This window comes from Canis lupus, chromosome 17 (assembly GCF_011100685.1).
Source record: "Canis lupus familiaris isolate Mischka breed German Shepherd chromosome 17, alternate assembly UU_Cfam_GSD_1.0, whole genome shotgun sequence".
Taxonomy (NCBI): domain Eukaryota; kingdom Metazoa; phylum Chordata; class Mammalia; order Carnivora; family Canidae; genus Canis; species Canis lupus.
Window position 1 is genome coordinate 9,090,576 of NC_049238.1, and position 72,089 is coordinate 9,162,664.

The 72,089-nt window shown below is 42.1% G+C and overlaps 3 long non-coding RNA genes across 6 annotated transcripts; 1 reads left to right on the forward strand and 2 right to left on the reverse strand.

The window, feature by feature from the left end:
* Window positions 1–2,503: 2,503 nt before the first annotated feature.
* On the forward strand, window positions 2,504–14,387 carry LOC106559885. Of its 3 annotated transcripts, XR_005371800.1 has the most exons (5): window positions 2,536–2,964; window positions 9,062–9,108; window positions 10,001–10,110; window positions 12,551–12,756; window positions 14,188–14,387. It is a non-coding gene; the product is annotated as an uncharacterized LOC106559885 (long non-coding RNA). The 3 variants fall into 3 exon arrangements; XR_005371801.1 differs by lacking the exon at window positions 14,188–14,387 and having other exon boundaries at window positions 2,504–2,620; window positions 12,551–12,908; XR_005371799.1 differs by lacking the exon at window positions 14,188–14,387 and having other exon boundaries at window positions 12,551–12,908.
* On the reverse strand, window positions 12,559–21,435 carry LOC111090499. 2 transcript variants are annotated; one of them, XR_005371802.1, is made up of 4 exons: window positions 21,309–21,435; window positions 18,450–18,606; window positions 15,086–15,160; window positions 12,559–12,720 (listed from the first exon to the last, which is right to left on the reverse strand). It is a non-coding gene; the product is annotated as an uncharacterized LOC111090499 (long non-coding RNA). The 2 variants fall into 2 exon arrangements; XR_005371803.1 differs by lacking the exons at window positions 18,450–18,606; window positions 21,309–21,435 and adding an exon at window positions 16,474–17,651.
* A 12,590-nt stretch (window positions 21,436–34,025) lies between these two features.
* On the reverse strand, window positions 34,026–56,730 carry LOC111090498. Its single transcript, XR_005371804.1, has 3 exons — window positions 56,595–56,730; window positions 55,036–55,199; window positions 34,026–34,822 (listed from the first exon to the last, which is right to left on the reverse strand). It is a non-coding gene; the product is annotated as an uncharacterized LOC111090498 (long non-coding RNA).
* Between the last annotated feature and the right edge of the window lie 15,359 nt (window positions 56,731–72,089).

The following is a 72,089-nucleotide window of genomic DNA, read 5'->3' on the forward strand; positions in this document are numbered from 1 at the left end:
TATGGAGACTGCAGGGCCAGTGGAGGAAGAAACAGTGGGACTTCTTCCCTACTTGGACAGTTCACAGCCTGGAGGGATAAGACTGCTGCTAGACTTGAGTGAATAATTATCCTGAAAAAAATGCTAACGCATCTATTTTATTTTATTATTTTATTTTTAAGATTTATTTATGTTAGAGACAGAGCACAAATGAGGGGAGGGGCAGAAGGAGAGGGAGAGAGAGAAACTCAAACGGACTCCCCGCTGAGCACAGAGCCCAAGACTTGGGGCTCGATCCCATGACCCTGAGATCATGACTAAGCCCAAATCAAGAGTTGGTGCTTTAACCAACTCAGCCACCCAGGTGTCCATCCCTAAAGATGCTGATGACATTTTAATGCACATTCAAATGCTTCATGAGATATAAAGGACACTGATCAAATATAAATAAATTTAGTATGGAAAGAAAGCCTCCAGCTTACCTTCCTCAGAGCCCAGGCCCAGGGCAGGGGGAAGGTGTTTCTGTAAGTGTATACCTGACCTTCTGCATAGCAGCCTTTTCCTTTTCTGCAACATGCATTTTATCCGATGCCTGCTGTTTCTGCAGAACACATTTCAGACTTTTGCATTTCAAAGGTGTGAATTAGAGATAAAAAATGGCATCGGGTCTGAAAGGGGGAATTTTGAATTTTGGCATTGGATTCAAGGTGTCCTAATCCACTTTGACAAGGACACTTTCTTCTTCCACCATGTGCATGTAAAAGAACGCATCAACTTCCTTCTCAACGTTCAAAGGGTTTATAGCTACATTCTCACATCTCCTAGGTTGCAAGCAATTTTAATACCTTGAAATAAATGTGATATAAAGTACCTTAAAGGACAGTTGACATTGGTTCCACTAGGGTGATGGAAGTAGCAGTAGGTGGCAATAGGCAGCAAGGTTGATATTTTTGTCGCCGGATCCTAATACACATAACCAAAGGATGGCCTTGCTTCCCCTGTCTCTTAAGTGTTGGTCTTTCCAATAAGGGGGAAAAAAAAAAAAAGAAGGAAATATTGCTCCTGTTTTAGGCATTGCCCTCAAACTATGCGGTTGTAGCAGCAAAGTGAAAAAACACAGATCAGAGATAGAGTAGGTCAAAGATACGGTTAATTTTAGCTGAGTGTGTGGACATTGAAGACAGTGGAATGATGCAATTCCCTTCCAGAATGTTAGGTCAACATGTCCACTTGGTAGGACAACTATATGGGCTGCCATGTTGCATCGCTCAATGCCATCTTTAAAATGCTTGTGAAGTAGATTCACTTTGAAACTGCTGCTCTGACAGACTCTGTAGCAAGGATGGGAATTCTTGAGTGATTGTTCATAGCTCCATCCTCTCATTTCTGGAGACTCACTGTTACGCTGTAATTGAGCATGTGAGAGTATTTTGGTTTGGAGCACAGCAAGGAAAGAAATAACTTTAAACAAAACTAAAATAGTATGATATTTTCAACATTCATATTTTAAAAGATCTTGGGGTTCATCAGCTTCACCATGAGCATAAGTGTGAGACATGCACTACACGGGCCCCTGTGACATGAGACCATCTTAGAATGGTGACAAGGTCTCAGACCTTAACTCCAGTGCACCTGGGTTTGGTTCCTTCTCCAACAATGACAGGTGTGACTTGGGCAAGTTACTTAACTTCTGTGATCTTCACTCTTCGACTGTAAAATGGGTTCAGCATGACCAAAATGAAAACATGAACCACCCACACAGGGCTGAACTCATGTTTGGAAGTGCTGGAAATAGCATTTATCAGCAACAGAATATTCAACAAATCTCCATCCGTCAGTTATCAGGTTGAAAAAAATGCACACTTCCATGTGTATTTGTGTTTGTGTATATGTGTGTGTGTGTGTGAGAGAGAGAGAGCATCCTGGTGAAGAATACATGGAAACTTTTCTAATTGAAAGACCAAATAGCAGCTGAATGGCATTGTCCCAAGTCTCTGATTCGTCATCTAGCTGTGAGCATTGTTTTTCTCAAGAAATAAAGGCAAATCTGGAATATGATTAATACTTAGTAGAAAAACACAGAAGAAGAAGGGGAGAAGGAGAAAGGAAAAGGAAGGAGATGGAGAAGGAGGATGGGGGAGAGGAGGAACAGGAAGAGGAGGAAGAAAGAGAAGAGTGCTCTAAGCCACTAAGTTTACTTCATTCCAAAAAAAAAAAAAAAAGCAGTGAAAAGCCTATAAAATACATGGTGTAACCAATCCCTCTTGAAAATACATGATTGAAAAGACAGATACTTCACTCCTCAGCTTCATAGAGGCCTGTATCTAAAGTAATGAAAACAAGCACTTTTTTAGGGGGAAAAAAAAAAAAAAGCCCTGAGTATTGTAGGTGTATGTCTCATTCCTTAAAACCTGCCAGTACTTTGTCACTGAAGAAATTAAAAATGCCAGCACTGGCAATGGGAAGTGTGCTGATATAAAAGTGAGTTGCTTGGCAACAGATTAACTTATTTAAAACTTTTACCGCTGCTTTGACAAACAGGCTGAAAAAAGAAATATGAAGGCAACAGTAAAATCCTCCGGATCAGAACTCCCAGGTGACCCTCCGAAGTAGAAGACTCACTGGCCTACATGCTGAAGCTGTGAGTTTGCAAACTGCATTTGCCAAGCACCCTGGCCAGTGGGTTTCCTATTAGATTCAGACAGTGAGAGGTGCTGGCTGCAGACTGCCCGGCAGGGGAGAGAAACAGGAGGTCTGTGCCTCTGACAGTGGTGAAGCTGCTGGATAGAGCTGGGCATATCATCAGGGGATTGCAGATTCCAGGGGCTGGAGTAGAAGCAGACTCTTTTGTAGCTTCAGCCATGGCCCACACGGTGCCCTGGGGAGAGACTCAGGATTGGCTGCTAGAAGTGTCTCTAAAAGCTCAGTAACAGAGGTAGACCTGAGGACTTCAGTTCCATGGTGTCAGTGTGTCCTGCTCTCCAGGTAAAATCATCCTTCCTTTCCCCCCTCCACATCCTGTGTTTTCTCTTCTGTTCTCCCTGCCCTTGTAATACCCCCTTCCCTGCTTTAAACTCTTTCTCTTGAAACACCTGAAGTGGTTTCTTACTGGACACTGACTAACAGAATCTTAAAGGAGTTTACAGCCTCTCTCAGTAGACCCAAACTGTAGAGCAATAGGATATGGGCAAAAGTAGAAATAAGCATTATAAACCAAACTGGGAAGGGTATGGTGATGGGTAATTTAAATGTCTCAAAAGATAGAAATCGCTATAGGCAGAGATATAAATTATAGAAATGATGCAGGTGGGAATAGTCTATTGGCTCTGTTTCCCTGGAGAACCCTGACTCCTGCAGGTGCCATGACTAGCACGTGAGGTGATGCTATTTGTTGGTGGCTGAGGCTAGACTGTGAAGGGCTCTGATATCAGCTGAAGGCTTTGGGACTCTATTCAAACGTTCATCAGAAGCTTGGCTTTTAAGGGAGAGGAGTGAAATGGTCCTATTTTATTTTCTTGAAAACCACCCTGGTTGTAGGACTGTGGAGCATGAATCTCCAAGGAACCTAGATTTAGGAGAGTGTGACCCTCAAATGAACAACTCCTCGGAGCATTCAGCTAAACCTCCACATATCTGGGAGTCACGTGTTCTACCTTCCAACCATCAGACCCTCTTATTCGTCAGAGCCCAACTCAGTCCTCCCTACTGACATCTGATGATCTTATAGTCAGTTTGGGCCCCTGTGGGGGCCATGGTTTTTCCAAGTCTCTCTGCTTTTGATCAGACCACAGTGTTCAGGAACTGTAGGTGAGGGCAGATGGATTGGTGGTGTGAAACTGTTATTCTTGACCCAGAACCATTTGAATGAGTAAAGCTGTAAGCAGACAGTATGGATGCCAAAAAGCACATGGACTCAAAGATGACATCTATGTCCAGACCTTCTAGGCTTCATGGTCACAAGAGATCTTCATAGAAAGATCTAGATATCCAGTAATGGTTTGGGGCTTAGTATGTGGTCCTGTTATCCCTTTCAGGGCTTTCCAGAGGGAAGTAAATCAGACTGTTATTCTACAAAGTCTCCAAACATGGACCCAAGGGTGTGTTTTCTGCACATTTAGTGAAACTTAAGCCCTAGAGCCCTGATGTGGATGGGCCCCTCCCAAAATCCAGGGCCCTCAGAGGGGCCATTACAGTGTTGTTTAGAGTCATATGGTTTTATAAAATTTGTAAAAGTGAGATACTTTAATCACAATCAACTAAAACTGCTGTCTTTCCCTTCTATCTTCTCTGCCAAACTTACCCTTGTGTTGGGTGGTGTTACAGTGGCCATGGGCATTCTGAGGATCTCACTGGGAAGAATGTGAGTTGGGGTTAGTTTGGGTTTATTGAAATGAATGCATATGTCTCAGTCACTTCCAGAGCAGTTGAGTTCTTGTAATCATTCGGGTGTGGAAATGAATTCTAGAAATATTCCCGCCACCCACTGTGTTGACTCACTCAGTGCCTGACACAAAAGTGCAGGACCAGAGGCTGGTCCACAACATAAACTTACTCCACAGCCACAGAAGTGTGCAAGGCACAGTGGAGAAACAGGTCTCAAGATGAACATAGCCAGAAGCTAATCTGTGGAAATCCTTTCAATCATCAAACATGTAAAATTATAAGCAGATAATTTGAAACAGAAGTTCTATCCTTCCCAAGAATATATTTGATAGCACAGCATATACAATCAAAGTACCCTATATTTTTTCTTTTTAGAAGAGAATAGAATGAACCAGAATTATTAAAATAACTTTAAATTCTTGTCAATGTGACTAAAAATACCAACACCATCAAAAATAACAAACTCACAATACACCTTTGTGACCAAAGCAGCATGACCAGCTGGTTAATGAATGTTGTCTCTGAATTCAAAGTTTTTAAAAGAAACTTGAAAAACTTGAAAAGACCTGAAATCTTAGAGCTTTTAGATAAAGGAAATGTGATGGTGGTTTTGCCAAATTTGACCACAGTAACTATTTCCATGGCATTGCTGATAAAAAGTCATGATGCTGAAAGTTTGTCTGAACTATTAATAACTAAAAGAAATCAATTAGCTTTGCAAGAAAAGAGGCTGAATTATTTTTCTCTGCTTTGGAGAAAAGATGACAAAGTTATCAAAGATTATACCATTTGCCATACTATTTTGTAAACAAAGGCTCATTGATTCATAGCTATGGAATGTAAACTCTTTCCTTAAAGATGTAAACTGATCTGAGAGCCTAGAGGATATTGAAGCTCAGGGAATATGTGAATTTAATACCTAGAAAATACATTTATTTTCATATATTAAAATTAATAAATTTTGTATATAGTATATACTTTTCTCTATATTAATTTAACGCATACAATAAATGAATTTAATATCTAGAGATATGTATAATCAGGAAAATACTGTTATTCTTTCGTATGAATACTAGCCAACATTTACTGAGTGATAACTGTATGCAAGGTATTGGTCTAAGCACCTTATGCATATTATTTTTCAAAACACATACATGCATTTACCACATAAGGTGATTCAATTAACTCACTCAGGGACGACAGAGTCACTAATTCCAAATTAGAACTGTTTCGTCATAGGTAATTTGGGTAGTTGTTGGACAGTTTCCGAAGTTCAGAAAAATAAGTTCTCACAGTATGTTGAATTGCTTTTATTTTGTTCTAAAAGTTCAGCATTTGATGGAAGGAGCAGGGTTGAGGAAAATAGCTTTGGACCCACAAAGATCTGAGACTCAATGCACGTTCTGTTATTTACCAGATGATCTTACAAAGCTGCATACCTCTCCTCATTCTGCCTCGACTGGATAGTGAAAATGTCAGTGAGGACACATCCGTAGGAACCAAAGTTTAATTTCTTTATTTCAGGGGGCCATTTCCTCAAACCTGAAGTTCAGAAGAGGGAAGGCTGTGTTTTACCCGGGACTCCCTTGGCCACTGCTGGTGGAAAAAAACATTATGCCTCCCATCCAAGTACTAACCAGGTCTGACCCTGCTTAGATTCTGAGATCAGACAAGATAGGGAGAGCTCAGGGTGGTTTGGCCATAGACTGTTAACCCTAGGAAACAAACTGAAGGTCTCTGTAGGGGAGGTGGGCGGGACGGGGTAACTGGGTGACTGATGGGCATTAAGGAGGGCACTTGATGGAATGAGCGGTGGGTGTTGTATGCAACTGATGAATCACCGACCTCTGTCTTTGAAAATAATGATACACTCACTATATGTTAATTAGTTGAATTTAAATTAAATTAGAAAAAAACATTCTGCCTTTCATTTGTCATGGCTTAAAGACTTTCTCAGAAAGAATGTGGGTTCGGAGAGCCCAGGAACTGGCCCAGCTCTTCTGGGGGCAGCTGGCTGCCTGTGCCAGGAGATCCACTGACCACATCCTACCTGATGCCACCCGCCATGGCCCTCCCTCTCATCACCTAGAAGCAGGGGCTGTAAACACACCAGCACCTGCCTTTCCTCAGACACACCTCGCTTCCCACATCTCCTCAGGCCACACATACCACTCATCTCGCTGGGACTCTCTGCCTTCCCTGGTCCATCTGTGAGCTCCTGGCTCCCCTTCAAGATCTGGCTCACATGGCCTCTGCTCAAAGCATTCACATTCCTGGTTCCTCTTCTTATAAGGACATGGGCCCTATCGGATCAGAACTCCATCCTTGTGACTTCTCTTAGCCTTCATTACTTCCTTAAAGGTCCCTTCTCTAAATACAATCATACGAATTTGTAGGGTGACACAATTCAGTCCCTAACAGGAGGGAAACAGCTCAACTATATGTTGAAGGAAGAGGGCTGGAAGCCATCCAGCCACTGAACCACAGCAACTCTGCCAGAAATGCTTGTCCTGGGGCTTCCGGGGAGCTCCCAGGTGGTGGCACTGACATGTTGCCTGATAGAGGGTGACGCAGATCAGCCACCCAGGGGATGAAAAGCCATGTCCATAGCTCTCTGAAGCTGCCTCGGTCACCTGCTTTGGCCACAGCACAGGCTCCAGGAGAAGGCAAGGGTGAGGCTGGGGAGTCAGGGAATAAATAGCAGGGGAGGGTGGCATTGAGTAGGGAGTCTGTCCCCCTAAGGCCAGGATGGCCCAGAGGCATGGTTGTCACTTTTGAATCTTTGCTTCCTAGTTGAGATCAGGACACAGAGTCAGTGTTCAGTCATTAGTCAGTGAACTCCAGGTGGTTGTGTGCATGAGTGTGTGGTGAGCTCCCCGTAACTGCAGACCCTTCCTGCAGAGGCTGCATCCATCCCAGAAGCTGTGGAAGGTGGTGATGTTTTGGATAACACCTTCACAGTTCCTGTCCTGGACTAGTATTATGACTCCTTGTTCATCTAATAAAGTGAACCAGAGAAACAAAAAACAAACAAAAAGCAAAAAGCAACCTTCCCATCTCTTTTCATGCCCAAGTACATTTTTAGTTTACACCATAATCCTAAGAACCATACTATTATTTTACTTCTGAGTTTGCTTCATTTTTCAGAGACATTTTAAGAGGAAGACAGCTTACAAGCTTCCTTCATTAGGCACGTCGTACATCAAAAAAAGGTTCATGGCTCTTTGCCATTTTGTCGTACATATATAAGAAGCATTAATAATATCTCATTAAAGCCTCTCCCTTCTTTCAACAGAGGCCATAGGTTGAACTTGCCCTATGATCCAAGCTCCATGCTGGTTTGTAGTTGCCCTGCCTGCTGAGGTATAGGGCCAAGTCCTGACCACAGGCTCTAGCTCTTTCTAAGAGGCGTGCTGATGTACACTGTTCACCTCAAGAATTAGACTAGACAAAGTGGGCCCAAACATAATAAGATAGCCCATTAGAAACATTTTCTGTGCTTACATCTTACTGACTTTTATCATAAATTAGAGATTTTGAAGAGAATGAGTCATAGAAAAAGGAAAAATAATAACGTGGTTCAGCAATCAGCATATGATATCTCCTCGATGACTCATAACATCAGACTCAAGTCAGGACAAACAGAGTTCCTGTCAGAAAGGAGTGCAGTTAAAAATAAAAGCAAAATAGGAAGGTGGGGGGAGCACTATAACTGTACCTAGAACTCTTTCCACCCTGGATTCCCTAATAAGAGGTTCGAGGGACAAATGAGCTGAAAAGCTTGTGTCACAAGTCAGGAGGAAGCAGCCCCAAGGAGCCAAGACAAATGGATTTCTGAAAAAACAGTCCTCCAGGAAAAGAGGATGTGAGCTCTGAAGGATGCATTACCCTCCATGTGGGTCAGGGAGGCTAAAGGGAGGAGGGGTCTTCCCAGCAGAATCACGGTAGGATGGAAGGAGCTCAGGTTTTGGAGGCAAGCAAACTTGCATCTTAATTCAGCCTCCACCAGAATTTGCTGTGCAGCCACAGAAGCCTGGGAGTTACTTACCTTCTCTGGTCCTTAATTTTCACACCTGTTCACAAGGACAACAGGAGGCATCCCTGAGCCATTGTGAGGATGAACTGATGTTGAATGTGTGAAGCCCTTAGCTTGGGGTATCAATTTATCTATGAATCATTAAATCATTCTTTGCCTTAAAACAATGGATGAAAACAAATCTTGACAGAGGTTTCTAAACCTCTAGTTAACAAACTCGAAGGAGTGTCTGCAGGCATGATGCACAGTCTGAGCCCCCATGAGGATGGTGTAAAGCTCTGTTCACTATTGCTATGATCCCCTTCACATTTATTACAGTGCAAGGATTCCAGGGATCTCAGCTGGCCCAGTAGTCTCTGGGCAACCAGAGACCTTCTTCCTCAATCTCTTCCCAACCAGTATAGCCCATCTCTCAATTCACATTTGGAGATCTCTGAATTGCTTTAGATCAGAATCACTTTGGCATAAGTCTTGACTCTTCCATTTGCTATTTATGTGATGTTGGCAAGATGATTAACCTTTTGAGACAGCTTCCCTGCCTATGAAATGTATAGATAGCTACTACCTTAAATCGATGCTGTGAAATTTTATTTTTTATTTTTTATTTTATTTTATTTTATTATTTTATTTTATTTTATTTTATTTTATTTTATTTTATTTAAGGAGATGCTGTGAAATGTTAAGTAAGGAACTCGAAGCACCTAGCACAGGTAAGGGGCACTAAAGTAAGTGGTAAACTATTTTTATTGTTCTTTAGTGACTAATCTGCATCTTTCTGAGTGTAAATCAGCTAACCAACAGCAGAAAGTACCTCCCCACCCTCCCAATCGCCATCCCTCCACCCCCCCACCCCCACTCCCACCCCCGTTTAAAAGAGCATGGTTGGATAGGAGTTAGCTGGATCCACCGGTCACCAGGTTATCATTGTTGCTTGGCTATCCTAGCCACCCACCATCCTGCATGGTGATTCTTTGCTGCAGGACCCAAGATTTTGCTCTTTGCACTTCCTTTGAGAGCAGACACCTCTCATGATTTCCTTCCAGAAAGGAACAGTTTCCTTCCATCTCTAGGAACAGTTGCAGCATGAATCTGTCTACAACTAACAATACAACTAACACTCTTCCTCATTAATCCTAAAGTCAAGTCCCAGGGTGATGGCAATACACAGGGTGAGTGGCAAAGTTTTAGCAACTTGCAAAGTCTTTACAGCTATAATTCCTTCCCTGGAGTTCCTAACTCCCTTCTGAGAGGGTCCTGAGCTCATCTTTGTGTTTGAGGGATAAGACTCAGCATACCACCAGCATTCTCACTTTCAATCTGCTTATGCCACAGTGTTCTTCTTCTAGAAACGTTGAATAATAGGTTGGACTCGGTGTGGCAGATTATACTCTCTAAAAAATGGTCACACCAATTCTTCTGTCTCTACATGTCTCTCTAGAACCTTGTCAGGAGGCAGAGCATATGTATGCTCACCTCAAGTCTTGGTAAGCTTGATGGCTGGCCCAGTAAGGGCAAGGTGTCAAGAGGGATGAATGTGACTTCTGAAGCTTGATGTGCAAAGGTGGTATAGACTCTTCCTTTCTCTGTCTCTGTGTCTCCCAGAAAACTCACTTTGGAGCCCTGATCCATCACATAAGAAATGCAGCTGTTCTGAAGCCTCCATGCCTCTCCCCAACACCATAGATGGGAAATTCTCCAAAGAAGGAAAAACTGTGAGTCCTCAGCAATTCACCCCGTACACTTCAGAGAAGGGTAGAGTAGAAACAGATCACAACTAATTGTTTCCACTAAACAGCAACAACAAAACAAGATAAAAACTTGATGGGATTTGGTCATCTCCTGAGACGGGGAATAATCTAGAAGGAAATAGAAAAAGAAGCTTTCTATGGTCTTTTTTTCTGTAATGCTTGTTTAAACAATGAATTCCACTCATTGCCCCTCCTCTGGCTAGGGAGGGAGAGAAACAACAGTAAAGGAGAGCCCAAGGGAATGGTGGCATCAAACTGTTGTGTTTGTCAGGCCATCCATATTGGGAGAGCAATCCAACACAAACACACTTTCTCTGCCTACATAAGAAGGTTACACCCTGGACTAGTCAGCATAAAATCTTTTATAATAACACAACTATATAAAATTGTAAGAAAACATTCACCAATCAAAACAGTCATGACTGCATGTGAAGCTCCTTAAGAAAACAGAAGCATCCGCCAAGGGACACCAGGAGTCACCAGTCCACAAAGTGAAGCTCAAGGGAAAAATAAAAGAAACTTCCACGAAGACAGGCAGGTAATCAAGAATTTGTATATGCTATACTGGGGCAAAGACAAGTATCTAGTAATGTTGCCAGTATTAAAGATCAGTAAAGTAAAAAATAAATAAATAAATAAATAAATAAATAGTAATAAATAAATAAATAAATATCCTGCTACTTTCAAAAATCACAGAAGAGAAAAATAAGTACAAAGAAGAAAGATAGTGTATGAAATTTTAAAAATTTCTTCTAGAAAAAGGGCATACACTAAGTCATAGAATAAATATTCTTATAAAATATTTTCTCAAAAGAACTTATTAAAAAGCCCTTCAGAATTTGGATGAACAGGATGATGTAAATAAAAATTAAAATCTAAAACATAAGACACCACTATCTGAAAGATTGAATTTGAAAAAAGAAAACCACACACTCAAGGGAACAAAAAAATCTATCAAGACCAAGTGACGGTGAGGAAGTAAACAACTCTTGTTGGTAGAAAGGTGAATGTACATAATCAATTTAGAAAAGTTTTTGGTAATATCACCTAAAATAAAGCTAAGCATTTGCATATAGCCCATGATCCAACCATTTCAACATTAGAGATGTGCCCCACAGAAATACACACACACAATACATACAAAGATAGGCACAGAAACATTCCTAGAAACATATTTCATAAAAGCTCCAAGATGGAAACAATACAATTATCAATTGGTCAATTGTTCCAAATGTACACAATCAACAGTTATGCTGCCATGGCCAACTTTTAACTATTGCCACAAGAAACATCAGGATTGACTAGAACAGACATAATATTGAGTGCAAGAATATGAATACAAATCAGCACAAAAAGTATGATTTAATTTCATCAAGCTCCACAAACAAGCAAAACCTACCTAATGATTGAAGTAAGAATAGAGGTTAGTTGTTAGTTTGGGGGAGCGAGCATAATAACTGGAATAGAACAAGAGGATGGCCACTGGGGTCCTGGCAAGGTCCCATGTCCTAATTTCCGTGGTCCACACGGACTTGTCTCCTTAGTAAAATTCACCAAGCAACATCCCTGTGAATTTTATACCTTTACTGTATTTGTTATGCTTCAACGAATATGTACAATGTGTACAAATCCCTATTTTGCCTAAGCTGTTGTGTGGCTACCGTAGTCGTAGGTGACCCAAAGATTTCAAATAACGTGTGTGAGGCTCAAGGCCAGATATGGATCTTCTGACTCAAAGTTGTGTGTTCCTCTCACTACCCTCTTGTTGCTTAAAGCTTCACAGTTTTGCAGATGCCTGGGTTTTGATAGGAGGCTGTCGTGATCTGCAACCATGGGACTCGAGATGATAGTTGTACACACTTGGGATCCTCGGATGGCACAGCCATTCCCTCAAGCCACAGGCTGGCAAGAAAGTATCAGTGCTAGAAGAGTTAAAGTGTAAGACGGCTTGAGATGTGGTAGTTCAAAGCCCTTGCCAATAACTCTTTGTTATGGGCAGCATTTTCAAAGCAAAATTACAACATGTTAGAAAGTGAATGAGGCAAATTACTGATGATGTCATCAAAGTAATAACTGCTAATGAGCATTTTACTCCTGGGGATTGCTTGATGCCACGCTGACAGGAACAACTGATTTGCTTTCTGCGAATCTATTTGGATTATTTACAAGGCATCCTGAACGTTGTAAAAGCATAATGTAAGAAAAATGATAGATCAAAGTTTGAATACGATGCTGGGATGACAGAAGGGAAAATGTACTCTCTCTTGTGTAATGGGTATTTTGACAAGGGTTTGAAGGACTTTCCTAAGGGGTGACAATGAGCACATATTTAAATGATTAGATTTCCACCAAAATTAAAAAGAAGCATAAATAAAATTTAAAACATGTTTTTATTTCCCCAAAGGGCTTTGGAAGAGAATGGTCATTACCCAGGAACTTCATTTTGATGTGACATCCTCTGTTCTGGATACAGGCACACGATGGGCACTGGTCCTTCGGCAGTTTATTATTTGACAACTGGTGATAATCCAAGACTCAGACTTCTGCTGGTGCTCTCCCCCACTGCCCATCTGTCTGCATTCCAATGTCCATTACCATCATCCCCAGAGGGTGAGAAGCACACAAAGAAAGAAATTGAGATTCTCGTTAGTCATGTGGATATTTGTAAGAATTGGCATAGTAGGAAAGAGAGAGGAAAGAGTTGCATTAGTGGCTGGGAAGGAAGAGAAGAAAGTCAATAAATTAAAGAATTTCTAAATGTTGCTGGGCTCTTGTGCATGCATTAACAGTGAGCTATAAAGTTCCATTTGTGAGTCCTCTGCCCATGCATATCCTGGTCAGGTGATGGTCCTGGGGGACTGTCTGAAATCCTTGAATGACTACCCAAAAAAGCTGGATAAAATGTAATCAACATGTTGCTGCAGAACATGACCAAGGAAGATCTAGAAATGCATCATATATGTAACTTCAGGTCAGAGACACAAATAGGAAGGAAAGCAAGTCATGGTGGACCTTGAAAGTCCAGATAGAGCCCCTAAGGCCCATATTTGAAAGGACCCAGGCTTTGTTTAATGCTTTCCTGGACTTGCCATTTTGAAATTCTGAAAAAAATTGATTTTTGTACCTATGCTCCCTAAGTGAAATCATATGCAATGATGGAGCGTGTTTGAGAGCAGATTTGCACAATGTGTGTCCACCTTTCCCCATGACTTCATTTGCAAATATGTTTGGGACGCCCCATAGGCACAGAGTTCCAATGGACCCGCCCTGCACGGGAGCTCAATGAGTCCCCAAGTACCTACAAGAGATCCTGTTATGTCTACTGCTGAGTGAGCAGCAGTGAAAAGCCACACTTTCAAACCAGGACATGCATCGAATGCAGAAAAAAGGCAGTGGTGGTCTAAGAAATTATGTCTTCTCATGGCCACATTACTTCCCTGTATTAGCCAATCACATATGAGGCCTAATGATGACAAGGAAAGAAAGGGTGAGGTAAGGCAACCCCCTGCTGCCCCCCACCCCTGCCCCGTCCTTCCAGTCTGCCCTTCTCATCAGTAAGTCAAAGGGGGAAGGACACCAGGCCCGCTGAGTCAGTGGAGCATGTAACTGTTGATTTCTGGGTTGTGAGTTCAAGTCCTGTGTTGCATGGAGATTACTTAAAAAAATAAAAACAATAATAATTTTTTAAAAAGGTGGAGCAGGATAGAATGTGCATATATCAAGAAGTGGGATTTAAAAAATTGAGTTTATTTCATGCCATCTTTCCACTGTTCCATAAAAATGAAATAGACATGCATGTGGGAGCCAGCGATTGTACATAGATGCTGAATGTGTCTCACGTGTTACCTAATGCTATACTGCATAGTGCAAATTCAAGTTTTCCTTACTTAGAATGGCATCAAATGACAAATAAAGAACACCCTCACAAGTACAGAAACCACAGAAGAAAGAAAAAGAATACACGTTTATTTGTAATTGTAATGATACTCTTATTCCTGCTTTTTAAACCAGAGGTCCCATATTTTTTTTTTTTTTTTGCAGTCAGCCCAGAAAATTGTGCAACCAGCCTTGGTGAGGAACAAAGTCGGGGTGGCTAAGATGAGTGCTTCCAAAGGCAGTTGATGGCCTACGAGGAGCTTTGTCAGCATCCACAGAGGCATTGACCCAAAGTAGACATAATGATTTCTCCAAAATGCACACATTGTGGGTGCCAATGAGCCAGTGTTATTCTTACTTCTCTTTTGATGGAAATATTAATCAAAGATTTAACAAATGTTAAATAAAATTTCACAAAGGGAAAGCATAGTACTCTATTTTAACATGACAATTTCTTTTATTCCAAGGCAGACTTGGCTTCAATCACTCTTTAACCTCTGGCTTCTATGCTTTCCCTGCTACAGCTCAGGATGTGACTCTCAGCATGATCCCTGCCATCAACCCACTGCACCTCCCCACGCATAACAGGACTGTTCTGTTGCTCGCTCAATAGCTCAGTAACAGTTGTGTGCTAGAAGGTTCCCTCTCCAACCCCTGGGCCTGGGTAAGCAGTGCTAAATCATTCTTTCTGAGTGTCCAGGGACAGCTTTGTGAGGCCAGCTTTCTGCGGGTCCCAGCCTTGTGGGGGTCTCAGCCTTGTGAAGGTCTCAGTTTTCTGAGGGTCCCAGTCCATAAATGCCCCTTTTTACACTCACAGCACCTAGAAAGCCACAAGCATAAGGGCCTTCTTTTTTTTTTTTTTAATGTCAATTTTCTCAAATTACTTTCTATTGAAAGCATCCCATATGTGATGTTCTTGTCGAAGTGGAAAGGAATGAGTGGAATGAATGGAAAGTAGATTTGTAAATCACTTAATAGATGTTGATTTTTATGCAATAAATCATATTCAGTTTGGCTTCTCAGCAGAGGAGAGTAGAAGGGTTCAGATGATATTGAAACTCACAGGCTGTGGAGGGAGGCTCCAAATACGATGAAAGAATGCAACAGGGAACTTCTCATCTCTCCAGAGTGCAAGGTTCTGAAAAGTGGCAATTCAAAATTAATCAACATTTTAAAGCTCCCTGATGAGACTCACCCCATCTGAAATTCATGAAAGAGGAAGAAATTTTTGCCCGTCATCCCACCACGCTTTGAGGGGGGAAGAGTACACGTGTGGATTATCGGGCTTTGGCCAATTTTCCGGGCCCTGATTTTCCCCATCTGTTAAGTAAGCATATAAACACAGATTCTAATTTCTTCACCAGGACTTTGAACTATTAAAGACAGATGTCTATAAAATCACCTGGTGAATTCTAAAATCCATATAGAGTGAAGAAAAAGGAGACTCCTTGACTATCTAATTGTTGAGCCCCTTCTATGTGCCAGGCTCTAGGGTTGGCACCTTAAATACATGATTTCTCTTAATTTTCATCATGATTGTGAGGAGTTCAGATTGTTATTTCTTGTTGGGGAAGAGAAGTAGGTTCACAAGGAAGGCAAATCAGGTAATGTTACACATCAAACAACACCAGGTCCCTTACACATAGAAGCAAACCGGAAGAGGACCCAGGCCCTGCAGAAACTGCCTCTTGCCCATTTGTGTTCAACACACCTACTCTCCTCCTCTGAGAATGTCCTGCTGTCTCTCACAGTCTCCTTGTGCCCTCCAAGATGTAGAGCGATTGGGGTTGAGACATGCTGTGGCCTAGCTTAGGTGGCTCGTTTGGGGAGAGCAAGGCTCTCACCCTACACAGGAGAGACCAGAAGAGACATATAAAGGAATTTGGGGAGCTAGACAATAGAGGTGCTGGAATTCACAGGCAAATCCATCTGCCTGCAAAACAAGGATTTCCTTATTTCCCAGAAGCAGATCTCTTCCTCCAACAGTCAGATCTGCTGGGGGCTGGTTGCCAACAGCAGGTGATGAAGAACACTTTTCGGTGAATTGCAAGGACTGGGGCATGAGGGCACTGGTGGGTTTACAGCAGAAGGCATACGCTGAGCTAATCTTCGGTAATTCCTTAAAATAAGAGTGATAATAATAAAATCCTTCTAGGCTTACACCAGGGGACGATTTTACACTGGGCAACAGCTCAGGGGGCTCCGCTGAGAATTTTTGCAAATTTCTGTCCAAGTTATCAGACTATTACAGAGAAGGCTTTCGCAGCTGTGCACAGGAAGCCCCATGACAAACGCAGCTACCCTCTTCCTGCTAAAAAACTCTTTCCATAGCTTAGAGATAGTCAAGGAGCAGGTAACTGAAACCAGATCTGGTTCCAGGTGATAGCAGTATCTGGAAAAGATGTTCCCAGGGGGTGGGAAGAGGGCAACAGAACCAGTGACTTTGCTTACCAGCGGGAGCTAATTTGGGCTCAGAGAGCAGCAAATCAATAAGTTAGTGTACACAGTGCCGAAATGCACCACCATGCGCTGCCTTGTTCCATATGCATGTCCTTGTCGTTACCTCCTGTGGAGTCCTCAGAACACTGTACTGTCAGAGGCTCTGGGACAGCTCAGACCTAATAGTTGGTCATGACAAATTGCCTCACAGTCCAGCGAGTGTCTTCACTTCCTAAATATCTTATAATATTACCAAAAAAGGGAAGAGACAAAAATATAGTTACTGCTGCCTAGTTATTATGACAGAAATAAGTGTAGCCAGTTGAAGTAGTGTCACCTTGATCACATGCATGATGTAACAGGGAAACCAGCTGAGTTTGGAAGACAGCCAGGACTGAGTTCAAATCCTACCTCTGCTTGTCATCCAAGGTTCTCACGATCAGTGTTCTCATCTATATGTGGTGGGAAACCATGATACTGATTCACTTGGTTGTGGAGATGGACATACATTCTTGCCTTAACCATTCCATTCATCTCACCTCTACAGGGGGACCTACTGCAAACCACTAATAGGTGGCTCACCTACCAGCTCAAATATCTTCAAGGAGCCCATGCCCTCTGTTACTCTCCATAGACTGTTGTCAATACTCCTTACAAAACAATGGGAGGCAGTATGATAGCACCTTTTATTTCTAACCTCGCCTAATAAATTCTCATAATGGACTACACATGGATTTCTACATGGGGGAAATCATTTGAAGACCTTCAAAGTTGGCTTGGAATTCTCTTATCCACTCAACTTCTGTATCATCCACAGAATTTATTCAACAAGCATCCAGTGAGTGGGTCTCAGCTCAGAGGGCCTTTTCTTCTTGAAGCTTTCCTTGGGTGCTTTTTTGCTGAGCTCTCACTCTAATTGAGATATTATTTAATTATAGCACATATTGAACAATATTAATGCCAAGTGTGTTTTTGTCTGTCTCCCCTACTGGATTTGATGCATGTATCTTGGAATCACTGCCACCTGGCATAGTATTTAACAGTTCGGAGACAACCAGTTTCCATCGAGTGGATCATTTTGAAACTATTCTGTCATGTTCTAAAAAACTAAGGGATGCCTGGGTGGCTCAGCAGTTGAGTGTCTGTCTTTGGCTCAGGGCATGATCCTTGGGTCCCAGGATCAAATCCCGCATCAGGCTCCCTGCATGGAACCCGTTTCTCCCTCTGCCTGTGTTTCTGCCTCTCTCTGTGTCTCTCATGAATAAATAAATAAATCTTAAAAAAATAAATAGATTAAAAACTAAAAAATATATAATAGCTTCCATATTCCCTACTTATATCTAAGGATAATCATTTTCAGTAATTATTCTTGGATTTATTAGGACTTTTTAATAGCAGGGTAAAGCTGGTCCTTCAGGAGATGGAAGGAATCCTAATTTCCTCCCCACATCTTCCTTAGGCAGAGTCAAGGCATGGTAGCCAAAGAGATGTGGTACTCGTATCCCTCCTGAGCTAAAGGAGTCAGTCCTCCAGCTCTTGGTAGAGCTGTTGGAAGATTACCCTCAGCCATTATTTTGTTCAAGGACTGCCTCAGCCACAGACAGCCACCTTACCCAAGGTCATGCTCTTCCAAGAATGACTTACATCCAATGACTTAATCCATGCCAATCAAAGGGAGGGGCATAAAGACCCAACCATTTCAGTCCAATTCAGGGCAATTCTGATGGACCATTTTAGTTCCTGAGTTCTGCTGGAACTAAACTAAAGTTCTGATGGAACTGGCTGAGACTGCACCTGCATGCTAGCTCAACTTTCCATTTTCTCCAATCCTACTTTTTATGCTTCCCTTCCATGGAGATTGATTACCAGCTTACTCTAATAAACTTGCTGAACATTAAACTTTATTTTGGTGTCTGTACCCTGGTGAATCCAAAGAGTTGATTAACGTAGGCAGGACTAAGTTGGGATTTGGTAGCTGTATTACTCACCACCCAGGTGATAATTAGGATGCAGTCATTTGTTGTTGGTGATGCACATATAGTCCCGGCACCAGATAGTAGCCACTTGTTGAAACATTCCCTGGAGGTGAGATGGGATGCATACCAACAGAAGGGACTGTATTAGCTGGCATAGTTCATCAGGCACCTGAAAGGGATGGAGAAAATAAAGTATATAAGGGCAGTGATACTATATTGCTATCATTAGATGCTGTTTAAGATCTGGAAAAACATAATAATGAAATTAAGATTGATTAAGAAGCCAAGTGTGAAAGCCACAGTGTCTGTGGTAGTAAATAAAAGGGCTCTAATCTCTTGCAGCAGAACAGCAGAGAAAGCTGGAGAGCCACCCATAAATGAATCATCATGGTAGCTGAGCTACAAAGAAGGTCAAACTCATAACCAAGGACTGTTTATGCCTAGGTGAAGGGTCTGATTGGGGAAAAACGGGACTTAGATACATGGAGTCAGAAACATGTGGGTTGAAGTCCCTGAAAATTTAAATATTTTAAAATATCAGAGTCCCTAAATCTCTGAGCCTCCAGAAATGGCCTTTCCCTCTCTCTTAACCCACTCAGAAGTCTCTCCCCTGCAAGACAGCAGGTGCCCCCTCAGGATCTGGCCCTATCTTCCTTCCTGGCCATTAAGCCAATAACTAATGTAAATGGCAGCGTAATCCAGCCAGGAATACGCTGAACCTTGTAAGGAAAGAAAAAGAGTATATCCCAAAGAAGTTTTAAGACCTGCTAACATGGACCAGCTGAGGCCAGGTGACTAGTGGGGAATTGGATTATGAAGGTGCTTGATCGAGGAGGCTGAAGTACAACAGTGGATAACGTTGGCTTTAGTTGTTTGGGACCACTCTCCCAACTTGCAGCATATAACACTTAGCAAAACCTGGTGACAGAAAAACTGGTTCTGGAAATCATGCAGACCAATTCTTAGAAGCATGGAAAAAAATCATACCTAGGAAGTGAGGTCTAAATACCAGAATTTTGGGACGCCTGGGTGGCTCAGCGGTTAAGCGTCTGCCTTTGGCTCAGGGCGTGATCCTGGAGACCCGGGATCGAGTCCCACATCAGGCTCCCAACATAGAGCCTGCTTCTCCCTCTGCCTGTGTCTCTGCCTCTCTCTCTCTCTCTATGTCTATCATGAATAAATAAATCTTCTAAATACCAGAATTTCTATGTCTAATGGGATTAAAAGTCTCAAGAAGAGGACATGCTGAAGGAGATCTACAATGTATGAAAAACTCACAGTACAGTTATATTCCACAAGAAATTCCAGAAGAAATAAGGAATGTGCTGATGATGGGCCAACATCAGCAAGAAGTTAAATGGTGGCTCCCTTTTGTAGGCAGGGTTGACAGTGGGAGAGGACATCACAGAAATAGACTCACTCATGGCAATGAGGATGATAGGATCCCCAATGAGTCCAGGTTGTAGCACTTCATTGTTAAAATACAGATAAAACACAACTATTATAACAAGTGCCAAGATTGTGGTAACAAGCAAGAAGGCCTTACCCACAGAGAGTTATAAAGATAATCAAGAAAACAGGGTCCTTAGAGTCAAAACAGATGGAAAGCCAATAAGTAGAATACTCAGCTTGTCTCATCAGAAGAAATCAAGGATGAATTACCTGGAGCCTGAAAACAGTTGGCTCCACATATGCATGTGTGTGTGCATATGTATGTATGTGTATGTATATATGGGTGTGTGTATAGACACACACACACACACACACACACACACACACACACACACCCTGCATAGCTTCTGGACCTGAGCCAGTTTTAGAACTAAGAACTCCTTTACTTTTTTACAAAAACCCAAATTAACATTGATATTAGAGACCCAAAAAGTCATCATAGCCCCCATGTTGGAATGGGTCCAAATAAATAAGCCAAATCCTGACCAATGTCCAATAAATGTCCAATCAATGTGGGTGTACAAAATCTCCCTTTTCCAGACCCTTCTGAAACTGATCCTCCCGCCAACTGCAGATAGTAAATAAAAAGCAGTATCACAGTCCAGGTGTCTAGCAAAAATTAGTTTCATTCTCAAGTCACTAAATGATGCTTAGGGAGTAGTCCTCATCAAATCCTCAATTAATTCATCAGTCTTTCGCAGAAACCAGCTGAATCTTGGATAAAGATAACGTACCACCATAAAATCTCAGATTCCCCAAATCTCTGAGCCTCCAGAAATGGCCTTTCCATATTCACCATATTCATCCCAACTGAAATTGCAGTTTTTGTTGCAGATTAAATATCTTTGATACCATGGGTGAACATGGTCTTAATGTAGGATTTGTGGCCATTGATTATGGTTATTCTTTTCTATCCTCATCAGAAAAGAAGACCAAACATAGTTCGTATTACACTGAATAGGTACAACTATAGGTTCATACTTGTCCCCCCAAGGTGATGTGTTAACTCCTTCATTCCTCCATCTTGTCAATACTGTAGTCTGTAGGGATCCTAGGCCACCTGACATCCCATAGATCATCACATTGAATCACAACATTGATAAAACATGCTTATCAAACGAGATGAGCAAAAATGACTGCCTTGTTTAAGCCTTAATAAAATGCATCTACGTTTGAGGGGAGAGATAAACTCTACAAAGACTGATGGGATACCGTATGAGTAAAATATTCTGGTTTGGGGACAAATGAGGATTCCATATGTATTGGTATTGTGTGGCTGCTATAGTGAATTACCATAAAACGAATAATTTAAAACAGCAGAAATTTATTTTCTCAGTTCTGGGGGCTACAAGTCCAAATTTATAGGGTTGATATGGCCATACTTCTTCCAAAGGTTTTAAGGGAAATTTCATTTCTTACCTGTTCCTGCTTCTGGCCCCAGGCATTGTTTGAGTTGTGACTGCATTACTCCAATCTCTGCCTCCATGATCCGATTGCCTCCATCTCCTGTGTCTGCAAAATCCCCCATGCGTCTCTTGTAAGAACACTTGTCATTGGATATGGGGCATACCAAGACAATCCAGGGTGATCTCTTTATCTCTAGGTCCTAAACTTAATTACATCTGCAAGGATCCTTTTTCAAAAAAGATAACCTTCATAAATTATGAGGATTAAGAAATAGATGTATCTTTCGGAGAGCCATCATTCAACCTACTACCCTATCCAAATTAAAAGACAAATTATTCCATAATATTCTTCTTAGTACACAAAAAAAGAAGCATGCCATCTAGTAGGCCTCTTCACATTCTCGAGGCAGCATAATTGCCACCTAAGAATACTACTGTGGTCTATGTAATGGATAACATGAGATGCCATCAGCTTTGAGTGAGGTTCAGAACAGGAAAGTTCTCTGTAACAAGTAGATTATAGTTGTGGAAGGGAAGAGCCCTTCCACCTGGGCCACATGACAAGCAGACCCTAAGATATTAAATACACCAGTTCTGGGAAAAGATGCCTTGAAAAGCCAAAGACAAGACCAAGTAAAAGAATCACAGAGCAAGCTTTGAGATTCTGGAGCAAAAAACCCAGTGGACATAAGCAGCATACATGCAGTGGAGAAATAAACACCTTTTGAAAAATGATTTCTGGCTTGTTCTTCACCCTGGTAGGATAATAGAGCACTTGTCCATGGGATTGCTTGTTACTCTAGGCACTGAACTGTCTGCAATGAGCTGGATTCTGTCAAAACACTCCATGTCATAAAATTGTACATGACCAACTACAATACACTGTAAGAAGGAAGTGGTATGTGAGAAAGCACAATAAGCTTCATGAGCACGTACCGCTGATAACCATGTCATCCACCACTGATGCATCAGTGGGTGCACACATTGACACCATGGCCATGTGGGGAGATCCCTATTCCAGCTGACGAAGCAGGGAAAATCCTTCATAGAAGAGTTCTTTCACAGAATGAGTCTGAATATGAGTCCAAGTCAGAAATAATAGTCTCATTTAGAGGCAGCCTTGAAAGACAATAGTGAAGAAAAATCCACCCTTCTCATTGGGTACTGCTTTGGGAAGAGCAGTAGTGATGTTTTCGTTGTGCCAAGAAAAGTGCCCTACAGTTAGAATGTACAGATTCCTATACCGGCAGGAGTGAATAGTCTGACCAATCTTAAAGAACTAATTTTGGAAGAAGATGGGACAAGGAGGTATGGGGTAGAGGTATATGGATGGATATTTGGAAGTGGTAATGATGTATGAAGATTTGGGTATCACATGTTGATACTTGTTAGAGAACATGTACTACAGAAAAGGCACAAAAGAACCAAGTAGACACATGACTGAGACCATCCATGTCAGCCATTGTCATAGACCAGCTGAGTGTGGGCCTTTGTCATAGACCAGCTCACTTTGGCCAACCAAAGTGGCCATGGTGACTGAGATGGGGAGCCTGCAGATGGATCCAACAGCAGGATCTCCCACTTACCAAGGCTAAACTAACTAGCCTTACCATTGAATCTCCATGTCAAAAATAGAGACCAACCCTGATTCTCTGATGCAGCATCTGTCGTTCCTTCAGCAGACCCAGCAGGTCACTGAGTGGCAGTTGACCAACTGAGCCTTTCCCATACTGCAAGGGCTAGCAATTTCTTCTAAGAGGAATTTATGGATATTTCAGGTATGGATTATGTTTTCTGGCCTACAGGGTCCTGGGCAGCACCACTTGTGGAGTGTGGCATCCACTGGCATGGGATCTTACATAAAAGTGCAAAAACCCACTGGTGACCAGGGCTGGTGGGAGCATGGACCGATGACCATAGAACTGTTCATAACAAATATACACGGCCCAGAGACTGCTGGCTTGAAAGAGCTTTGGAACAGCAAGAACTACAGCTAAAGCACCAGCTCAGAGACTGGTGAAAGATAGAGCACCAACTCCAGGAAGCAGTACATGTAGGGAAGCAGCGTCTCTATATGATGCTGTGTTCCCAGTATGAAGGAAACATGGGGTCAGAAACATGAGGTAGAAACAGAAATGGCATCTCCTTGAAAATTCTGAGAAAATAATTTCTAACCAGTATTCTATACCTTCCTTACGATCAATGATGCATGATTATAACATAATCATTTGACATTTACAGCCTCACAAAAATTATCTTCAAATACTCTTTTCTAGATAGCTACTCGAGGACACATTTTACCAATAAAGGAGAAGATACCAATTCATTAAATTAGGAATTCTATACCAGAGAGCCAAGCGGGATCTCTGGGGTGAGAAGGGCAGGAGATCCCAGGATGCTGTAAAACAGGCTCGGCAAGATGCCAGTCTGGACAGGGCCTCTGGGAGAAATGTCTTCAAGCAGATGAGGTTTTTGTATTACTCTATTAACAAGTGGATTTTATTTCTGGGGAAGATTTGGGGCTTGAATCAGTAATAATTAACAGACAAAAAAGGAGTAAGGCAATGTTAGGGAAAACAAAAAGGTGCAAGGAAGTTCATTAGAGTGTAGTGTATCTCTTGATTGTGAATAAGTTTTTACAGTCATAAGGTAAACACTAAATTTTATCCAAATAAAATTATAATAAAGATAGGTTGGAGGGTGGTGGGCCGGGAAGCGTGCCTGAATAGGGCAGGGAAGGGATATGAAAGAGAGGTAAATTCTCACCTTCAAGGACCTAATTTTTATTAAAGTGTGATTTGGCAGAAAGTTATCAGCCCACCTGCTGGAACCTTATCAGAAAGGCCTCCACCGTATTTGCTTTAGAGAAACGTTTGAAGATTAATTTCCTCTTATGCTCACGTCAGCTTTATGAACAACTGTAGGTAAATTCCCCTCTGGTCATTTTACCAAGAAATGTTCTATTTCCCTTGAGAAAAACCTTTTTTGTTGTTGTTGTTTTTACATTTTCCTGGCAAACACAATGAATCTTACACTAATCAGTTCTCAGTCTTTCACTCGGTATGCTAATAAATGCAGAGGTTGCTCCGCACTCCATTTTTATCATGTGCACAGAATATGATGACACTCATCTTGCATGCTAACTGTGCTGCTTGTTGTATTTTGTGAACTTCCTTTTGCTTTTCTCCATAATGTCTTCATTTACAGATTCTTACAATGGCTGTATTTCTTCAAATTGCCTTAAATTATTTTGTTTTGGAAGGAGGCAAGGTTAAAAACAAGTAAACATATAAATAAACAGAACTCGGGGCACGTTAATAAATTTTGGATGCGCTTTTCGTAATCACTCTGCTTGTTTATACTGTGCTGTCACATGTCTTCCCACTGGAGCATAAATTTACAAACATCATGCAAATGCATTATTTGTAATAAAACTGACTAATGAGCATTAAAAGCCAATTATTTCTATACATCTGCTGGCTATGGCTGGCAATAATCGTGCATCATTCAGATTTGTGGCTATGTGTTTGCCTTAGTAAGATTTTAATCACTCATTAATTTATGGATTACAATATGCATCATGGGCGCCAGCACTCCCCAAACTGCCTCAGACTTATAAATCAAATAGCGAGAAAACTTGGAATCGTGACAAGATAGGGTTCTCTTCTGAGTTGCATCTTCATGACGATGTTGACGGAAGAGTCATAGATGAGATAAGACAACCTCCCCCCCCCCCCATAAAACACCCAGAGTGCAACTGATCTGCTAGTCCATTGAGGAAATATGTCTCCTTTTTTGCAATATCATACTATGTATTTCTGTGTTATTTTTTGTCAGTGGATAAGTTCTTGATAGTCTAACCCCTGGAGGTAAGATATATGGTACAAGGAGTGTGTTTTCAGTAGGTAGAAGCGGGCTTCAATCTTGTTTCCATTCCTTAGGCACGTCACTTAGCATTCCCAGATCCATTCCTCTAAACACATTTTTAGTAGAAAAAGATGCACTGTAGTTAGATATGAAGATTTTGATGAATGGCACACCAGTCTTGGAAGGGATTTTTCTCAACCTCCACTGGAATACACTTAACTGGGGAAGGGGGTCATTGAGTGACTCCGACCTTGACCTGTGAACCAAAAAGAGGAGAGGCTGGAGGATACAGCCATTTCCATGATCTATCCCTCCCTCACAAAGAACTTATGGGCCCACCGCAAGTGATCCTCCCCTACCAGGTGAGACCAGGCGTGTTTCCTTCCCTCCTACCCCACCCCACTTCCCATGTATGCTCATCACCTCTGACCTCAGTGAGTCCAGCTATGGAGAGTGCATCACAATGAAGAACATTGTCCACAGCAAATCCATGAAGGGAAGCAGAGAATTAGAAGTACTATATTTTCATATAGTCCCATATTTTCACATGCCCCCCACTTACAAAATCAACAAAAAATGCAGATTCTTTCAAATATGCAAGAGGTAGGCTGGGAGGATAGTCGGAAAGCCATATTGAAGGGATCAGGGCAAAGAATCCCACCTTACAGCAAAGCAACCCATGCTAACGGCCTACCAGATACTAAACACGTGGCGAGGGACCGTGCTTATAGCACAGTTTAAGAAGTTCAGGGAATATCAAGACGGCACCCAGGTGGACAATAAAAAAAGATCAAAGTTGATACATACTCATGTCTGTTGGCAAACTGCAGACACACACAGATCTCACCTCATAGAGGAAAAACTACAGACAGCAACAGAAAAACATCGTGGGCCATACAAAAAGATTCTAACACATAAGAAGGTAAGACACAGCTATAAAGATTCAGAGTAAAAGCATAGTTACAAAGATAATTCAATACAAATGGCAGAAAAAAATCAGGATGTGTCTGCTTTGTGTTCTCAGCATATAAGAAAATATTAGTGCATGAAGTTAGATGGAAAATATGATCTTCTGGTGGCAGATGAAGTTGTCAAGACCCAGGAGGGGAAAATATGGTTAAACCAAAAATGCAATGTCGAAAATTAAACTATATGTTGGAGGTATTTCAAAGCTGAATCAACACTTGTAGAACCAATGATCTAATAATACAGGGGTCAGCAAATAATGGGCTAAATTTGACCCATCCCTTGGTTTGTATTGTCCTTGAGCTAAGAATGATTTCTATACTTTTAAACAGTTAAGGAAAAAATATCCAAGAAGAATAAAATTTTGTGGTGTATGAAACACTGGAATTTCTAATTTTGATGTAATGTATAAAGTTTTATTGGCACACTGGCATCCTTCCCCATCATTTACATATGATCTGTGGCTGCGTTCCTGATACGGAGGCAGAGTATTTGTGCAGAGATCCTGTAGTGCGCAAAGCCTAAAATATTTACTTTCTGTCCCTTTACAGAGAAGATTTGCCAACATCTGACAGAGAGGACTATTAATGAGAGAAACCTGCATCTTCAGAGGAAAAGAAAAAATCATTAATATTACAGGAAAGAGGAGAATAGCTATTACAGGTAGAATGCAAAAATTGGGACACTTTTGACAATCTTTTCACACAGTGGTGATGCAAATGTTGTCATTGGAGAGTAATAGGAGATTTGCCCTCCTCAAATACAAATAAATAAATAAACTGTGAGTACAGAACAAGAGTACACCATGTCCCAGGAAAGCATGAATGAAAAGAGAACTATTCCTTTGTGCGAGTTGAAACATAAAAGAAAAGAAAAAAGAAGAGAAAATTCTTTGGGCACTGAGGCAAGAGAAGGTTGGAGGGGAAGGTTACTTGTAAAGAAACACAATCAGACTAATCTCAGGATTGCTTTTTACATCATTAACTCCAAAAGAGAAGAGATTGTCTACATAATTTGTAAGCTGCCAAATAATCACTTGCAAAGGCAAAGACTTTCTCAGATGCTTAAGGACCCATTATTGCCTCTCACGTTCATCTCCAGAAGAACTTCGCTGTCTTCAGGGTGACCAAGACATCGAATAGAAAGTAAACAATCAAAAATGCAGAAGTCAGAAAACTAAACACTAGATGATTTCACATTATATCCATTAAATGTGGAAAGTTACAGAGAAACAAGTGCTGTCGAAACAGATATCAAATCAAACTCAAGAAATAAAAGAGATTAAAGAAAAATAGAATAAAACACACAGTGGCAGTTAGAATCATACTAATCTCTGATCATGGATTAAAAAAAATCCAAAAATTGAGAAATATACGAACAAGTGAAAATGTTAAATATCCCATTTGATTATTTTTTCCCTGATACTCTAATTAATTTAATTATTTTGAACACGTGAGATATTAACATAGTCCTAAATGCCAGAACTGTATAAGAAGTATACTCCAGAGAATGTCACTTTTCTTTTATTTTCCCTATCTACTCCCATATCTCCATCCCTCCCACGCTTTTCGGAAGGTGGAGAAAGGGGCCTCATTTATAGCCAGAGTTGCCATTTTGAATTTGATGGCCAGGGGTGTCCAAGTGGTGCAATCGGTTGGGCGTCTGACTCTTGGTTTCAGCTGGAGTTATGATCTCAAGGTCATGAGATCAAGCCCCATACTGGGCTCTGGGCTCAGTCAGGAGTCTGCTTGAGATTCTCTCTCCCTCTGCCCCTCCTCCTGCTCACACTGTCCCTATCTATCAAATAAATACATCTTTAAAAAAATAAAATAAATTTGACTATTAGAGAGAACCTTGGGAGAGGAAATTTGAGTGATGATGTATAGTTGGTAAGAGAATGATTGATGTGAATATCTTGGGAGGAAGATTCCAAGCAGAGGGAACAGCAAAGGCTCTACAGCATGAGCATCCCTAGTGTGTCTGACAGTAGCAAGGAAGCTGTAACTCCTGGAGATGAGCAGGGGATGAGGATAGTAGCAGGAGAGAGGAACAGAGAACTAACAGGAGCCAACGCATGTAGAAAACCTTTTAAGAAACTGAAATGACTCTGAGTGAAGTGGAAGACTGAGCAGTGGGTGGTGGGATGGGGCTACCCTGCTGAGAATCGTCTGTAGGATGAAAGCATGTGGGCATAGAGACCAGTTGGAAACTCTTGCAATATTGCAATAACCTGTGTGAGAGATGATGTTAGCTTGAGCAGGGTTGGTGTGGGGGTGGAGGTGATAGTTTGAATATATTTTGAAGTTATAGCACAGTGGTTTCACGACAAGGAAGAGTCTGAGAAAAGCTGAGCAAGATTTTTAACCTGAACAATTGAAATAGGAATTATTCTCTACTGAGCAACCAGCCTTTGGATCTTAACTCTTTCCCAGCTAGAATTTAGATCAATGCTTCTTAGCCCTCAGCTGTACACTAGCATCACATAGGAGGCTTTAAAAACATAGCCTAATAAAAAAGAAGAAGAAGTCTGTTGCTTGGGATCCACCACCAGATATCCTGACTTAATTGGTTAGGGGAACGGGCCTGAGTATTGCCTTGAAGCTCCATACGTGATCATGGGAACAACCACGTAGGACAGCTGCTGTGGTCTCCTATAGGGAAGTTGCAGGGAAATCTAATTAGCGCTACTGGTGGAGAGGAGAGACAGAAGCAGAAATATACTAAGAATGCAGTTGAGAGTTTTCTAGAAGGATTAGATTAGCACACTGACTGATACATACTTGGTGTTCAGCTCATGTTACTGAATGGACAACAAATACCAGGGTAGACTGTGATTTAGGAGATGGTTTTTCACGAATGCACAGCCTTCTCTCACAATGGTCAGAGGAGGATGAGGGCAGGTACTGCAGAGACTATGACCCCCTTTTTTTAAGATTTACTATTTTTGAGGTGAGGGAGGGGCAGAGGGAGAGGGACAATCTTGAGCAGACTCCCCACTGAGTGCAGAGCCTGACCCAGGGCTCGACTGTGACCTGGGTCGAAATCAAGAGTCTGATGCTTATTCAACTGAGCTACCCAGGTGCCCCGAGAGGGTGACCTTTTAATATTCACAGCACCCATTTAGTTTCTTACATGTGTTTAGTGCTCAGTAATGGATATGACTGCATTCTGCTCTCCTAGAAGAACAGACGGTCTGAAGTCCTCTTCCAAGCTCAGTGGCTGGTGTCAGAATTCAGTTCCTGTGGTTGAGGGACTGAGACACCTGGCTCTTAGAGGTCACCCACCATTCCCTGCTATGTCACTCCTTCCACCACAAGGTAGTTTGCTTCTTCAAGACTGATAGGAGAGTGAAGAGAAAGCTTGCTGCTGCTTCTAGACAGTTTTAAAGGGCTCACCTGATTAGGCCAGGCCCACCAAGGATAATTCTTCTCTAGGTCACCTCAAAGACAATGGGGACCTAATTACATCTTCAGACTCTTCACCTTTACCATAAATGTGATCTAATTACAGGTTTGACACCCTTCACACACACAGGTCTTTTCCACACTCAGGAGATAGAGGTTATACAGAGAATGGTCGTTGGGAGTCATCTTAGAATTCTGACTACCGCATGGGTGGACGTAGGGATTGCACTGTGTGTGACCATTCCAGGACAGGAGCCCATCTGGTCAGCTTTGTGACCTCAAGCAAATCGCGTCATGTACATTTGTTTCTCCTATTGGGAGATAATTCTCCACTGAGTTCTCACATTTCAGTATGTGTTGCAAGCAGAAGCACTAACAGTTTTGTTCGGAACTGTCTTTTCGACAGCCTTGGAGATAGTATCACCCTGTGGAGCAGAGAACAGGTTTGCTTACTATTGAGTAAAATAAAGATACTATCACCCTCCAGAGTCAAAGTTGTGAAATTTGCTTGGGGCCCAATAGAAAACATGCTCTTTTCTTGAACTTGGGGCTCTGCATCTGTGATGCAAACCTACTGTGGATGCAGTTCCCCCCCCCCCCCCGGGGCCATCTGTACTCCCCCATGAGAATAAGGGCAGAGGGGAAGCTGCAGAACTGGGAGCTTCCTGTCGCTTCCTGTGTGTCGTAAGTAACAAAACCCTTTGTCTCCAGCCTGGGAGTCACGTTTCTTCTGCCAGCATCCATGAAACTGGGGCAGCTACCTTGTTAGCTTGCAAAGAGGATAAAGTCTCAGACTCTTCATGGTTCTTAACATTTCCCCACAGTGCCATATGCTGTTTCTGCCTTTGTAGTGAGTGATTCTCCCCACTGAATTTCCTTAGCAGCTCAACCTCTGGCTTTTCCAAATCTCTCTGGGGCATTACTTCTTTTCCTTGGAAGATTTCTTAACACATCTACTCTCTTCCCTAGAAAAAGTCAATCACGCTTTTCCTCCACACATCACCTTTTAATTTATGCTCATTGACCACAAAGGCCAGATTAAAAGGCAAAATATCTTCCAAAACAACATTCTTTTGCAAACAGGGAGTTGTGCTATATCCAATTCCATACAAAGTCTGTTATAGGGGATTCCCCCCAATATTTTATTTTTCAAATAAAATATTTTTTATTTTATTTGGAGAAGAGACATTAGCACAAAGCAATCTCAATAAATGTTGGTATCGGCTCCCCATAGAAGTCACCTAAATGGAATTATTAACAAAGGGGGCAAAGAAATTTTAATTTAGGTGTAATTCCTCCAGACTGGGGATAGGCTCTGACCTCTGAAGTCCATTTCTGCCATGTTGTCGCAAACAAGGCTTTAAAAGGTCACCTTAAGAAAAGCAAGAGGGTCACCTGGGTGGCTTAGTTGGTTAAGCGTCTGACAAATGACTTCAGCTCAGGGCATGATCTCAGGCTTGTGAGACTGAGCACTGAGTCAGGCTCCCCACTCAGCCTGGAATCTGCTTGAGATTCTTTCCCCCAGTCCCTCTGCCCCTCCCCCTGCTCACCTACATGTTTGTGCGCGAGCTCTCTCTCAAATAAGTAAGATCTTAAGGGACAAATAAAAAATAAATAAAAAATTTTAAAAAGCAAGAAAGAGATTTATGTTGGGCAGGTCATGAATACTGAATGGTAGCTGTGGCTTGAGATAGCTTCCAGTGACAAAATCTTATAAAGATTCAAGGAGAGCTGTCCAACAGATGGACGTGAAGGTGTCACATGTTCACTGAACATGTGCTCATGATGAGGGGATGTTGACACCAAGGGGCCACGGGAAGAGTCTGAATAAACTTGCATCATGGAATGAGAGCAGAAAGATTTAACATAGTTTATAAACTATGCAAATGTAAATGTGCATACCTAATTTGAAATTTATATACTTTATGGAGTATTTGGCCCACTTAGCTGCTCGTACACAGAATGTGCATGTGTGTGTGTGGGGAGTCACACACGTGTGCAACCCTAATTTGGGCTTTCTAATTGGGAACCTAGGGCTCTCATTACATCCCTAGCTATTTTGCCTTCAGCCCTCTGCTGCGAACATTCCCAGGACCATGCACCTGACTGGTAGGGTCCGGAACTAGCGGAAGTTAGGGATCATTGCATCCTCAACATCTTGCATAGTGTCTGACACATGGTGGATATAAAAATTCATGCTGCAAACTAAAATCCTCACCTGAGGGGTCTGCCTCCTTCTCCTTGAGACCAGGTGATCTGATCCCCATCCCCATCGCCACTGGTCCTCTGGGCTCGCACATTGCAAGAGCCTGTCACCAGCAGCTGCCAGGGTCGCATTCATGTAGGAACTGCCTATACATTCCAGGGGAAGACTCAGTTCAAGTCTCCCCTCAAAGGCCTAACCAGGAAGCTTTGCCCGTGTTGAATGGCGCCTTTGTGACCACCCCCTCCCCCTTGCGGTGGGGCCAGGCTCTGTGGGAAGAGGGGAAGCACTGGCTTTATGGCATGTTTTGCTAATGTGAGAATCAAAGGCTTTCCAGGTGTTAATGGTGGCAGCGGTGCAGAAAGCCCAGAGTGACCTAACCTGGTCCTGGTCTGGGTTGGTGTGATTGCCTCTCTTGGCTCAGCTAACTCTTCGTTTCCTTTCACCTCCTGGTTGGAATGAACCTGGTGAGCTGAGGTAAAGTTTCCCAGGGCTTAGGATGTGAACCTGATCTTCCTGCACCCCAGATCCCAAGGCTGGGAGTCAGCTGGCTGAGGAAGGGGAGGGAGGGAGCTGGGGCCTGTTCACTCCGTGGGAGCCTCAGCTCTCTGCATTTTCTAGAGATGCCAGACAAGAAAACAAGCTTCAGAGAGGCCCCTTCATTAAGAACCAGAGCCCATCCTTCCTTTCCCCATTAATTAACGCTGTTGCCTCCTTCTGCACGTGCAGAAGTTAAACGTCTTACTCTGCCTTGTTCGTGAAATTCTGAATTTAGAGAGCTCAACCTGGCGGCCCACGGTGCCTGGCGGCATGGGGACAGCCCTTCCCAATTATCACCTCCAGAATAAACCTAGTCAGCTCTCTGCAAAAACAGATTACATCACCAACAATAACCTTGCAATCGCGTGCCATTTACTTCTTTCTGAGCATTTCTGCCTGCAACGGGGTCCCTCTAATTCCAAAGAGTCCATGGAGGCGAGCCACCAAGGCATTGCTGTTCACCCTGGCCCACTGGGAACAATGAAACCCCACAGAGGTGAAGCAGCTTCCTCTGGATGACCAAGGTCCTGGCTCTCAGACTGGGGAGAAAGAGGACCTTAAGACAACCACCTCCTGCAGGGTCACCCCAAAACAGAGCTTTCTCCCAAGGCTGTGGGGCTGATGTGTGAAAAAGAGCAAGGTATTTAGGGTGGGTTAACACTGGGTTCAGACCGTCGTTCCATAGTTTCCTCCCGATGTGACTTAACATCTCTAGAACTCAGTTAATTTATTTATAAAAGGATAATGATGACGCTCTTCTCATGGGACTTCCGAAAGATACAAATGCTAACATGCCAGTAAAATATTTCCATGTAAGCCACATTCCCAACAAACATGAATTTCTTTCTCCTTTTCTTTAAGAGATAGATCCCCTCACGGTTGGGAAGGTGACTTGCAGACTGCCCGAATGGCAGGGCTATACACAGAGAGCTGAGAAAAAGAAGAGATTAAAATCTGAGGCCAAGCATCATGCCAGGGTTTCATGGTCGAGAGCATTCAAAAATTTGGAATTTTCAGCCCCACCTCCCCACAGTTGGGTGACCCCTGTGTGGGGGTCCCCTTTGGCTGCCGGTCCTATTGTTGGCTCTTGTAAGTCTGACTCATCTGAGAACAGGACCACAGACACAAGTCAGCTCACCAGCGATTGTTTTCGAGCTCTTGAAACAGAATGGTGCACCAGAGAACCGCAGCACATTTCTGTTCTTATATGTACCCAGAAAGCCAGAGCTCTGACTCCCAGAAACTTCCTCTGCGCTAAGGGGCCCTCCTGTCCCCACCGCCAGACTTGTCATTCCCTCAGTCTCTGAGCAGAATACCTGCCCTGGTTAATAATGCTCCCTGGGCTCATATAGTTACAAAGCGACAGTGTTGAAGGCCTGGTTTATTTTGAAGCAAACCTATCCAGCTGAGGTTCAAGAAGCTTACTCCCTCCATAGATGAAAAGAACTCGGGGAAGGCGTTCAGAATCTAAGACTGGAGACATGGGGGAGGAACAGCGCAACTTCTCTGTAGCAAAGGTGTTGTTTTTTTTAAGTATTTGCTGGTCAACTGAACTTCAAACGTATTTACACAGATCTCGCTTTCATCTCCTTTTTTTTTTTTTTCACACGTGTTTCTGACTCAGTCACACTTAGTTCATCAACATGTTTTGTCTAAATAATTTAATACTGAAAACACCCTCCAGTATCATGGGTCTTTTTTTGAAGGAGAAAGAGACACAGGACCAACTACGTATTTTGCAAGGCCCAGTGCCAATGAGCAGCCTTTATTCAGAAACTGTTAAGAATTTCAAGAGGGTGACAAAAGACCATTATATCATACATGGGGGCCATTCTAAGGGAAGGATCTTATGTGATGACACAGGACACAGGCCCATGAAACCCCCCTCAAGAGACATTTCAAATGTCATTGTTAAAGACCTTCAGGACTGGGCATCTTCCCCAGATTCTTTAAAATATGCATTTAAAACTGATGAAACAGAGATCTCTAAATGCAGCAGAGTCAGCAGCTGGGGGAAGGCTCTCACACGTTCGTCCATTCACACCTCACACCATCCAGTGAGGCCCTACTGGGTACCACACCCACTGCACGATGCCAGGAATGCACAGATCTGCCAAGATACGTATTTGCTTCTCATTTCTATCTCCCCAGCAAGGCAGAGAGTCTTCTATGTCATAGACATTTTGTAGAAGGTCATTTAACTAAATCTGTGGCCTGGTTGAGGAACTTCCAGGGATAGACAGACAGTAGATGGTACATAGTCCAGGGTGGCAGCTGCTCTGGTCTAGGCATCTGTGGAAGAAAAGTTATCCTTGTTTGATTATATGATGATGGCTATACGGTTGCGTCAGCTGTTCCCGTGACTTTCATTGCCCTCCAGCTGTTCATTTCACAGGCCCAGGACTTCCCAGACTCTGACTTCAACACCTACACGGTGATATAAAGATGGCATAAGCAATGACGCCCCAAGAGTCCAGTGGAAGGAGGAGGCTCACAGCCACTGATGTGCACAGTGCTCAACTCACAGCAGGCAGAACCATCGCCATCCTGAGGAGACAGAGGTCACCATAAGCCAATTCTTTGCTAGATATATCCCAATCCTTTATCCCAACAAGTAAGATCCCATATATTGTAGCCTAAGCCAGGGGTGGTGGAAGAGGGGTTGACTGATTTATAATTAACAATATAGTGCATGGAAAAGGAGCGAACGAGACTGGCTTCCAAACCAGCTCCTGGTGTGGACTGGTGACAATCCCCATGTGAGTTGGGCACGTTTCTGAGCATCTTCTATGTGCAAGCAGCGATGCTAGCATGGTACTTTGGTTCTGTGAGGTCAATACCTCTCTGGTGAATTTACTAATGAAGAAACTGAAGCCAAGAGAAATCAAATACCCTTCCCAAGTGCTTCCCAAGTGGGCACTCGGCCTGAAATACCCAGGCTCCAACTCTCCTCCTGCATGTGGCCGGGTCTCCGCATCTGTCTGTAAAGTGAAAAGCAAACTCTCTGCTAATACTGTCAAAGGTTGTCGAAGGTCACATATGGAGGTAGATTTAAAACCACCTCAAAGCTGTGAAACACTGCAATGAATATGTAGATGACATTATTATTTTTCAGCAAATGGAAATACACATTTTATACAAAAAAGCATTGATAAGAAAATGATATATGTATTGTTTTATATTCTTCACCAAGTCTTAGGGCAATCATCATTTTGTTTTTTACTATTTGATCATATGGTCTAATTATAAGAAATCATATTTGATTTTTATGGAAAATGCAGATAATACAAATAAAAAATAAGCAAACATATACCTATAGTCCTAAACCCTAATGGTAAATATCTTATATCCTGTGTTTTCTATGTCTGGGGGTTTGTAAAACATATTGTTGAGAGAAGATGATAGAATGCATGCATACACATACTATTCACATCCTGCTCTTGAAACTTAACATGCATTCGCTCATTCGATGTGGCTGGGTTTCTACGCTTTCAGGCACATGCTAGGTCCTGGGAGATTAAAAATGAGCAATGCAAGAGGTGAAACCTACCTAGCAAGGCAGGAAGATACAGACAAAGCAATTACAAAAATGAAACTAATCAAATCTCGGGCACTGGAAGGAAGAATGCATGAAAAGAAACTAGAGGGAAAATAGGAGTTATTAGGATATAGGGCAGATGGGTCTGGAGGGGAGCAGCCTATGTGTAGGGACAAGAAAGGGCATAGAGCACAGTATGTATAGGAGCAAATCAAGCTCATTATGGCCAGGACTAAAACACAAATAATACACAAGTGATAGGAGGTGTAGTAACTGGAATTTCCCAAGTCATTTAAACTTCATGGAGATCATCATTTTGAATATCTGTTGCAGGTCTTAGTGGCAATATGAGGGTGCAGGTGGTAGACCGTATTACCTCTAGGCTTGTAAGCTGGGAAGCTTTCTCTCCTTGTAGAGAGATTTGGAGCAAGCTCCTAAGGACCTTTGTTGTTGTCATCAGCCTTCTGTCCCAGAGAAATCAGAAAATGTTGCCTGAAACTATTGTCTGAATATATCAATGGTTACATTATATTCTGTGACACATCTGCGTGTATCTCTGGCTCTTTCACATCTTTTCTCCAGACTCCTTCAAATCTCGTTCTCTAAGATCCGTCTTTCCACAGGATGTGGAGCTTTGGATCCACACAGCCTGTAAATCCAGGACTGGCCTGAGAGGAAGACCACAACTCACCACCTCCTCTATCTAGAAGATTCTTTTAAAGGAAGACAAGATGGCATTCAGTACACAAGGGTTTAAGAACTTCCCCGACACTTAGTAAGCGGTTGGGGCATCACTTAATCTCTGAGTCTCAGTTTTTCGTGGATAGAAGAGGGTGAGTGGAGGTGGGGGGATTAATATTAGATGGGTGAGGAAGTGTGTATGCCTGGCGCTGGGAAGGTGTCCAATAAAAGGGAGTTGTTCTAACTAACCCCCAGACTTGCAGTCTGCAGTGAAAGGTCTCAGGGGAGGAAATGGCAGGGCCCACTCTGTAGATGGGCATTTCCTGACAGAACTGGGTCTAACAAATGCTGGATTGATAGGCAGTCTCTTTTTTTCACATCTGTCTAGTAAGTTATGTTTGGATCTGGTTATCAAGATAATAGGTGTTTTCATGCTGTGTATTCACCTTAACACTATTCCCCATCTTATAGGCATGTTTCCAATAAATGATAATTAAAAACTCCATAATATGTGACTTTTAAAAATCCATTTATTATTCAACAAGGAAAGCCAAGACGTTCATGCTTTGTAGATCACGGCACATTTAGAATCAATTCATATATTTTATCAATTCTTGAAGCAGCCCTTTTCTTCACCAACCCACAGCATGCCTAAACCTTGGTGGGTACTGAGGATAAGGCAAAGGGGTGAGGGAAGGAACCACCTCTGGGGAGCGCTTACTAAATGGCAAATGCTATTTCATTGACATTCTCCTCACCACCATTTAAGACAGGTGCTATTGCCTCCAACTTATAGAAAATGAAATTGGAGATCAGATTTCTAGATGTATCCACAAGATACATGACCAGGAAATATTGGTGCTGGGACTTAAAGCCAGGTACATTTGGTTCCAAAATCTCTGCTCTCTTAACTCACTCCTATGCTCTCTCCAAAGCTGAGTGAAGTGTCCTTGTCCTTGATGGCATCACTTACGCTACATGTAAGAGGATTTAATCTGAGGGGAGGCTATAGCCACTCCAAGCTCTCTTTTTGGTTCTTGTGCTCAAAGACAGATGTGGATGGCATGGGCTTGGTAGACTCCTGGATGGTTCCACTCTTTTCACAGCAAACCAGTATGAGCAAAAGGAACATGGGTGCCCAGGAGAGTCTGCATCACTTCTCTCTAAAACGGATGTTGATATGGAGACGTGGGCAGATTCCAAAAGTTCAGTCAACCCAACTCCCCTCAACAAGGTACTTACAATGGGTTAACAGATCCAAAGTCCAATTCTAAGTCTTTTTTTTTTTTTTTAGATTTTATTTATTTATTCATGAGAGACACACAGAGAGAGGCAGAGACACAGGCAGAGGGAGAAGCAGGCTCCCTGCAGGGAGCCCGACGTGGGACTTGATCCCAGAACCCCAGGATCATGCCCTGGGCCCAAGGCGGCGCTAAACCGCTGAGCCACCCAGGCTTCCCCAATTCTAAGTTTTGAAGATGAATTTCAACTATTCATTTAGAGAAATGTCTATTCAATCTTTTGTCCATTTTCAGATCAAGTTCTTCTCCTCCTCCTCCTCCTCCTCCTCCTCCTCCTCCTCCTTCTTCTTCTTCTTCTTCTTCTTCTTCTTCTTCTTCTTCTTCTTTTCTTCTTTTCTCCTTCTCCTTCTCCTTCTCCTTCTCCTTCTCCTTCTCCTTCTTCTTCTTCTTTCTTCTTGCTACTGAGTTGTAGAAGTTCTTTATATATTTTGCATTTTAACTCCTTATTCTATCTATGATTTGCAAATGTAGTGTTCCATTCCGTAGGTTGCTTGTTCACTCAGGCAATTGTTTTTCTTTACTGTGCAGAAGATTTTAGTTTATTATAGACTCACTCATCTTTTCATTTGTTGCTTATGTGTTTGGTGTCATTACAGAGACTAATGTCATGAAACTGTTCCCCAATTTTCTTCTAGGAGCATTTTCAGATTTTATGTTTAAATCTTTAATCTATTTTTGTGGGTGGTGTAAAATAGCAGTCAAATTTCAGAAGACACTCAAAAGACTATGAAAATGTATATGAAAACATGCTCAACATCCCTAATCATCAGAGAAATGCAAATCAAAACCACAATGAGAGTCACATCTGTTAGGATAGCTATTATTCTTGGTGGCAAGAATGTGGAGAAATTGTTCATTGTTGGTGAGAATATAAAATGATACAACCTTAAAAGAAAACAGTACAAAAGTTCTGAAAAAAATTTAAAAATAGGGGATCCCTGGGTGGCTCAGCGGTTTGGCGCCTGCCTTTGGCCCAGGGCGTGATCCTGGAGTCCCGGGATCGAGTCCCGCATCAGGCTCCTGGCCTGGAGCCTGCTTCTCCCTCTGCTTGTATCTCTGCCCCTCTCTTATATATATCTATTATGAATAAATAAATAAAATCTGAAAAAAAATAAAAATAGAACTATCATATGATCCAGCTATTTCACTTCTGGATATATATTCTAAAGAATTGAAATCAGGGCCTCAAAAAGATATCTGTACCCTCATGTTCTCTGCAGCACTATTCATAATAGTCAAGAGATGGGAACAAGTTATTGAATGAATGGATAAAGAAAATGTGGTTTATACACACAGTGGAATATTATTCATCCTTAAAAAGGAAGGAAATACTGCCATATGTCACAACATACATCAACCTGGAGGTCATAAGACAAAATTAAAGAATCAGTCCTCAAAAAACAAATACTGCATGATTCCACTATATGAGGTATCTAATACAGTCAAACATATTGAAGTAGAGTCTAGAATGGTGGTTGCCAGCTGCTGGGGTGGAGAGAATGGGGAGCTGCTGTTCAATGAGCATAAAGTTTCCGTTGTGCAAGATGCGTAAAAGCAGAGATCTGCTGTGCAATATTGTGTTTACAGTAAACAGTAATGTACTGTGCTCTTACAAATATAAGGGACCAGGCAGCCTGGGTGGCTCAGGGGTTTAGCGCCGCCTTCAGCCCAGGGCCTGATCCTAGGGACCCGGGATTGAGTCTCATGTTGAACTTCCTGCATGGAGCCTGCTTATCCCTCTGCCTGTGTCTCTGCCTCTCTCTCTCTCTCTCTCTTTCTCTCTCTCTGTCTCTCATGGATAAATAAATTAAAATTTTAAAAAAGTAAAAAAAATATAAGGTACCTATGTCATGTAAACTCTTCTGACTACAATGAACTATAAATGATCCTCAACTCCTACAAAGAGGTAGGCGAGTCCACCATCATCATTAAATTGAAGCTGCCATCAGTGGTGCTCTCCTTGGCCTGACTTGGAGAAATTTAAACAAATACTGATGCTTGCATTTCACCCCAAAGGGTCTGTTTCATGGCCTGGGATGTATCTTAGGCATTATAATTTTCTTTTTAATCTCTACAAATCAATTTAACTGGCAGGCAAGTTTGAAAATCAATGATTTAGAAAATTCTCTTATCTTCCATGGAACTCATTTGCCTAGGCATGATTTAAAAGACGAATTACAGAAAAAAATAAAATAATAAATATAAATTAAAAAGTCAAGGATGAATTACATGTTGTGATCTTTCTCTTTATCTCTCTCAATTTTAGTGACCTCTCCTACTTACCACTCGGTGTACCTTCACTCAACCTCTCATCCCTTGCTAATGGAGATACTAATTCAATCCAGGGCACTAACTCCTTGGATTTTTCTACTCAAAGATCATTTCTATTTAAAAGGGGGACATCAATGCCTTAAAAGCAACAACTGCAACAAAAATCACAAGAGATATGAGGAACATTTTGAAGGCTTCTAAAGGAGCCTGCTTGGGAAACTCCATGCCTCTGCTGTGTATCTGACCACCCTACCTAGGATACCAACATTCCTTAGAAAATAGTCACCTGATTCTAAGGTAAAGCCCATTCCTGAGCCCCTGAATTAGTTTATCTTTGGATTTAAGAAAGGATATATTTCTCTTTAATGGAAGACAACTTCATAAATCCTAGTGGACCACAACATTCCCAAAGTTGCAAAGGGACTCTCCAGCAGGTGAGCCAGTTAATCCTGGACTCCTGGGATTATGTTGTGTAGCTCAGCACACATGACCAAACATCTGTCCTGTGCCACCCTGTGGGCCCCTACCCTCAGAGAGCTGCCTTCCAGGTTGGAGGGAATACAGGACCACAGTTCCAGGACAGGGAGACTAGTGCTTGAGAAACAGAGGATGGATCCATCACCAATCACAACAGGTTTGTGGATCAGGGAAGTCTTCTGGAGAGGATAAAGGCTGAACTGAGGTATTAGGGCACATCACAGTCCCAGGGGAAAGGCATTGCTGGAAGAATGACCAGGAGAGATAAACAGAGGACTTGGCTTTGCTGGGAGGATCACTGAACTGGACCCACGAGCCTTGGATAATTCTCACCCTAACATAGTTCGAAGTTCTCTGTGCGCATTATGTAGATGGAGCCTCCTTCTCTGAGCCCCGCTCTCCAGCTATAAAATAAAGCAGGAATGGATCCTCTCTCTCCACAGTTTCCCATGATTCTAAGTTAAGGAAGACTTCCCAGCTACTGTCCTACACAAAGCAAATAGTTATATCTGCTCAGTGATTTTCAATCCTCCTTTTGGTGATGTGCCAAATGAAAGTGCTCTTTTTACCCACCACTGCACCAGGCAGCAAAAGAGGCCAAAGGAAATGAAAGTAAGTCTTGTATAACAAACCAAGGAGCACAAGTGCTGCCGCTCATGGTGTGGCGTGGCGCCTCCATCTGGCCTCGAGGGCTATCCTGGGACACACGCTTGGCTGCATTGGTACAAGCAAGTGACAGCCAAACAACAGCCACTGCCTCCTGTCAAGGCAGAGGCACCGAGGCCTGGGCAGGGGGTAGAGACTAGACATCCACTCAGCTGTGGTTAGCAGGCTTTGGCTTAAGGTTCCCCAAGAGTGGGCGGAAGGGTCTTCAGAAATATTTTGCTTTGATTTCCTGACTCTTCATTCTTCTGGAAAAAAAAAGTTAAACAAAATTTGCTCAGAATCCGAAGACAACAGTGTCTGTGGCTGGTATAACGCAGGTCTCCCTCCCCAGGCAGCCCTGTAATTCATTGCATGACTCTATTATATATATATATATATATATATATATATATATATATATATAGCCAATGGTAGGCTCTAGAAGGCCTTGGCCACTACTCTACCCTAGGCCACCATTTTGTCACTACTTTGTGCCCAGCCACCTGGCTTGGAGAGGAAAGGCAGGAGGCTTACTGAGTGCCTACTGGCACCAGTCTTTTCAGATGAAGCAAACATTCTCATCCATCATGTGATAAAAGCATTATTACTACTATTCTCATATCCTCATTCTCATTTACAGATGGAACCCACAGCTCCACCTTCACTGTTGGCTTAAACTGCCTTACTTCAGGGCTTGTCGGAGATGGAAATGGTGTCCTGAACATCTGTGTGCCTGAATGGTCCTGCAGTCAAGGGGAGGATCTTTGAAACAAGGGTAGACCCAGCCTCACACTCAGCAACAAGAACAACCAGGAAAATGAAATAGCATCCAGTGTCTTTGCGTATTTCAAAGGTCTTTCTTCTTTACTTTTTTAGATAAACGTCTACCAGACTACAGAGAAAGCAAATGAAACAACCCTCTGTCCATAGTAGACAGAGGTCTAAATCATTCAGGCAGTAACCTCCCTCTGGTGTCACAGGCGCCACCAAAGTCCTCTTGCCCTGTAAGAACCAGGGCAAATGCTTCTCTCCCTGGAGCCTTCTCTGGCTCCCTGGTTATGGATTGGATCATGTTTCCCAACTTGCTGGGCCCTAACCCAGAATGTGAGTGTATTTGGAGACAGGGCCTTTAAAGAGATAATTAAGATAAACTGAGAGTATATGAGTAGGCCCTAATCCAGCATGACAGCTGTCCCTATAAGAGGATATTAGAACATGCAGAGACATACAGAAGAAAGACCATGTGAAGACAGGAAGGAAGCCATCTACAAGCCCAGAAAGAGAGGCCTCAGGACAACCTCACCCTGCTGACACACTGATCTGAGATTTCTAGCCTCCAGATCTGTGAGGAAAGAAATCTCCATGTTTCAGCTGCCCAGTCTGTGGTAGGGCAACCTGAGCAGACTACCACCCCCAAGCCAGACCCTCCCCATCCCAAGTAAAGGCAATTTTCACTCCAAATATGCTCACATTATCACACTCACAACTCTTTCTCTTGTCTTTTCCTACAAGGAAAATATTGCAATATACACAGACCCAAGTGAGGGTGAGGGTAAGGGCTTTCAGATACGTAAAATTTTATGCCTCACTTCAACAGACCCAAGAATATCTTTTCCCTTTTGTTTTCATTTTTGTTTGTTTCTTTATGAGGTTTTCTCTAGCTAAGTGAACTTCACTGAAGTTTTCTCATTTGGAATTGGAGATGATTACCAGTCATTAAGACCTGTCATAAGTCTTAAAATGTGATAGAGTATACAAAGCCCCTCACAGAGCACTAGGTGCTCACATAGAGGCTCAGTTAATGCTGACTTATTTCCCATTTTTATTGTCTTCTCTGAGAGTCTCTGAGCAAAGGGAGTCTTACACACCATCAAACGTATTATAAAAGTTTTTAGGGTTGCTCTAGCAAAGCACCAGCAACTGGGGGGACTTAAAGTACAAAAATGCATTGTCTCACACTTCTGAAGGCTGGAAGTCCAAGATCAAGGTGTCAGCAGAGTTGGTTTCTCTGAGGGCAAAGAGGAAGAAGCTGTTCCTTGCATGTGATGGTTAATTTTGTTTTTTGTTTTTTTTTTTTTTAATTTTTATTTATTTATGATAGTCACAGAGAGAGAGAGAGAGAGGCAGAGACACAGGCAGAGGGAGAAGCAGGCTCCATGCACCGAGAGCCCGACGTGGGATTCGATCCTGGGTCTCCAGGATCGCGCCCTGGGCCAAAGGCAGGCGCCAAACTGCTGCGCCACCCAGGGATCCCTGATGGTTAATTTTGTGTCAACTTCACTGGGCTATGAGGTGCTCAGATTAAACATCATTTCTGGGTGTGTGTGTGTGTGTGTGTGTGTGAGGGTGTTTAGGTCAGGGTCACATTGAACCTAGTGGTCTCAATAAAGCAGGTTCCCCTCACTGGTGTGGGTGGGCCTGAATAGAAAAAAAGGTGGAACAAGGAGAAATTCACCCTCCTCTTTTTTGTTTTGCCTCACTGTTGAGCTGGGACATCTCATTTCACTTCTTTTCTCATCTTCAGACTGGGATTTATATCCTTGGCTCCCTTGAGTCTCAGACCTTCAGACTCAGACTGAATTATACCACTGGCTTTTCCTGACTCTCCAGCCTGCAGGTGACAGATTGTGGGACTTTTCAGCCTCCACGGTAGCATGATCCAATTGCTTATAATAAATCTCCTTTTATATACACACATATGTACCTGCTTGTGTATGTACACGTGTATATGCATGGGATATATATCCCATATATATATCTCCTGTACAGATATCTTATTGATTGTATTTCTCTGCTGAACCCTGACTAACAGAATGCCTTCCTCCTGGTTTCTGGTGGTTTGGTGGCAATCTTTGGCTTGTAGAGGCATCTCCCCAATCTCTGTCTTCATCTTTACATAGTGTTCTTCCCTTGTGCATGCCTCTTTGTCCAAATTTCCCCTTTTCCATAAAGACACCAGGCATACTGGATTAGAGCTCACTCTAATGACCCCATCTTACCTAATTATATCTACCAAAAACCTGTCTTCAAATAAAATCATATTCTGAAGTGCTCGTGGTTAGGATTTCAGTTCATGAATGGGCAGGGTTACAATTCAATCTGTAACACTTATTTTCCAGTTGTTGCTAGAATTCCATTTATAATCTCTCTGTGCCTATGTTTGGTTTAAGTGATGAAACTTGACTACTTTCCCAGGCAATCTTTCTGTCTATGGATGCCTTGAAACATCATTATTTTTTTCCTATAATTCTAGCTCTCATGGACAAAGAACATATCATTTTTTTTCCCTTCTGATTCACTGAAAGAATTTGAAGAAAAATGTTCTTTGCTGCAAAGCCTAGGCTCCTTGGAGTCCTATATCACTGACATGTTCCACCTTGGCTGGCCGTGAGAATCACCTGGACAGCTTTAAATAAAACCTAGTACCCAGGACCCATTCAAACCAATCACATCAGAATTCCCAAGGGAGGAGCCAAAGCCTCAGTTTGACATTCAAAGCTTTCTAGGTGATTCTAACTATAGCCAAGGCTCAGATGACTGATCTGTTAAGATCCTGGAGGTTTGTCTCATCTCTGCAGATAAGAAAACTGAGCGCTAGAGGCATATTTTGGGGTCTTTGGAGTCTACTAAATACAACACACTGGCACTTATAACCATTAAAAGATTGGGAAAGGGAGGTGGGCAGGGTTTGGGGTGACTGGGTGATGGGCACTGAGGGGGGCACTTGACGGGATGAGCACTGGGTGATATGCTATATGTTGGCAAATTGAACTCCAATAAAATATAAAAATAACAATAATAATAATAATAATAATAATAATAATAATAATAATAATAAAAAGATTGGGAAATTCAGCATGAGCTTGTGTCAACTATCTCTTCCTGATTTCAAGCACGTATATTTAAGAGGCAACACGAATCATCTGTTTGTAATTCAGTGACACTTAAGTCCTCACTGGAATACTATTTTCTAAAAAGCTTGCTGATGCCTCAGGACTCCATTTGAAAAGACCTGGTTGCTCAATCTGAAAACTGAGTGGCCTACATTGGGCAGGCAGACAGAATTGAAAGCCTTAAAGATCTAGCCAGTGTTCCAACATGTACTCCATGAGTAGAAAAGCCCAGAATAGCTAATTTCTTTATTTTTAGGACTGGGGATAATTTAGATGGTTGTACGTTTGAAGGATATGGGGGGAACTGTGAATCTCAAGTGTCCCTTTGTCTTTGTCGCATTAGTATCTCCTGGAAGTTTTGGGATCATGTCCTCCGTCATTCCCTCTCTCTCTCTCCTCTCCTCTCCTCTTCTCTTTCTCTCTCATCATAAAGTCTTTAATCCATTTATCAAAACTAAACTGATTTGTGCCAGGCTCAATCTTACAGAAAGCAGACAAAAATGACTAGTTATGATAAAATCTGAGCTGGACACAGCTCAGTTACAGAACAAAATAAATGCTTCAAGGTAAGAAAGAAGTTCTGGGAACACAAATAGCTCTGAGGGAAACACACAATGATGGAGATCATCATAATATTTTGTAACTCGTATGTGAGAGAACATCTAATCCAGTTCTTTCACTTTATAGATGAGCGACGGTGGCCAAGAGAATGAGACATAACAACTTACTCAAGATCACACAGAACGTTGTTTACACATCCAGGACAGAAGCGAGGTCTCCTGCCTCCCAGACTAGGGTTTTCCAAAATATCCTGCTGGGAGATGCCCAGATAGAAATCAAAATTAAATAGGAGTGTGATTTGTTCTCTTTTGCTCCAGTAGCCTTGGCCTGTAGCACCACTAGCATTTGGTATGAAAAAGGGTAGTTTTGCTGGTAATCAGGAGAGGCAGGGGAGAGCAGAGGCTGATCAAGGCAGAAGCCAGGAAATGTTGGAACGGCCAAGGGTGAGGACCCTGGGTGGCATCTGCTTCAAGGTCAGGCTGGAGTGCAGGAGAGCTGCTCTGTACCCAGCCCCAGCTATGCATCACAAAGACCCAGCAAGTTGTTTCAACAACACTGGTCCCCAGACTCTGTCCTTCCCTCAATAATTCTAGCTGATCAAAAATGAGGCCCCCAAATTGCCATAATTTTACAGCTTCCGTGGTGAGTGGGTATGCACTAATTGTGAGGGCGAGAAGCGGGAGGGGGGTACAGGCATGGTGACAGTGGGGACATGCAGCACAAGAGGCTGTAGGCAGAGACAAGCAAGGGAAGCCAGAGGAACTGTGTGATTAGCTGGATAGGGGTGAGGGAAGGGGAGCTTCTGGCTCTGTAGGCTTAGCAGATGATGCATCTACTCATTAGGCATTAGGCAGTAGAGAACGCTTCCGAAGCTGCTTCCTTACCAGGGAGCTGCTGATACACTCACATTTAGACCTGTTGGGTTTGAGATGCCCGTGAAACATCGGGGTAGAGTCTGCAGCCACTGGCTGTGTGAAGAAGCCAGGAAAACATTGGAGATCACTCTACGTTAATATTTATGAGCTCAGATCCTTACTCCAAGCCAGAAATGAAGTTTCTGGCCAGGAGAAGGGCAGCCACCCAGGCCCTGTGAGCTCTGGAAACATGAGTATGTTCACAGATGCTTTTATCCTGCCCTCTGCCAAATGACGCTTCCAGGACATGGCATTCCCCACTCCAGGCATCTTGCCACCCCAGGACTCAGTTTCACCAGACTTAGCTGTGATGTGGGACATGTCAGGTTCCTAGGAACGTCAGTGAGGGCCTGTCCTATCCTAGAAACCTCAGTGTGTAGGGAGGGGAGGGGGGAGAGGAGGGGGACATCCGGGATGTGGGACAGCCAGGGAGTAGGCAGTGGGAAGGGAGTGTGGGGACTCTCTGTGAAAGCATTCCATTGTATGTAGGTAGCTTTGAAGGGAGGAAGAAACAGATATCAATCAATAACACAAACGTCAGGGACTGGAAAAAGATACAAGGAGAGCCCCAGATACTGTTCTCACCAAAAGTTAAGCAAACAACTCAGTCTTACATCATGCCCTAGATATCACCAAGCACGGCTGAGGCCAGACCACCAATGAAGGCCGTCCCCAAGACTCTGGTCACCCTCCTGTGCTCTGTGGCCAAAGGTGTCCTGCTTTGTTTGGGGGTATGGGGCTCTGGACAAGAACAGGGAAGCCAGCTCAGCGAACATCTCCTAAGCCCCTCAAGTAGAAGAGGTGTCACTTACCAGGGAGGCACAAACATTTGCAATTCAATTTCCCTGTGCATGGCTGCAAGAGACAAATGTCCCTAATGGCATCTGACCTTCACACAGTCCAAGTTGAAGTTCACAGAAAGAAGAATGGAGGCCCTCTGACAGCTCCACCTGACCTCAAGTTCAGCCCTTACAGTATACAGGCACCATGCAAGGCACCTCACATTCCATTTCATATTTAATCCCCATAAAAACTTCGCCAGGGTTTTCTTGTCTATTTTTACTAGTGTGACCTAAGCCATGACTGGAGAATAAGAGATGGGACGTAGGTCTGTCGAGATTACTCCTGTCTACTACCAGCTGTTGTGCATTTTTCCCCCACTTCTGTAAATATATGGACACATCTACAGCCTGAGATGTTTCCTGGACGGCCCTGCTTCAAGCATTAGCCTGGACTTACCAAGGGATGTTTGTCGGCTTGTCACAGGATGTAAAAAGTAATATACCAAATGCTGGGAACCCCAAGTTTAAGTTTGAGCTTTACTGTTCACTAGCCTGATAATTACAAAGTATGTACTTCTCCTTTCAAATAGTAATTTTCTCTTCTAAATAGTAGAGAACATAATTTTTTTTTTGTTTTGTTTTGTTTTAAGATTAAACATCAAAACTTTTCCCAATATGTTAAATCTGCTAGTTTGGTCTCACTGTCTTTAATATTAACTAGGGAATAAAGAAACCACCTGAATATCGGATTCCAGCCCCCACAAAAGAATATGCAGTATCCTTATGTTGCTTTTGAGGAGATACACTTGGGGATTTTATTTTCGGATATCTTTAAGTGTTAACAACCTAATTCAATGGTAGTTAATTCCACTGTCATGATGTAATAGCACCATTGACTAGTGAAATGCAAATATAAGATTAACCATTTAAAATTGAGCCTCAATAATGATTTGGCCTGCTTGCCCATGCATGCCTTCGGAGCTGAGATAAGCAAAAACTGCCAAACGATGAACCCAGTAGGGTGTATTGGTGAGAGCTACAGGCTTTGGCAAGGCAGGTAAAAAGCACCCTATCATTCCAATTTGGATGAAAATTCGTTTCTTCTTCTTAGGTCTAAAGAAAGCTGGGAAAGCCAGTGGTTCAGTGGTCTCTACTCTCACCTACTTTGTGTCTCCTACTGAGGGCCCAGCAGCTTGCTTTATAATCTCATTTTTGTTAGACTTCCGGATTTCGTCAAAATCTGCCTCGATATTTTGTGTTAATAATTATAGTTAGGGATAGAGCCAGCCCTGCTTTTGACTTCAAAGGTGCACAATTTTTCAAACCAGACATTTGTGAATCTGGGTCAGGAAAGGCAGAGCAAAGCTGATCTGGAGCTCTGGTCGGCTTCCCCTTGCCTCACAGTGTGGGCACTCTCAAAGTGCAATAAACAGTCCGCTCCAAAGAACAATGCCCTCATTGTAGGAATCTCCGGGTTCCAGAGCCTGAGCCTTCCCTACACCCGGCTAAGTGTGCCCCGGTGAGCAGGCCAAAGAGCCTCTGGAGAGGAGACTCTGAGAGCCAGTGTTTTCGGCAGCTCCTCTCCCAGCCTGTCTGAAGGAGTCTAATTGGATGCAGCTGGATTATCCCAGCACTCTGAACTTGAATTTGCTTGCAGAAGGTGGGGAAAAGTAGTTCCTGTTACATTTTGAGCCCCCAGGCCATGGGAGACTTCTGGGGTAATGACTGGGAATCTCTCTGAAGTCACTGTGTGCATCTACCCAACTGCCAGGACTCAGCCATGTGACAGTAAAGTCACGCTTCGAGAATGCCTGCAGATTACATTTATCTCCAGCTGGAAACACTGGGAATAAAAATTACTAAGAAGAATAGTAGTAAAAATTGGTAGCATCACTTCTCAAAATACTTCCTCTTTTCCTCTTGTATTATCCATTGATTAACTCTATTAACTCTATTCTGAAAATGAGATGTTTTTAGACTGGAGTTCACACAAAAGAGGGGTAGCATGGCGGGAAGCACATGATTAGGTTCAAAATTAAGCTCAATTTAGGTTCAAAATTAAGTGAGTTACCAATAGTTAGAACTTGGGCAAGTTACGTAAGACCTCTCAGCCTCTGTTTCATCTGGTTACAAATGAGCAAATAGAAAAGCACTCCACAAATTGAAACAAGGGATTAAAAAAGATGTGATCAGATAGTCATAAAATTAGACTTTTTCTTTTCTTTACTTTCTTTGGTTTTGGTAGACCAGAAGTTACATGTCTATGTGACCTATTTCCTTCCAAGAGGTTCCTTCAAGAAGGAAGAAAGCTTATTCCTATGGTATAGCAATCCTCAGGCCACTTTTGACTTCAAAACTGGGAATTGATGGGATGACTGGCTTATGAACCACTCGACTTTGTATGATGTGATTTCATAGTCACATTCTTTTGTGTATATTTATTTGTATCCCCATTGGTAAGTCACTCTATTTGTCTGCTTGCCTTGCCTTTGGATGATTTTTGGCTCTTTACAAAAATCAAATCTATTCTCAATGTTCAAAGATTCAGCATCAGTGAAGAATGGATAAAGAAGATGTGGTTTATGTATACAATGGAATATTACTCAGCTATTAGAAATGACAAATACCCACTATTTGCTTCAACGTGGATGGAACTGGAGGGTATTATGCTGAGTGAAGTAAGTCAGTCGGAGAAGGACAAACATTATATGTTCTCATTCATTTGGGGAATATAAATAATAGTGAAAGGGAATATAAGGGAAGGGAGAAGAAATGTGTGGGAAATATCCGAAAGGGAGACAGAACGTAAAGACTGCTAACTCTGGGAAACGAACTAGGGGTGGTAGAAGGGGAGGAGGGCGGGGGGTGGGAGTGAATGGGTGACGGGCACTGGGGGTTATTCTGTATGTTAGTAAATTGAACACCAATAAAAAATAAATTAAAAAAAAAAGAAATTGTAAAGTCTGTTCCTCCATATCTTAAATCAGTCCCTTACACATTCTGAGCAATAACTATGAAAAGATTCTATCTTTCCCAGTGAGCTGCTCTATAGGACAGAGAATTATGTTAATTAGATGTTTAATCTAGGCCGTGTTCTATGTTAGGTGTATAACACACATAGCTGATTTTATCACCATAATAATACTGGAGATAGGTAATGTAATGTCTAGTCTAAAAATGAGGATGCTGAAACCTGAATATTTTAACTTCTCTCACCCACCAGATCAATAGGGAGCTGGAATTAGACTCTAATTCTCCCTATGTTCAAAGTCTGCATTCTTCTTCCACCAGACTTCTCCATCCGTGTGGATATATAACGGGCCTCATCATTTTATAGTCAGACCTCCTTTATTTGTTCATTAAACCACATTTATTGGCCCTTTCTGTGAATGTGATCCCAAAGGTGGTCTATGAGACACGCTGACTTCTCTGGCTCCTTATCTCCAAAGTGTCCCATTTCCCCAGGGCCTCAAACTAAGTACCATGACAGGGTCACGTGTTTAATGATTGTTGGAACTGAATCTGATACAAAATTAATTCCTTGCATGCCACAAATCAATAGTGCATTGTCCTCAGAACAACCATAGTGATACTTCAACTGGACTCAGGTAAGACCAAAAGGTCTAGCTCAGAACTTACCACTTTGTTAACTGTCATCCTGGATGCATACATATGCATGTAATGTTGGAAAGTTGTGCCAAAAGCAGCTATATCTCAAATTTTATATGCCCTTGGGCTTTCATTAATATTGGAGATATAATTCTGTGGATCAAAAGTAACATAATTTGTCGCCCACTTTGAGCCAAGGTGAAATAATAAGACTACATTTACCCTCCCACTTGAAAAAAATAAAAGTCAAACTAACAAAATACAGGAGAAGATAATTTTCAAGTGTACATTAGGCAACACAAGACAGGGATCAGTGAGAGACAGAAAACAAATGACTTTAATACTTATTATAAAGATGCAGTTATCGAGACAGCATGGTATTAGTGCAAGTATAGGAAGACAGATCGATAGAACAGAACAGAGTCCAGAAATTGACCCACACGTATTTGGATAAAGGATTTTCAACAAAGATGCAAAAGTAAATCAGAGGGAAAAGGATAGTTTTTCCAATAAGTGATGTTGCAGCAATTTGATGCCCACATGCAAAAATAAAATAAGGATAGATCTGTGTCTTGCAGCATACACAAAAATAACTCAAAGTAAATTATTGACTTAAATTCAAAAGCTAAAATTAAAAAGTTCAAGAAGAAAACCTTTGTGTGCTTGAGTTAGGCAAAGCTATGACATTAAAAACAGGATCTATAAAATAACAAATTGATAGATTAGACTTCATCAAAATTTAAAACCTCAAACTCTTTAAAAGACCTTGTTAAGAAAACACAAAGAAAAACCCAGGAATGGAGAAGAAAATTTATGAAGCATGTATCTAACAAATAACTTGTATCCAGAATACATAACAAACCTTTAAAACTCAATAAGAGGGATCCCTGGGTGGTGCAGCGGTTTAGCGCCTGCCTTTGGCCTGGGGTGTGATCCTGGAGACCCGGGATCGAAACCCACGTCGGGCTCCCAGTGCATGGAGCCTGCTTCTCCCTCCGTCTATGTCTCTGCCTCTCTCTCTCTCTCTGTGACTATCATAAATAAATAAAATTAAAAAAAAAAAACTCAATAAGAGAAAATAGAAAACCCAAAAAACCTGAGCAGAGTATTTGAATAGCACTCTGGTAAAGGAGATAAAAGCACATGGAAAATAAGCTCTATATCATTAAACATTAAGGAAATGCAAATTGAAAGCACAGTGAGGCACTGCTACACACCTATTAAAACTGCTGAAATTAGAAAGAATGACCATACCAGGTGTCGGTGAAGACATGAATCTCTGCACTACTGGTATGAGATCAAATGGCAAACCACTTTAGGAGGTAGTTTGGGAGGTATATCAACTATATGACCTATTGTTCTTCTCCTTACTTCCTCAAGAGAAGAGAAAGCATATGTCCATACAAAGATTTGTTCAAAAATTTTCATGGCAGCTTTAATTGCAATAGACCGAAACAGGAAATAATCCCAATGCCAATAATGGGTGAATGGATAAACAAATAGTGGTACATTCATACTATGGAATAAAAAGAACAAAGTACTGCTATGCTATGGATGAATCTGAAAATAATGATGCCATTTGAGAGCAGGTAGAGGAAGAGGAGCATGCTGTGCGATTCCATTTAGATACTGTTCTGAGAAACATGAATGAATGTACGGTGAGAGGCAGCGTGCCATGGTAGGGGTGCTCAGAGAAGCAAGCAAAGAGCGATTACAAAGGGGACACAGGAACCTTTCGGAGGTGATGGGTATGGTCATTATTTTGACCATGATGATAGTTTCCTGAGCATATACATCTGCCAGAACTTATCAAATTCTTTAAATACATTTGTTCAGCTAATTGTAAATAAAAATAATTAGTACGGTTTTTAAGAACAGCTCTACTTAAAAGTGCAATCAATCTTTTAAAAATCACATTTCCAAAAGACTAAGAAAAAACATTTTCTGATGAAATATTGATTAAATTGTCCAAAATAAGCTGCAGGATATGACTGTTAAGCAGCTATGCTTGTTCTGGTTGGCATCACAGCTAGACAGCCTGAAGGAAAAACAGTGACAGCTTACTGAACAGAACTCAGCGGAGCGAAAAGTCCCTCCAAACCCAAGTGTGTCCCTCATAACTATTTTACAGTGGGAGGAGAGGCAGCTCTTTCTAGTTCCTTGGTGTGCATTTCTTAGCACTTGGAAGGGCCTGCTGACTTCCAGAAAGGCACAGGTGAAACTGCCCTGATGGTAGGTGGGCAGAGCAAGAAGCTACAGAAACATAAAAGCCATAATAAATCCAACTATCAACTCAAAATAGAAGAAGAACTGGAAGTGTCTTGCCTCCTTCAGCCACATGATTCAGTGGTCCCCACTGGAGGTACAGAAGGGCTTCAAGTTCTGATAATGGGTTGGGGCACTTAACTCAGAAAGGCCAGGGGGACACCTGGGTGCTCAGTGGTTGAGCATCTGCCTTTGGCTCAGGTTATGATCCTGGGGTCCTGGGATGGAGTCCCACATTGGGCTCCCCACAGGGAGACTGTTTCTCCCTCTGCCTATGTCTCTGCTTCTCAGTGTGCATCTCTCATGAATAAATAAATAAAATCAAAGAAAGAAAGAAAATAAAGAAAGAAAGAAAAAAAAAAAAAAAAGAAAGAAAGGTGGGGGGGGGCAGAGTCCCCACCCTGCCAACCTCATGCTCAGGGCAGAAGTAAAACCGAACCCTGGTACTTGCTTCTTTCCTGTGTCTCTGGACATTCATCCAATGCTAAGAGACAGCACAAAGCCTTAGGTCACCCAAGGTGGGCCTCAGAAAACCTGGGTCCTGTTCTCCCTCTTTCACTATTTCCAACCTTCTCCTTTCTGTCTCTTGACTGTCCTGGTTTTCTCGTCCTCCATCTTCCTTTTCCCTGTCTCCTTCCTTTCTTTCCTCCTTTGCCTTCCTTCCAGTCAACTTTCAAAGGTCTTTGAGCAAAGCAGGAAATACATAAATTAAATATAGGAAATTGCTTTGTCAGCAAGAATTTACTAGGTGGTTCCCAATGTACTCAGTCAGGAGCTGTGATAGGCACTGGGGTGAGCAAGGGAAGAAAGAACAAGGCCCTTGGAAAAAAAAAAACAAAAAAACGTAGTGTAAATCAAAGGGATGAGGATGAGCCAATGCACTGCAAAATGATCTATATATGCTGAAAGCGAATATATAAAAATCAGTGACGGCAGAAGCCCAGCAGAGAGGGCCCACAGCTTTGCCCCTCAAATCATCAGGGAAGAAGATTGCATTTCAGCTGGACTTTGAAAAAAGAGCAGAAGTTCATCAGTCCAACAAGAATAGGATGCTTAGAAAAATGGGGGCATTTCATGGAGCAATGGGAGCGCAAAAGCAGAGAGTGGTAAGTGGAAGTTTCTGTAATTCACAGTAAGAAATATAGCTGGCTGGAAGGGGGTGCGAGAATGGATTTGTGGCTGGAGCAGCCCTGAGGATGCCAATTAAATGCCTACTTGATCTGGGGTTTGGGCAAGCTGTTAGCTCAGGGGACCTAATTTATTTTTCTCCAGGAAAGGGGGGGTTTGACTAACTTACCTCTAAGCTTGGCTCTAACTCTAGGATCCATGACACTGCATGTGTCAGCAATAGAATCTCTGGTCTTTCTTGGTACATGTGTGCACCCATCAGCCCGGCAAACTCATTGTATCTTTTAAGAGTATGAATGATAAACCATCTCTCTCTCACATAAACAGAATCTGTAAGCAAATTTCTCCCCAGAAGCCAAAGCAGGGTTTTGGCTGGCCTGGCCTTTTGATGTAGTCAAGGATAAAGAGAGGTGATCTAAAAGTGAACGTTTTCAATAAGCAGTGCAGTGAAAGGAAATAGATCTGACACCCACACACCTCCGCCAGCACCGTTAAATGCTACCCTCAATGCGACAGGCATACAACATAGGTGACCATTCACCCCGCACGTCCTCCCTTGTCCTTGTTCTCCGGAAGGGTAACACGATAGTAGGAGATTCAGGACAAGACCTACAGAGAACTGCAAGCTGGTCAAGAGCATTATCTCTGGGTTGTGCCTACTTCCAACGCCCCATCCTGTGGTCTCAGGTACTCACCCTGCCCTGCTGGGATGTGTACTGGCACACGATACAACTGGGAGTTCCAAACTTTTCCTTTTGTAGAAGAGGAGCCTTCTTAGGAGGCTCAAGGGATGGATTCCAGACTGAGTCCTGAAGACAACCGAAGCCTCTTAGTGTCATGGTGGCTTCTAGGAATTGGCCTGAGAGAGATAGAAGGGGTCATGGAATCCCTGGGGGCTAGCATGAAATTCCTGCTCTGCTCTTTCCAGGCTGAACAATGCTTAGCGGGATGCTTGCCTTCTCTGCATCCCCTTGTCAAATGGGAATAAAAATATCTAGTTCAAAGGATGGCCAGAAGGACTGGAGGTAGTGCATGTGAGGGGCTTGGCATAGTGCCTGGTACCTATTCAGCCCTCACTTAGCAAGTCCAGGATGACGTATCCGTTGCATGAGGCCTACCTGTGGTTCTCTGGTGACATATAATAAAGGCATATATTATGTGACGGTAGGATTAGGAAGTGAATATAGATAGAAAGTGACATACAGCCAAACTGCCCTTGAAAATCATGTAGGGAGGTACCATAGCAGGGACATATTCCTTAATAACTCCAACACAACCAACATAACCTGTTTTGTTTTGTTTTTTTCTAATCCAACAATGTGACACCTTACCCCTTTATTTGGTTGACCACCAGATAAAGTAACTGGTTTATGTTTTAAGACAATACTCCACCCAGTTTTGTTTTTTTTTTTTTAAGAGGCATGTAATTAAGACACCTGACAGAAAGAAGAGCAGATTCTTTGTTTCCTCATCTGCCAAAAAATAACAATGCCGTACTAGGTGCCTGGCCTCCTTACAACTTTATGGTGAGGGTCAAATAAGAAAATTCGAGGAAAAAAACTTTTTAGATTGTAAGACACCTGTAAATTGAAAATATTTAAATAGATCTCTTGATGTGGTTGATGGAAAGCACCCCCAGAAATTCCTGATTGCATAAAGAAGATTGAAATGAAGAAGATTCGAAATAGTTAGCAGTCACCTCTAGTGGTGGCCCAAGTTCAGGTCTATAAACAAAGGCTAAGAAGATTTAGACATTTCCCATCTAATCACTGACATCGAAATGTGATTTTACCTAAGGAAAGTGTCACTGAACTGTTTGTATTGATCTTTTCCATGTGGGCAGAGAGTCATCTGCCTATGGGTTGGACTCAAAGAGAATCCCAGAGCAAGGTCAAGTTAATGTAACACAAATGATCTCTAGCTGATTAAAAAATAGTAATAAAGAACAGTTCTTATCTTGAAGCTACCATTTTTCTATCAGGTCTAATCTGTAGGGCTTTGTTTCTTAACATATAATAAACCCACATGCATCTTAAGTGACAGAGTCTTAAAATTACTGTCAGCAAGGCAGTGTTAACGTAGTTGTCATAGTTGTCGCTGAATGAACATTCATGAACATGGACTTAACTATTCACATTGTTTTCGCTTCTGTATCTAAAACACTATACAGTAGAATTACCATATGCCCAGTAATTCCACTACTGGGTATTTACCCAAAGAACACAAAAACACTAAATTGAAAAGATACACGTACCCTATGTTTTTGTAGCATTATTCGCAATAGCTGAGATGTGGAAGCAACCCAAGTGTCCGTCCACAGATGAATGGATAAAGAACATGTGGTATGTATATCTACACGATGAAATCTTGTCATTTGCAATAGCATAGATGGTTCTAGAGGATATAATGATAAATGAAATAAGTCAGTCAGTAAAAAACAAATACTATATGATTTTGCTCATGTGTGGAATTTAAGGAACACACGAGCAAATAAAAAAGAGACAAACAAAAAAGCAGACTCTTAACTATATAGGACAAACTGGTGGTTGACAGAGGGCAAGAGGGGGACGGGTGAACTAGATGAAGGGGATTAAGAGCACAATTATGGTGATGAGCACTGAGTGATATATAGAATTATTGAATCATGATATTGGACGCCTGAGACTAATACAACACTATGTTAACTATACTGGAATTTTATTTATTTATTTATTTTTATACTGGAATTTTAAAATGAAGAAATAAACATTTCAAAATATAGCTCTTTCAGTAAGTCTAAAACAAAAACTTGAAGTGATAAAGAAGCATTGCATTATGATGTAATAACGGCATCTCCCCATCCCCTTCCTCCTCCCCCTGATTCTTGGTGGTTCATGAGATGATGGTGTTTCTTGTACGTGGTGTGTCTTAGGTAATAGGACTTGCCTTAGGTAATGCTACAGAGGGCAGGCAGCTGAACTACACTGAGTTTTAAGATTCTTCAATATCCTCCTCAGCCCGGCTCTAGACTCATGGAACAGTTTCTGATTATAATTTAGCTTCCCCCAATACCTGTTGCTAAGAGGGGAGACTAGATGAACAGTAGACATGGGTGCCCGAGGCAGGGTGTTTCTCATCCCATACCAGTAACAAGGGAGCCTGATACCTCGTCGCACAGAGCTTTGATCAGACCCTGAGTCTGATCACTCAAGGGTGCTTTGGCAAAATGCAACATCTCAACTGGAAAAATCTGTGCAAAGGATGCCAAACCACGGTGATCTCATCTCATTTCCGTCTCGATGCAAGTCTGTGCCTGGGCAGCCAGCCTGGCTCCTACAGGAGGACACTGTTGTCCTCTCTCCTTCTCTTTCTCTCTCCCTCTCTGCCAGCATTAGTATGGCCTCCTCGCATCAACTCTCCCTTTCTTGTCAGTCTTGGGCTTTGCTTACAGACCTGGTCCTTGTCCTGCCCACACCCTGCTCTGTGTGGCAGGACGGCTGACCCTATCTTCATTTCCCAGGTCCTCATGTAGCTGCTTCAGCTTGGGTCCAGCCAACGTGAGGAGGTGATAAGAGATAGGAGGCTGAGAAAGGTAAAGCTGTAACATTTCTTTCCTTCTCTCTGCCTCAAAAGCTGTCCCTAGAAGCAGCATCCTTGGAGTCTGCTCTGTGTCTCTGTGTCCCCCAGGGAAGCTCCAGCTGGAGCTTGTGCAGGGTGAACCCAGGTGACCCCAGTCCCCAGCTTCTGGTTGCACCACCTTCTTCCTTTGTCTTTCCAATGGAGGGGCGAGAGTAGTTTACTGCCATCCCAATTCTTATGTTGCTTCTCTGGGACCCAGTAGGTTTCTCAGCCTTTGTCCCTGTACAACCAATTTCCTGTGACACACGGCTCTGAACCCTGATGTGATTATGAACTGCTGGAAGTCAAGAACCCCACCTCATATCTTTGTGCACGTACATTTGGGTGGGTACTTGGCAAATTATTATCCAACTGAATTGAAAATTCCTTGAAATTGAAACTTTACGTGACCTCTAAGATGACAAAACTAATTGCCCTGAGAAGTCATTCTTTTACTTTCTTAGCATTGCTTCCTTTTTTACTTTTCTCACTCTTTTTTTTTTTAAGATTTTATTTATTTACTTGAGAGAGAGAGAGACAGAGCTCATGAGTGGGGGTGCAGCAGGGAACCTGGTGCAGGGCTTAATCGCAGGGCCCCAAGATCATGACCGGAGCTGAAGGCAGCCACTTAACCAACTGAGCCGCCCAAGTACCCCTATTTTTCTCATTCTTAATTGCAATAAAAGACACGTATTATAACATTTACCATCCTAAGCATTTAAGTGAGGAGTCATCCACTTTAAATGGAGACATTTGCTTCTATGTTTAAACCAAGACTTGATTTAAGAAAACTTCATGGTCATGCCATTCCCAGAACAGGTGCCTGCAATTTCCTTTGAAACAATCACTGAACCCTACTTGAGCACCTAGTAGGCATCTTAAAGAGAGGACTTATATTCCTCACCACTAATCTCCACTATGCACAGTACCAGTCTCACTTTACATATGAGGGAATCAAGGTTCAGAGATGATGGCTAACTACTCCAGGGTCCCACACCTAGTGTATAACTTAGTAAAATGTAAACCAGTAAGTCTATAACTTGAAAAACTGTAAGAATTAAGTCTTTGTTACAAACGGAAAGCTCAAGGCCCATAGCAAGAGAATCTAATTTATCAGGTCGGAAGTTTGTTCACACCCTCAGTTTCTGATACAGGCAATTCCTCAGTCATGCACTGAGAGCTACTGCACTAGACCATAAGGAAAATGTATCTGTGTTAAGTGATTTCTTGATCTATCCCCAGGCCCTAGCCAAGGCCCTGGTACTTAGCCAATGACCAATAAATAATTGTAGAATTGATAAGTGAATGAATGAGTGAACATTAACCATTTCGTTTTGAATTTAAATCTTAAACATTTTCTATTCCAATTAACTAGCTCTCATTTTAGACACCATGCCAAAGCTTATTCATTTCTTAACTCATTCAATGAGTATTTGATGAACTCTTACCATATGTGATGTGTCAATGCTAGATACAGGGGAATGTCCAGATATTCATCAAATATTCTAGACATAGACCCTATCCTTCAGACACTATAAATTATTTCAATAGAAGAGACCAAGCAAGTAAGGACAACAGAGATCTATAATAACGTGTTAAACGGATATTATCATAGATCTCTGTGCTGCAGATGAATTAGGACCACAAAGAGGGGAGCGACCAATTTTACCTCGAAGGAATGAGATTAGAGAATGATCCTACGTAAGAGGTAATGCCCACAATAAATCTCAACAGATTGATGTCTGTCAGTCACATGTAGGGTTGGTGACAGCCTTGCCACATGTAGGTGGAAGTGCAATTGGCTCTGCAGAGCTTGGGGCTCCTTGTGGGAATCTCCCACACCAGCAGGTACGTAAAGCCATCTGATGCAAAATCATTCAAATAGTAAAAATAGCAAAAGGATTGCCCAATCGGGTTTGGTTGGGAGGAAAGAGAATTCCTCTGTTGTAAACTTTCGCTTTCCTCTCCCTGCCCCAAAGACTTACAGGAGTCTCCCCTTATCCAGTCTTCTGCTTTTCTTGGTTTCGGTTACCCACAAGTAAATGACTCTTTCTGGCTCTGGTCCGAAAGTCAGTAGTAGCCTAACATTATGTCACAACACCTCTGTTGTTCACTTCATCTCATCACGAAGGCATTTTATTATCTCACGTCATCACAAGAAGGGTGAGTGCAGGGCAATAAGATATTTTGAGAGAGAGAGACAGACCACTTTCACGTAACTTTTATTACAGTGTATTGACAATCTATTTTACTATTAGTTTTTTAAAATATTTTATTTATTTATTCATGAGAGACACAGAGAGAGAGAAGCAGAGACACAGGCAGAGGGAGAAGCAGGCTCCTTGTGGGGAGCTCGGTGTAGGACTTGATCCCAAGATCCCAGAATCACCAACTGAACCAAAGGCAGATGCTCAATCACTGAGCCATCTAGGTGCCCCCCCCCTTTTTTTTTTACTATTAGTGTTGTTGATTTCTAACTAATTTATAAACTAAAACTTCATCATATGTATATATGTATGGGAAAAAGACACATTTATATATGGGGTTCAATACTACCCTGCGGAGGCTTCCCCTGGGAGTCTTGGAACGCACTCTCCAAGGGTAGCAAGGGGCTACTGTACAAACCTGAGGGGATGAAAGGGTCTTTTGGTTAACTAAACGTTCAATAAGTAAATACTTAAAATTGGAATTCCAGGTCAGGGATAGCTAAGCCCAAAGGCTAGGCTCTTATCACAACATTCACTCAATCTTCTAAGACACTGGAGAGTAAGGGCCAGAGGAAAACAAGGCTCTCGATCCAGCTTTTCCAGTATGTGGTCCCTGGGCTCTGCTTTAATGCAAATCCAAACATTTATCGAGTGAAAGTCACGTGGATGACCCTACGTTAGATGTTTTTATCCTCATGGCCTCATTTTGTCTTCAGCATGTTCTCGAAATTTGTAGGATTTCCTTCATTCAGTAGGTGGGGTACCTGAAGCTCAGGAGTAAAATGGCTTGCCCAGGACCACAGAGCTGGTAAGCAGCTCACCTCCACCTACGGCAGAACTTGAACCACTTGTCATTCTTTTGTCCTGTTGCTGAGTATGATGATGTCAGGAATATCTAGATAACAACATGAATTCATACACTGGTAGACCACCTATAGCTATAAAGCAGTTTAGCTACATCTCATTTCCCTCCACAACAGTGTGTATTATCCCCATCTTATAACAAAGGTTATTGAAAGTTAAATGTGTCAGTAGTTGGCAAACCACACAGCCATGAAACAGCTGGGCTTCTTAACTTAACTCACCTCTTACTTTAGCCTGATATTTCGTTTCCATATTTGAAAGAAATCCATTTGTTTCTGGATTGTCTTTATTTCCCCAGAGTCATTATTCAAGTATAGCCATTTAATATGGAAAACTATTTTTGTTCATTTTGGAGTTAAAAAAAAAGGGAGGGGTGGTGGTGACATTTGATGGATTAAATATTAGTTGAGCCATAATCTGTGGCCCTGTTTTTATTCTCTTAATTTGCAAGCAGACCACCAAACCATGACAAGTTTGACTTCTGTTGAGGAACAAAAATATTTAAAATGGCCACAACATTAAACTTTCAAAATATTTGCAGCAACATTTTTCTATAAGCTTTAGTCTTACTCTTTAGTATTATCACATTTGACATAATTACACCCTGTAAATACCTCAAACTTGTAATGACATCCTTTCAAGAATTATTACTAATTATTATACTTGACGTGACAAATTAAACATGTTGTTTGACGTAATTATACTAAATAATTCAAAATGCTAATTATGCTTAGAAATAGCAATTAGCATAATTAAGTTAAAAAAATAAGCTACTGTAAATTTTGCTACTGATTCAGTATCACAAACTTGAATTTTCTAGATTTTAGTAATGATTGACTGATATGACTTATAAAATTATATCTGTAATCAAAAATAATGAGACATTTTCAATGGCTTCAGAAGGCCTGGAAGAGATGATAAGAAAATGAAATTTTGGTGGCTAGGGACTGTGCAAAAGGCCAAGTGTCTAGAGGTAGCCAGACTTAAGTGTGAGTCCCTACCTGGCCACCACTAACTGGGTAACTCCAGTCTAGAGATATAGCCCTTTGAAATATTTTTTTTCTTCTACAAATGGGCATCATATTTGCCTCTAGGCCTGATATAAACATCAGGATCTTGAAGAAATTGTAGGATCCTCATGTTGATTGCAGCACTATTTCCAACAACCAAGAAATGGAAATGACCTCAGTGTCTATCAAAAGACAAACAGGTAAAGAAAATGTGGTATATTCATACAATGGAATATAATTCAGCCATAAAAAAGAAGGAAATTTTGCCACATGACAACATGCATGAACCTTGAGAACATTGTGCCAAGGGAAATAGGTCAGTCACAGAAAGACAAATATCATGAAATTCCCCCTATATGAGGTATCTAAGATAATCAAATGCATAGAGTCTACGAATGGAATGGTGGTTGCCAGAAGCTAGGGGGAGGGGGAAATGGAGACTCACCAATAAACAGGCATAAAGTTTCAGTTCAGATAACATGTAACATGAGACTATAGTCAATGATAATATATTGTACTCTTAATTTCTAAGAGGGTAGATCTCATGTTAAGTGTTCTAACCATATATTTTTTTTAATGAACAAACTAAGGATGTAAATAGAGATATAAATTGCTGGACACAATTATAGCCTAGGAAGGGCTCAATAAATTCAGGTTTCCTGAATCTTATTCATTAAAGGTAGGCATATATTGATTGTAAAATTCCTAGGCCCCCTGGAGACAAAAGAAGAAAGATATAAGGTGAAAATACATAAATATTTTAAGAATCAATGGTCCGAGGGGCACCTAGGTGACTCAGTCGTTAAGCATCCAACTCTTGATTTCAGCTCAGGTAATGATCTCAGGGTCATGTATTCAAGCCTTACATTGGGCTCCATGATCAGCACAGAGTCTGCTTGAGATTTTTTTCTCTCCCTCTCCCTCTAAAATCACCCCCTAAAATAAATAAATAAATGAATGAATGAATAAATAAATAAATAAATCTTTAAAAATAAAACAACAAAAAAAAATCCAATGATCTGAAATGGAAGGGCAACGTTCTCTAATTTGTGAGGACACGGAGAGGTGGTATTTGTAAACGTTTAACTCTTAGAGCATCTGGGACATAGTCAGCTCTACATAAATGATAGTTTCTTTTCTCTTTTAAATAGATTTTTAAAAGAAGCTTCATTAACAGCCCAGGGTTATGAATAATTGATTCAGGATTTGAACCCAAGTCCAAGACTGTCTCATTGCATTATGCTGTTCTGCCTGAAGAGGGCTTCATGTCAGTGCCCGCCCCCCCTCCCCCGCATCAAGGCCACCCTTCATCTCGCTCTTCTGGGTGTGTTCCATCATCCTGTGTCCTGGCTCCAGCTGTCTGTGAAGCTGCACTTCAGAGACAATGCAGGGAACATATTTGAGCTACGACCTCTTTGGGAAGGTGATCCACACCTACATTCCTAATGCCAAACCAGCACCGGCACTCCCTGGGATGTCAAAGCTAGAGAGCTAGACACCACTTTTATTTGAATCTTGACAACCTTCTCCTTATTTGTAAAACACTGTGATAAAGTAACTTTTTGTCTAGGTGAGACAGCTTATCAGACATTTCATCAGGGAAGAACAACTGTCAAAGGCACTCAATTTTTGTTTCAAGATAAAAAGACACAGAGACAGAATCTTGTTCTGATGTAAATGAGCCGACTGGCAGGAACTCCCTCCCTGCAGAGGTTGGAGAAGGTCCTATCATCTCAGGAGGTGGAGGCAATAGGTGCGTCTTGCCTTCTACTCCAGGTCACCCAGCGAGCCAGGGATGAAAGGCTGGACCACTCAAAGGAAGGGAAGGTTTCTTAACTTCTGAGTCTGAAGTTACTCAACTATAAAATGAATGAGGGTCAGAGGAATGATGTCTACATCACAGAGTTGTTAGCATCAACCTGAGACCTTGACCTCCATGATGCAGGTGGGTTTCTGCAGCCAAAGTGAGAGAAGACTAAAACAACATGGGCACACATTTTTAAAGTCCAACGATGTGCAAGTTGACTTTGCTCAGCATGATATTCGGGAGAGGAGAGAGATGAGGTTGTTATACTGTTGAAAAGACACATTTCTTACAAGGTCATCCCAGGGACACAGCATGAAGAACATGATATACAATAAGAATTGGGAGAAATGATTTAAATCCTAAGAAAGAGCTATGGTGATATAATCTATTAATTATTAAATGAATCCACTAGATACATTTTACTCAGGAGTAAAGAGGTGCAAAGGAGTGTGTGTGTGTGTGTGTGTGTGTGTGTGTGTGTGACAGTTCCCAGCTTTTAAGAAGATGATAGACTGGGAAGGAACCAATTCTGGAGACAGATGGGATGGGACACCCGCTTTTTTCACCTCTGCTGGGTGACCTTGGGAAGGTTTCTTAACTTCTGAGTCTGAAGTTACTCAACTATAAAATGAATGAGGGTCAGAGGAATGGTGTCTACATCACAGAGTTGTTAGCATCAACTATGAAGGCCCACTTCTTGCTGCTCCTCAGAAATCCTCCATAAGCTCATGCTAGATGCCTTTTTGGGCTCATTTCGGCTCCATTTCCTCTTAAGCTCTATCATTTATGGGGCAGCCTGAATGAATATACTTAGTGTCTATTTTTTGCTCATTTCAAATGTAGAAGATGCCCACCTTTGCTGGTGTATGTGCATAACTACATGAAACATCTCAATTACAGAAACGTTAAGTGTAGAATAGAATCTGGAGGCAGAAAAGTCGAATTTGAGTCTGGCTTTGTCAATTACATGGCAGGTGGCCATAAGAACGTCACCTAAACTTCCCTGAGTTTGAGTCCATCATTTGTAGAATGTCGGTCTTAGCACACAGTAGGAGGGAAGGAGCCTGGGCACGAAGGAACTAGACAGGAGAGACCATGATTGTGTGTTGGGGGGGGGGGAGCCTTTATTGGTAAATAGATTACAATGAAATAGAATGATGGTTTGTTGGGGAACAAAACTCAGACAGGATCTGCGTGTCTTCACCCCAGCTCTAGCTTTCAGCCTGTACCTTCTTACTGGCCAGTTGGCACAATGAGGCCTTGGTGTGCATGGCTGGCCTCCTTGGGCCCTTGGGAGCCTCTTTCTTCCTGGCTCGGGGTTCTGCACTATCTTAGACCTGCCATCCCTAGGAGGAACAGCGGCCTTGGCTCTGGGCCCCTTCTTGGCTGTATGGGCAAAGACCTCCTTAAGGACATGGTTTTCTTTCTGTGTGGTTCGAGAAGCAGCACCATTCTTGCCCTTGGGGACCCTGGATTTTGAACTCTGACTCCCAGCTTTTGTTTTCCTGTGGGCCTTGCCATCTTGGCTGTTTCTTCTGCTTTGTCCTTTGACTTGCCACTGGGAAGGGCCCACAGCCTTGTCTGGCCGTTGGGAGATATCTCTAGCTGAGACCAGCAGAAGCAGAGTGGACTGGAGGGAAGATGGCACAGCAGGGAAGGATTCTAAAAGAAGATGAAGCAACAGTCCTGTGACCCCTGCAGGGGCCTGGGCAGTAGCAGAGGTCAAGTTTGGTTGGCAGGTCCGCGTGAACAGAAACAGTAGGGAGAGAAAGGCCAATGGGAGAAAGTAGGGACTGTTTGGGGACAGACATTGGGTTTGATGTTGCATGTGCTGAGTCACGATATAGCAGGTGCTCCATGGATGTGAATCTCCCAGCCTGGTTCAGTATTAGGGATGTAAGTGAGGATCATTTTCCTGCAGTGGTGATCGCCTGCATGAGTTCTCCACAGAAGAGATGGAGTAAAGAGGGGGACACAGAGTTCTGGCACCTGATGTCATGGGATGAAGGCCAAATGGAGTGAATGAAGAGTGCAGAGAAGCAGGATCTCAGGATCAGAGAAGCAGAAGGTGACCAGAGCAGTGCGTTGCCACCAAAGCCTTGAGACCAAAGCAGGAAAGCAGAAGATGGCAAATACAGAGGAAAGATGGATGGCAAGAGAACTTGTGTTAAAAGCGGTAGAGATCTGGAGGAGATGAGACAGAGGAATGGTGCCCACCAGCGTGGACCATGGGGAGACTCTAGCCCTTGGTCTCACACCAGTGCCAGAAGAACAGCCCCTGCAGGGGCTTTATGTACTTTGTTGTCTATAGGCTTTTATTCTCAAAAGGGATCCATTTGCCTGATGATAATAATTTTAAAAAAAGGTAGACTTCAGGCAACTACTCAGTATCTACTACCCTAACCAAAATTCCCTTATAAATGTGTCATTTGCTTCCTCCCAGCCACTCTCTCCTTGTTTCCCAGGCCAGTGTGGATGGCACCTCCAGCTTCTTCCAATTCTGATTCCCTCAGATCTGCCTCCTGACTTTTTGTATCTCGGCTCTTAGTAGCTCTGGGGCAACAAAACTCCAGATGATTGCCCCTTCTCGGTCTGAGCTGGGAAGGTAGCAGATACACACCACGACATCTTCGGTTCAGTGAAGAATACACGTACAAGAGGTTTGGGGGTAAGTGTGAGATGATATCCAGAGGATATTATTAGCCTTGCCGTGCTTGAGACAAAATGGCAAGGAGAAAAAGCAGGACGTAGGAGTGGCAAGATTAAGGGAAATGTGGGTTTGTTTTGACTGGTCTTTTCTCGATCAAAGTGAACATGAGCAGGGTATACGTTTGGGAAAAGATGTCAGAGGAAACCAAGAACTTAAGTGTGTTAGAGAGCTGGAGAGAGAGTGAGCAAGTGGGATGCTGGAGAGAACATCAGCAGGGAGAGAGATCTGGGAGGAGGGAAGCCCATCTGGTAGAAGGTAGTAGGCCTCATTATCACTTCGAGGCTGCTGAAGGAAGGAGAGGAGGATGGGGATCGGAGGGAATTATCTGAGTGTGGGAAGAAGTTAGATTCCTTTGCTCTCAGCCTGGGAATCTGGGTTATATCAAATACAACAGAAGGGAGGAAGAGTGGATGGGAGGGAAGAGGTGGGAAATTTATTGAATGCTTTCCACACTTATATCCATCAGCCTATTTAATTACCACAGCCTTAACCCATATATGTTGACATGAGAAGTTAAAAAAAACTCTCCTCAAAGACAAATTATAGTTTGTGGTCCAGCCAGGCTTTGGATCTGGGTCTATCCCACTCCACAGATTACATTTTTCCATTTATTTTTCTCTCCCCCAATCTAGCCACACTCCTTTCTCCTACTGTCAACAAGTTTTTGGTTAGTGAATTTACACAGGGACAGGTGTTCTGTGGTCTCGCAAACCACCAGCCAAGAAGTGTTTTTACATTTGTTCACATTTACAAATATAGGAGAAAGTGATTTTATCTCTTGGGATCAAAAGAAATCAAAGAGTCTCTTTCTCTTAGGTTTCCTTCCTCAGCTGCATTCCACCATGTTGCCAGTAGATGCCAGTTCAAAGTCTGAGTTGTCCTGGACTCTTCCCTCTACCGCTTGAATACATCCCACGATGTTGCTGCCTAAATGTGTCTTATATCCAGCCCCTCTCTCTTCTCTTGCTTTGGGTCCCTATCTTCACTTACTCAGAAGACTTGAACCTATTTCTCCAGCTTTTCGACTTGCCAATCCTCATCTCCAGTACCTCACACCATTATCCTACAGCACTTTAGACATTAGGATCTGTTTCACATTCCCAAAATTCTTCAGTAGCCTCATGTCTGTGCTACCACTAGTCTTTTTTTTGGAGCAAACATCTAGCTCCTTCTTCCGGCCGGGTGCTCCTGGCAAATATCTATTTGGCCTACAATCCTTTCCTGAACCTATCATCCATACCCTCATCCCCCCAAGAATTACATTCTACTCCCTGTGCAGAATTGCACCAGAGAACCCATGACATACCTTTGTATCTACCTTGATGATGCATCTCCCACCTTCCCTGACCTGGGAGCACCTTGAGCTCAGCAGCATGCCAATTCATTCTCATAGCCCAGGGCCCAGTACTGTGTGCCAAGTGGTTGCATCAATGAGTCAACCAGGATTGATCTTTGGCTGAACAACCACATATTTTTTTTTTCTGGTCTACATTGGAATTTGTCACAGTATCTATTGGAATTAAAGCCTTTATAAATAAATATAAGCCTAAAATAAAACCTCACAAAACTTTTTTTTTTTTTTTTTTTTTTGTTTGTCTTCTTGGATGCTTTGTTCTGCCCATCAGTTTAGGTTGGAAGCTGGAGTGGGCAATTAGCATGACAGCCCCAGTGATTACTCCCATAATCTGCAACCCCTAAGTGGTAGGGAATAGAAGCCTTGGGTAGACTTCGAGTATATTTCCTTATTAGGAAATCACAGTGATTTCATGAAAGTCACAAAGGAAATGTTTTTACTGAGAAATCACATGCTGTAACTAATGAGGAAAGGAAAAAATATATGTATTTTTAAATCCCACATATTAACACTATGTCTAACAATGAAATTATGTATTCAGGAAATTCTAAGCTTATACTTGGCCTAGTTGAACAGAGAGATGTTAATTCGTCTGAACCCCCTGTGCATAAATACATATCTGAAATGATAATGGCTTGGAGCACTGTGCCTCTTGTCAGTACCATGAGGCACTTTCTCATATAATCCTCACAATGGATATGTAGCTTTCACCTATTGAACAGAAATGGAAACTGAGGCTCCAATGTGTTAAGCTACTTGTCTGAGAGTTTGTAGTGTCCAAGAGTGAGACAAATTGTGAGCCCAGGTCTATCTGATTCCCACCACTCCAGAGTTGTACCTCTTGATAATATATGGACATGAGTTATAATCCAGATAAATCTGGATTTATATGGATTTATATTCATATATAATATGAAATAATTTCCATAATTACTGAAAAACATGATAGAAGCTCCTTGACTATCTTTGAGACTCTCTTCAATAAGTCCTTCAAAAGAGTATTTTTACATGAAGGATAAAAAGGAATGAAATAAAACTTAAAACTCAAGTTACTCTGGTTCTAGTCCTGGCTTTGATGACAAACTCACTGTTTGACCTTGAAGGAATCTTTTTTTTTCATACCTAATCCCAGTCAAATGAGGTGTTTGGGCTTGCTAATTTCAAAAGTACACCCATCTCTGTCTTATGTTATGGGAAAATAAATGACAAAACTAAAAAAAAATAATAATAACAATTTTAAAAAAAGATTTAGGATATCCTCTTAATGACCAATTCTTAGACTAGGAAGGGTCCTCAGGCAAAGTTGCTAGCAGCTGAGCAACACCCAGAACCCAACAATATTCATTTTTGAATGAGGTAATGAATTAATGAATCAGTTATCTATTCTTATTTTTTTTCTTGGATTTGATTTTTCAAGAAATTTGTCTTCTCCTGTATGTTCTGTATATATCTGGTGTGTCTTAGCTTCTACCAATGCATGGGCAATATAAATTGTTGGTATCAGGATAACAATAGAACAAAGTACGAGAAGTTGTGCAAAAGGAAATGGAATTAACAGCACATATCAGTGAGTAACATCATAACTCAGCAGAATGATGAGTGTCAGCAAGGCTCTTATGAATCACTGACTTCACAAGAGTTGATATCTTTTCATTAAATATTTTGTCTATAATCAAATCTCTTCTTCCTTTAAAAGCCAGAAAATTGTGAATGTTGTCTTTCTGCAAAGACAAATGCAAAGGAGATGTGAATCCACAGGGTCCAGGACTTCAGTGGTCAGGATTCTCTCCTTACTACTATACACCATAATTTCTATTTATTGGGAGAGGCAAGCTCTGCCCATTTCTGTAATGCATACCTTTCTCATCCTAGTTACATACTCAACGGCTCTCTCTGATCCTAGGTTTTGATCATAATTTTTTCAATCCTTATTAATTCAATGAATTCATATTCAAGCATGATTTGTGGGTCAAGAGCTTGATTCAGTGCATTCAGACAGCATGTTCCCAATGCCAGGCTATTCTGGGCACTGGAGATATAGTGGTGAACAAACACAATCTCTTGCCCTTGAGGGTTTTTCCAGCTAATAGGGAAGCCAACTATGTAAAAAGTAAATGTTATTTAATGTGATACATGCTATAAGAAAAAGAGAGTGCATGGCACAGTGAGCCCTAGGAGGAGTGCTACCTAATTCAGAATAAGAGAAAGTCGAGTCAGCATAGACTATGATATGTGACGATAATAGACAACCCTAAAATCTTAGCAACTTACAATACATCTGAGTTTCTTACTCATTTCCCATGACAATCGTAGACTGATTTAGGGTTGGCTCCACACCATCTCTATTCCAGAATCCAGGCTGAAGCTGTATCCGCTGCCTGGAACATGTGGATCTCTGGCCACAGGACATGCGGTAGAATGGCATGATGGGTCAGAAGTGCCATTTGTCACTTCCTGCTACCTTTTAAAGCAAGTCACATGGCCAAGACTGACATCCAGGTTTAGGTTTGTTTAATGCTGCACGTGGAAGAGACCAATAAAGAATGGCATTGAGTATTTTGAAAACTAATACCATCTACCATTGGGGGAAATGCCTGCTATTTATGATGACTAGACCCGAAGGTAAGATGGAGGGCTTGTGAGTAATGCGACTTGATATTCAAGCAGAAAATAGATAATAAGGGATTTTGTAGTACAAAGAAGCTTAGATCAGGAACGATTATAAAGGTGGTAAGTCTTCTCTTGGAAGTGAAAGAAAGGAGTAGTATAGCCAAATCCTGTCTGTGTTATGGAAAATGGTTCGTAGGCAGCACAGTGCTGGCAGGAGCAGAGAAGGAGACTGCCTCTGAAGACGTGATGAGAGTTTGAGCTCAGGAGGTGAGATGGGGATGCAAAGGAAAGAGAGACATGAGAGCTTAAGAAAGTGCTTTGACTACACTGTGCATGGACCAGACCCATGGAGAGAACAGAATTTTTTTTTCTTTTTCCATGAAATGATACATTGCTACTAATAAAATGTTGGCTTAAAAATAAATAAATAAATAAATAAAATGTTGGCTTTGTTTGCAAACTACAACAGAGGAGAGACAATAAGCACCTCATGCTGGGCTCTGTGCAGCCACAGATGATCTGAAGAGTCTGATCCAGTGAAGCTCTCACAGGTGTAGTATTGACAGGGAGAGAAACAAAAGCCAGATTGGCCCTGTGGTCCAAGCCTTGCCAAAAGATTGGCCTGCTTGTTTGCACAGCACCTCACAACTCACAGAGCGGGGTCGGGGAAGCTGCAGAGGCTCTGGAGGGAGAGACAGACCTGAAATTCAGTCCCGGTTGGACTGTCACAAGCCAGTAGACCTCGGGAAATTTTCTTCATCTCCTTGAGCCAATCTCCTCATCTAAAAGGAAAGAAGGACAGGGGGAGGGAAGGAGGCAAATCAAGAAGAAAGGAGGGTGTAGTAGTCAGGGATCCCCAGGGAAACAGACCAGCAGGAGAGAAAGATCTGTTTTTAAGGAATTGGATCCTGTGATTATGGACTCTTGGCAAGTCGAAACTGTGAGGGAGAAGGCCTGCAGGACACGCAGGCGAGAGTTGCAGTTGAGCTTCAAAGGCAATCTGCTGACAGAACTCTTTCTTGTTCAAGGGAGGCCACTCTTTTCCTCCATTCATGCCTTCCACCGATGGGCCATGGCCAGTCGACCTGATGGACGACGATCGACATCAATCCAAGTTCAACCATCTAAGTGTTAATCTCACCCACAAAAACACCTTCACAGAAACATCCAGAGCAACATTTGACCAAATCTCTGGACTCTGTGGTCCAGCCAAGTTGACCACATCAAGTTAACCTTCACAGAAGGGAAAAGAGAAGAAAGAAAGAAAGAGAAGAGAAAGAAGAAAAAAAAAAAAAAGTGATATTCTTTGGAAGGCCCAGCTGCCATTTGGTAGCAGCTCACCAAAAGGACGCTTATTTTTTATTTTTTATTATCATCACATCATTTTTTGTTTTTCCAGTTTGTCCATCCTTTTTTACAGATGATGAAACTGAGATGTTACATGCAGGCTCCCTACTTTCTCTGTCTTGTTGAGGTCGTGCCCTTGCTGGGTACGCGTGGCCACTTATCAGACAGCGGCTAATTCTGAGACGGACAAAATACCCAGGTTTTGTGTGGAACGGACACAGTTCCCTGTGCACCAAGACCAAT